The 70,111-nt window shown below is 46.8% G+C and overlaps 1 protein-coding gene across 2 annotated transcripts; it reads left to right on the top strand.

The window, feature by feature from the left end:
- Positions 1-13,893: 13,893 nt before the first annotated feature.
- On the top strand, positions 13,894-47,544 carry SCARA3 (scavenger receptor class A member 3). Of its 2 annotated transcripts, XM_052644892.1 has the most exons (6): positions 13,894-14,031; positions 28,864-28,962; positions 30,477-30,596; positions 34,913-35,011; positions 36,054-37,097; positions 45,657-47,544. In XM_052644892.1, exons 1-6 carry the CDS (start codon positions 14,025-14,027, stop codon positions 46,106-46,108), a joined length of 1,821 nt encoding a protein of 606 aa, XP_052500852.1. In that variant the 5' UTR covers positions 13,894-14,024; the 3' UTR covers positions 46,109-47,544. The 2 variants fall into 2 exon arrangements, with proteins under 2 accessions (XP_052500852.1, XP_052500853.1); XM_052644893.1 differs by lacking the exon at positions 34,913-35,011.
- The last annotated feature ends 22,567 nt before the right edge of the window (positions 47,545-70,111 follow it).

Here is a 70,111-nt window from a genome sequence, read left to right as displayed (position 1 = left end):
ATGGGGATGAGAAGTGGGAGCCCTTAGGCCACCCCCTGGCCGGGAGGGGACTAACCCAGAAGCCCCACAGGCATAGCGATTAGTACTTCCTGGGGAAGAAACAGAGTCAGGCGCTCTGATCCAGGATGTTTGAGCCCTAAGAGAAAGGCCTAGGGGCTTCAGGGTGGTTCTCACCCTGGCTGGGTGAAGATGGGTGTGCAGGGCAGGTGGGGACAGTTTGGTTCACTTGCCAACTGAAAACCGGCAAGATGAGGGGCACAGAGGAGAGTCCTATGGCAAGGGGCTGAGTATTCCTGCTCACAGCTTTCAACATACAGCTTCAGACCCAGTCCCTGGTTGCCCAAGGTTCGGGGCAACTAGGACTCCACCCTTTTCAGGACAGAGCACAGAGGGAGCTGCTAGGCAAGTGAAAAACAGGGCGAAAGTGTATGCAGGAACGGAAGGGGGGAGGGGTGTTGCATAGAATTCTGATGGAGCTCTCAGCTCCATCCTGAGAATCTGGGTGACCTTGGCCAGCCCGGACATTTTAACCCCCACACCCCATCCGGGCTCCTCAGTTCTCAAGTTTCTTCCTTTTGGACAATGAGGAATCTGGAATGTATCATCTCTGAGGTCCCCTTCAACGTCACCAGGAGCAATGCCAAGTGTGAGAAGATCATCAGCCCAGAAGGAAGAAGAAGAAAAAAAAAGAATCCAACCAGAATTTGCAACAGTATTTCTCCCATGAGGCTTCACTTTATCTTCCTGAAAAAGTCTAATTATCAGTAACAGCTACATTTTCTATGAAAACTGTCGCCTCTTTAGCATCCTATCAATGCCCCCAGGCCAGATGGATTCTCTTTGAGCTCCCTCCTTGTAACTTTTCTGTTCTGTGACTCCCCAGCATCTGGTACAGTAAGCACAAATCTGTAATAATTATATTTTTTTCAAAATCAGACTTTGGAGGACAAGACAAGGATATCTGCCTTAGTCAGCTGAAGCAGGGGAAGGGAGGAGAAGAAGGGATTGGGAGAAAATAACATGATTCACAGCCTCAACTGTGGTCCTCTGGGAGCAATTACTTGATGACTCCAGCTCCCCACTAAGCACACAAGGCTCAGAAGATGAAACCTAAAGGGGAAAAGTGCACCGTAAATGAATAAATTAGATTTTAAATAGTCTAAAGCCCTCACCCAATAGTTGATTCTTTCTTTTTAACTTTTATTGGAATGTAGTTGATTTTTTACAATGTTGTATCAGTTTCAGGTGTACAGCAAAGTGAATCAGTTATATATTCACATATCCACTCTTTTACATTCTTTACCCATATAGGTCATTACAGACTATTGAATAGAGTTCCTTGTGCTATACAGTAGGTCCTTATTAGTTACCTAGTTTATATATAGTACTGTGTATATGTCAGCCCCAATCTCCCAATTTTGATCCCTCCCCTCCCCTTACCTCTGGGCAACCATAAGTTTGTTTTCTACATCTGTATTTTAGTTTCCGCTTTGTAGATGCATTCATTTATACTCTTTTTATATTTATCTTAAAGTGTTTTTTTTTTTTTAATGAATGTGTTACCATATTGCTTTTGTTTTATGTTTTGAGTTTTGGCCACAAGTCATATGGGCTCTTAGGTCCCCAACCAGGGATCGAACCTTTACCCCCTGCATTGGAGGCAAAGTGTTAACCACCAGACCTCCAGGGAAGTCCCCTTATACCTTTTTTTTTTTTTAGATTCCACTACTTGATTCTCAACTGCCCCCAACTACCACCACCACTGCCACATTCCCAGCAGGTGGTCAGCCTGGCCTCTGTTTGGAGGCCCCCAATAAGTGAGTGCTCACTACCTCCATGCGTGAAATCATCTAGAAAACTGTCCACAGAGTTAGTTGTCTGTACAGCTTGTTGAAGTCAGAGTCTGGCTCCTGCAAGGGACAATCTCAGATCCAGGTCTGTCATCTGGAGCCACACAGAGAAAACCCAATCCATCTCCTTACTGCTAGTAGCCCTTCAGCTATTTGAAGGGCTATTTGAAGGGCTGTTTCATTACTCCCAGCATTTCCCAGGCTTGTCACTGCCTGCTCTGTCACTGTGTGCAAATTCTTCCCCAACCCTTTGGCCTTCTGCACCTTGCCTCTTTTGAGCTCTGGGCCTGCCAATACAGGTAAGGACTGACCACAGGCCAGAGGAGGAGGACCACCTGCTCTCTTGCACAAACACTCAAGATAAGCTTTTATTCAGCTGCTGAGTCACTTGGCTGATTCATATAGAATTGATCTTTTTTTGGCAGACGCTGCTGTTTAGTCATTTTTCTCCCATTACAGACTTAGGCAGTCAGGTTTGGGGTTTGGGGCTTGATTTTTTTCCTTGGAGTGGGGGAACCATTGGGGAGGGGGCAGGGCAAAAGTAAAGAGCTTTACGTTTAGCTGTTCATCTCTTTCTGCTTTACCTACCATTTGTCCCCTGTTTGGTGGTATCTTTGTCATGCACCCACCCCACCACCGCCATCATGGTCCAGCTCTGTACCAGCAGCTTAACTACCACTGATGTAAGTGGAACAAGCTAGAAATGGATGAAAGCAGTAAATACTCCATGGCCTATAATTAAGAATCACCCTCCAGGCTCTAATTATAATTTGGGTGTATTCAGTCATAAAAAAAATAATGGATAATAAAATCATAAGTGATAAAGTCGGCCTAGAGCTGATGCAGAGGCATCCTACTGCTCTTTCAGGGCTTCCCTAAGTCTGGAAAATTCGGCTCCATCCACTGTGTTTCCCTTATTTTCCCAAATAGGATCTCTTTGGGAAAAGATCTGATGCTAGTCTCTCTTGAGTTGCTTGTCATAGACCTATAAGTAGGCAAATACTACTTAAACTATCTTCACTGTTAATCCTTTATTGGTATAAGAGATTCTGAAATTGGGATTGTAGGGTAAAAGAGAATGTGTCATCTTAATGTTAACATATACAGGGTGCTGGTAGCAGCAACTCTCACTGTCTCTGAGAAAACCCAGTTTCCACGTGACCATCAGTCTGGATGTAGTTGTCCTTTTGAATGTTTGCCACTCTGGTGGGTGAAACTGACATTTTGCTCTCTTACTCTCTTTGTGTGTTTATTGTTTTCAGCTATTCCTTTTAAAATAGTTTCCTTTTCTGTGACTTGCTTATTCATATTATTTGTTTGTTCTGTTGGGTTAGTCATCCTTTTTTAAGTTGAAGTATAGTTGATTTATAGTACACCCCTTTTTCTAACAATGCATAGGAGCTCTTTAAATAAATGATGTAATCCTCTGTGTATTGCAGATGTTTTTACCAAGCTCTCATGTCTTTTACCTTTCATAATGGAGGTTCTTAACATTTTTTTTGTAGTGAAATTTCCTTATCTTTTCCTTTATAGTTTCTAGGTCTCCTCTCCTGTCTGCTTAAGAATATCTTCCGCTTACTAAAATATAGACAGTAAAAAATACTGTATCACTATGTTATACACCTGAAGCTAATATTATTGACTTAAATATAAATTCAACTATACTTCAATAAAAATAAAAATCGTTAGGTAGATGTCTATTATGTATTACATGCCCAAATATTGCATGGTGTAGATTGGGTATAGTTAGATATAGATAGATAAATATCAGATAGATATTAATAGATAGATATAGAATTAGAGACAGGTAATTACAATAGATGATAAACAGAAGATAGAAAAATAAATAGACATAGAGGGATGATGGACTTCGAGGTGGCGTAGAGGTAAAGAAACTGCCTGCCAATGCAGGAGACATAAGAGACACGGGTTTGATCCTTGGGTTGAGAAATCCCCTGGAGAAGGGAATGGCAATGAAAGGTTGTTGCTGAACCATGAAAAGATGCCGGGGAGGAGAAGAATTGGCCTCCAGAGGAGAAGAATTCAGTCCGGGGCCAGAGATGAGACTTGATCACTCAGAGCTTTAGTGTAATAAAGTTTTATTAAAGTATAAAGGAGATAGAGAAAGCTTCTGACATAGGCATCAGAAGGAGGCAGAAAGAGTACCCCCCCGAGTTACAGCAGCTTTAAAGGTGGAGCCATTGTCACTCTGAAGGCTCCGTGGCAGCCCAAATTTGGGGATAATTTCATGGATTAAAATCTTTATAAGCTCCTTAGCCTGTTCACTACCACAGGGAAAAGCCTCAATACATCCAGTAAACGTATCCACCCAAACTTGTAAGAATACCCATTAGCTTTTGGCAAATGAGTAAAATCAATTTCCCAGGCCTCTCCAGGATACTTTCCACTTAGTTGTAATCCAGATTTTGCTAGCTCTTCAGTCTTTGGGTTATTTTTCTGACAAACCTCACACTTTTTGATAATGTTCTTTGAAGTTTTCATTACATTTTTACCTTCAAACAAATGAGAAGCCATCTGGTAAGTACTCTCTGCACCCAAATGAAAACTCTGGTGTAAACCCTTAAGAATTTTCCTCTGAGCATTTTCAGGAGTTATTAGTCGTCCATCCTCAGACTGTGACCAGCCTTTATCAGTCATCTTTGCTCTTCTTTTCTCATATTTTTCTAATTCTTCCTCAGTATACTGTGGTTTCCCCTGTTCCACAGGACCTGTCCAGATCGAAGGCATCTGCAGTGAAAGGATTTCGTAAAGTGCTGCTTTTCTGACTTGACAGTCAGCCAGCTGATTGCCTTCGGCTACTTTACTCCCATCCCTGCTGTGCCCTTTGCAATGCATAACTGCTACTTCTTTAGGACAATATATAGCAGTTAAAAGTCTCTTGATCTCTCTGAAATGTTTAATAGGTTCTCCTGTTGCTGTTTTAAACTGTCTTTCTTACCATATTGCAGCATGAGCGTGTAAAGCCAAATAAGCACCCTTAGTGTACTTAGGTAAAGTGTAGGTATTTACCCGCTGCCCTTTGCTTAACTCTAGAGCTCGGGTCAGAGCTACAAGCTCCACTGACTGGGCGCTGGTTCCCTGGGGGAGAGATTTTGCCTCTAAAACCTGTTCAGCAGTCACAACGGGGTAACCTGCTTTACACTTTCCATTCTGAACAAAAGCACTGCCATCTGTAAATATTTCCATGTCAGGATTGTCTAATGGGGTATCCATTAGACCTTCCCGAGCTGCATAGTTTAGAGTTAGAAATTGGGAACAATCGTGATCAGATGTTTCATTTTCCTTCTCAGGAAGCAAAGTGGCAGGATTTAAATTTCCACAAACTGTAAGCTTAGTTAATGGTCCTTCTAACAACAATGACTGATATTTAAGAAGCCTACTGTCTGTCATCCAAATATTAACCTTAGAATTTAAGATTCCACTCACATCATGAGAAGTCAGTACAGTAAGTTTTCGTCCATTAATTATTTTTAAAGCTTCAGGTGCTAATAAAGCCGCTGCCCCAATTACTCTTAGGCAGTGGGTCCCCCACATGAAATTACATCTAATTCTATGCTTAGATAAGCAATAGGTTGCTGGTGAGGCCCTTGGAGTTGTGTCAAAACTCCCAAGGCCATACCTTTTCTTTCAGTGACAAACAAATTAAATTCTGACCCTGTGGGAAAGCTCGGAGTGGGAGCTTGGAGGAAAGCAGTCTGAAGAACCTTAAAAGTCTTTTGAGTATCTGGAGACCAAACCAGTTTGTCGGTTTGGGCCTGCTGAGTTTCAGCTATAAGTTTATAGAAGGCGGGCAAGTTCCCCATAACCTGGAATCCAAATGCGACAGTAACCTGTAATTCCCCCAAATCCTCTCAATTGTCTTAAAGTCACAGGTAGGGGGTGATTTAGTATAGGTTTACTTCTCTCGGGGCCTATGGCCCTAGTCCCTTCTGATATGATTAGGCGCAGATATCTAACAGATTGTTGACAAAGCTGAGCCTTTTCTCCTGATGCCTTGTAACCACAGCCTGCCAGAAAGTTTAAGAAATCTTCTGAGGCTCGTGAACAAGCTTCCTCTGTCTCAGCACAGAGCAAAATATCATCTACATATTGTAACACCACCACTTCGGAGTTATTACAGTTTTCTGGATCCCGTGACAAACTTTGTCCAAATAAGTGAGGACTGTCACAAAATCCCTGGGGCAAAACTGTCCAGGTTAACTGAGAAGCTGGCTGTATAGGGTCTTCAAAGACAAATAGAAATTGACTTTCCTCGGCCAAAGGCATCGAAGAGAAGGCATCTTTCAAATCAATTACTGAGAAATATTTGGCTCGTTCAGGAATTTCAGGCAATAGGATTAGGCACCACGGGGTATAAAGGCACTCCAGCCTTATTTACTATTCGTAAATCTTGAACTAGTCTCCATTTACCATTTGATTTCTTTAAAACCAAAGTAGGAGTGTTGCATGGACTGTTACAGGGAATTAATAGTCCTGCTCCTTCAAATTTTCGATGATGGGTTTTAACCCTTCCTTAACCTCATGTTTCAGTGGATACTGCTTCTTATGTGGAAATAAGTATGGGTCTTTGAGCTTGACAACTACAGGAATAGCATTTTGTGCTCGACCCACAGATTTTCCATCAGCCCACACTCTAGGATGTACATTTTGCTCAGTTAAAGGGAGAGAAAGGGAGGGCTCCATATTCAGGAAAACAGAGGCATGGACCTTGCTCAGAGACTCTGGCACGATCAGAAACTTGTGTGAAAATAGCACAGAGTCCCAGTCACAACTTACAGAAAAACTGAAGTAATACCTTTTGGCTCGTCCAGACAGTCCCATTACAGAAGCGGATTGGGAAGAAAGTGAGCCAGGGGCTTCAGTAAGCATGGGGTAAGTTGCCCCAGTATCTAAAAGGAAATCGACGGATTGGGCCCCCACAGTTATTTGAATGGACTGGTTGGATCTCCTTGCAGTCCAAGGGACTCTCAAGAGTCTTCTCCAACACCACAGTTCAAAAGCGTCAATTCTTCGGCACTCAGCTTTCTTCACAGTCCAACTCACATCCATACACGACCACTGGAAAAACCATAGCTGTGACTAAAAGGACCTTTGTTGGCAAAGTAATGTCTCTGCTTTTGAATATACTATCTAGGTTGGTCATAACTTTTCTTCCAAGGAGTGAGCGTCTTTTAATTTCATGGCTGCAGTCACCATCTGCAGTGATTTTGGAGCCCAGAAAAAAAAAGTCTGACACTGCTTCCACTGTTTCCTCATTTATTTGCCATGAAGTGATGGGACCGGATGCCATGATCTTCGTTTTCTGAATGTTGAGCTTGAAGCCAACTTTTTCGCTCTCCTCTTTCACTTTCATCAAGAGGCTTTTTAATTCCTCTTCACTTTCTGCCATAAGGGTGGTGTCATCTGCATCTCTGAGATTTTTTATATTTCTCCCAGCAATCTTGATTCCAGCTTGTGTTTCTTCCAGTCCAGCGTTTCTCATGATGTACTCTGCATAGAAGTTAAATAAGCAGGGTGACAATATACAGCCTTGATGCACTCCTTTTCCTATTTGGAACCAGTCTGTTGTTCCATGTCCAGTTCTAACTGTTGCTTCCTGACCTGCATACAGATTCCTCAAGAGGCAGGACAGGTGGTCTGGTATTCCCATCTCTTTCAGAATTTTCCACAGTTTATTGTGATCCACACAGTCAAAGGCTTTGGCATAGTCAATAAACAGAAATAGATGTTTTTCTGGAACTCTCTTGCTTTTTCGATGCTCCAGCAGATGTTGGCAATTTAATCTCTGGTTCCTCTGCCTTTTATAAAACCAGCTTGAACATCTGGAAGTTCACAGCTCATGTATTGCTGAAGCCTGGCTTGGAGAATTTTGAGCATCACTTTGCTAGCGTGTGAGATGAGTGCAATTGTGCGGCAGTTTAAGCATTCTTTGGCATTGCCTTTCTTTGGGATTGGAATGAAAACTGACCTTTTCCAGTCCTGTGGCCACTGCTGAGTTTTTCAAATTTGCTGCATATTGAGCGCAGCACTTTCACAGCATCATCTTTCAGGATTTGAAACAGCTCAACTAGAATTCTATACCTCCACTAGCTTTGTTCGTAGTGATGCTTTCTAAGGCCCACTTGACTTCACATTTCAGGATGCCTGGCTCTAGGTGAGTGATCACACCATCATGATTATCTGGGTCGTGAAGATCTATTTTGTACAGTTCTTCTGTGTATTCTTGCCACCTCTTCTTAATATCTTCTGCTTCTGTTAGGTCCATACCATTTCTGTCCTTTATTGAGCCCATCTTTGCATGACATGTTCCCTTGGTATCTCTAATTTTCTTGAAGAGATTTCTAGTCTTTTCCATTCTGTTGTTTTCCTCTATTTCTTTGCATTGATCGCTAAGGAAGGCTTTCTTATCTCTCCTTGCTATTCTTTGGAACTCTGCATTCAGATGTTTATATCTTTCCTTTTCTCCTTTGCTTTTTGCTTCTCTTCTTTTCACAGCTATTTGTAAGGCCTCCTCAGACAGCCATTTTGCTTTTTTGCATTTCTTTTCCATGGGGATGGTCTTGATCCCTGTCTCCTGCACAATGTCACAAACCTCCGTCATGTAGAGGAAAAAAAAGTTTGTCCTTTCTTCCTCCTTGAGAGTTCCAGACCCCTCTCTCCTTGGGGACCCCTAGACCTCTTATCAAGCTGCCTAGGAAATGACTCTCTCAGTAACTCACTCCAGTATTCTTGCCTGGAGAATCCCACGGACAAAGGATCCTGGTTGGCTACAGTCCATGGAGTCACAAAAGAGTCAAACAAGACTTAGCAAATCAGCACAGCACACGTAGCATAGAGGTGAGGAGGTGATAGATGGTGGATATAATAGATGAAAGGGCTTCCCTGGTAGCTCAGCTGGTAAAGAATCTGCCTGCAATGCAGGAGAGCTGGGTTTGATCCCTGGGTTGGGAAGATTTCCTGGAGAAGGGAAAATCTACCCACTCCAGTATTCTGGCCTGGAGAACTCCATGGACTGTATAGTCCATGGGGTCGCAAAGAGTCAGACACAACTGAGCAACTTTCACTTTCATATGATAGATAGATGATGAACAGAAATAGGTAGATAGATAAGGCCTTATTCTCAATGGAGTGGTAACGTGATAGAGTAATGCCTCTCTAGACAAGTCTTCACTCAAGAATGTTGATAGATTCCCATCCACCCCCTTCCAGGAATTTTGTTTATCACTTTAAATGGAGGCCAGTAGGAAAATGGGTTTTAGATTTTCCTTTATGAGCAATGTTGCTTGAACCCTGTTCTGAAATTAACTGGATTAACCCTCTCATCTTTTCAAGAATATTCTACTACTGTGCAGTGTGGGTGGTACCGTGGTAAGGGACTTTCTTGGCAAACAAACAGGAGCATGGAGTCTCAGCCACTGGACCACTAGGGAAGTGTCCAGCCCACATCACACTAGACTGTGTTGTGAGAAATAAATTTTTGTCCTGTTAAGAGAGTAAGTTGTTGTTACAGCAGGGAATGTTACTCACACCAACTAATATAAGGGGAGGGAATGTCCACATTCAGAAAACAGCCTTTCCTATTTGGTATATTGAAAAAGGAGTCAAAGAAGTTTGGAAGGAGCACTGGAAGTAAGTAAACCAGGGAAGAAGAGCATTTCAAGAAAGAACTGCTTTGTGATGATTTGTGATGGTTAATTTTCTGTGTCAACTTGGCCAGGCTATGATACAAGATATTTAGTCAGTCATTATTCTAGATGCTTCTAGATGTGAAAATGTATTTCAAATGAGATTAACATTTCAATTAGTCAAGCAGAATACCATCTATTGCATGGTGGGCCTTGTCTAATCAGTTGAAGGCCTCAAGAGGAAAAAAGTCTGACCTTTCCCACAAACGAGGGAATGCCTTTGGACTTGAGCTGCTACATTGACCCTTCCCTGAATCTTCAGCATGCCAGATGTTGGTTCCATGTCCCTGAAGCACCCTGACTACTACAGTGTTATTCCACAAAATGGTGAAGAAGAAAAAGATTTTGAAAAGGCTATTCTATTTGGCAACTAGGAGAAGGGGAGCAATTTCAGTGAGCACTGAGGGCTGAAGCTCTATTTTAAGAAGGAGAAGTGGAAGCAAAATCCTAATGCTGAGAGGAGCATGGGTGGGGGAGGAAGGGGTCGAATGTATTAGTGGAGGAATTGAGTTTTAGGAGAAAGAATTTTTTTGGTTTGTTTGTTTTTGTTCTTTTTTTTTTCCTGAAGCAGAAAATAGAAAGGAAAGTGTTTGGGGAGCTCCCTGGAAGGCTTTATTCCAAGCAAATCACAACATTGCTCAAGAACTGAGGTGAAACAACCCAAGTTCCTATCAACAGACAACTGACTTAAGGAGATATTCAGCTCAGTCACTCAGTTGTGTCTGACTCTTTGCGACCCCATGGACTGCAGCACGCCAGGCTTCCCTGTCCATCACCAACTCCCGGAGCTTACTCAAACTCATGTCCATCGAGTCGGTGATGCCATCCAACCATCTCATTGGCTGTCATCCCCTTCTCCTCCTGCCTTCAGTCTTTCCCAGCATCAGGGTCTTTTCTAATGAGTCAGTTTTTCAAGTCAGATGGCCAAAGTATTGGAGCTTCAGTTTCAGCCTCAGTCCTTCCAATGAACATTGAGGACTGATTGCCTCTACAATTGAAGGAGATGTTAAGCTGATCTTATAGTTCAGTTCAGTTGCTCAGTCGTGTCCAACTCTTTGCGACCCTATGAATCACAGCACTCCAGGCCTCCCTGTCCATCACCAACTCCTGGAGTTCACTCAAACTCATCTCCATCAAGTCAGTGATGCCATCCAGCCATCTCATCCTCTGTCGTCCCCTTCTCCTCCTGCCCCCAATCCCTCCCAGCATCTTATAACTTAGACATAAAAAATGAAAGAACACCATTTGCAGCAACCAATGAATGGACCTAGAGAGTATTATCTTTACTTAAGTAAGTCAGATAGAGAAAGACCAACATGATATGATATCATGTATGCTGCTGCTGCTTAGGCATGTCTGATTCTCCAGGCTCATCTGTCCATGGGGATTCTCCAGGCAACTATACTAGAGTAGGTTGCCATGCCCTCCTCCAGGGGATCTTCCCAGGGATTGAACCCAGGTCTCCTGCATATGTAACTGAATCACTTTGCTGTACACCTGAAACTAACATAATATTATAAACCAACTATACTTCAGTGTAAAAAAAGGACTGGGGTGGGACTTCCTACCTTCATTAATACATGGAAGTTTCTACCAGTAGTGATTACGTTTTTTCCCTCCAAATAACCTCTGCTCTTTAGTGATTTCCTTTGACTTTCAACATAACTATGGCATATGTGCCACAAGCAACTGTTCCCACACTTTCCCTACTCCAACTCAAGTTAAAAACAGTTTTAAGCAGTCTCCCTAGCCCATCCCACCCCGCCCACCCTGTCTGGTGCCTCTGCACTCAAGTCCCAGCTGAGACACACCCTAACAGTTCCAAAATCTGGTCTCTCAGGGGAAGTCATCCCAGCTGCCCTGGGTTCAGCACTCTGGTTGTTGATAGAAATTGCCTGAAGTTGCAGCTGAAAGCTCTCACCCAAAGGCTGGTGTAATTTCTAAGGAGTCTATCTCGCTTCTTCATCTGTGATCTGTGATCGTGATCTCTGATCATCCTTTACCCCTCTTTCTCCCTCCTTCCCTCTCTGAACTACTCTGGTACTTTGGCCAGTGGGTCTCCAGCTCTTTCCTACTGCTCCACAGTGCTGGACTCCTCTTTCCAGAGTCCTTTTGGAGCAGGAGTTCATCCTCTGAACCTCTTCAGGGCTGGGTCCAGCTCTGCTCAGCCAGGCCCCATCTATAGTCACACACTGGCATGTTTCATTTCTCTGAGGCTGCTTCTGCATTACCGTAGCAACACCACAGGGCACATACACCCTCCGATCCCAAGGGGGCGAGGAAGAGGGGGTGAGGAGAGGGCACTCTTGCATACAGAGTTAGGACCTTTTCTCACCAGACATCTTGGATCTAGCCAACTAAAGAAAGCATGGAGAAAGCCAAGGGCCATTTTTCTGTTCTTTCTTTTAACAAATATTTGGGTAGCTTCTGTGAGGGGCAGGATGGTGCACCCTGGGGCGAAGGACAAACATGCTGGATTCAGCAGCTTCCCTGGGTTCAGATCCCGACATCTCCACTTAGAGCGACCTGGTGCTAAATGCAATATCTATCCTCTGAGAAATGAGGACCATCACAGTACTTATCTCCTAGGACTGCTATGAGGATTTAACTCATTAATACACAGGTAAACCACCTAAAGGACCCTTCGGGGTGGCAATCTCCCTGGTGTTTACAAAGTGCTCTCCTGATCCATGCCGTAGTGTAGAAGACTGTGGTTCATGCGGCAGACTTGGGATCCAGATTTAAAGCCCCAGGAGTACATCATGACTACTACTAGGTAGGCAAAACCCTCTGAATCTCGGTCACTCCACCTGTAAAATGGGCAGCAGGTTCTTGGCTCCCTTTCTCAAGGTCATGGTGAAGTTCAGCTGAAATCATGGAGACCACGCACTGTCTGAACTGAAACTTGCCATTGGGAAGTGGAAGGGATTAGAGAGAGCTAAGCATCCCCCTTTCTGATTGGCTCAGATCTGTGAATGGGAGGCAGAGGTGGGGAGGGGGCGGGTGGGGGGAATGGACTGTCCTTGGCCCCTTCTCAGTTCCTAGGCTTAGGAGAAAGTTTCCCTGCCCCTTTGGCCTTTACTCCAGCCTCTGGAGGAGGAAATGGCACCCCACTCCAGTACTCTTGCCTGGAGAATCCCATGGACAGAGGAGCCTGGGAGGCTACAGTCCATGGGGTCGCAAAGAGTCAGACAGGACTGAGCATACATGCACTTTTTACTCCAAGGGCCAAATGGGGGTGGATGTGGAGGTGTGAAGATGGGGACAATGGAGAGAGGGCAGGCCAGGTGGTCTGCAGCCTACAGGGGGTCTCCCCCTGCCCCATCCAGCCACCGTGCTTGTCCCACCTCGGCGTGCCTCACACCTCAGCACCTTTACTTGTTAAACTGTTACCTTTCCTCACACCACACAACCACAGGAAGACCTGGACGGTGTGGAATGTTCCCCACACTCCCAGAGTTTGGGGCAGGACCTGGCCCATGGCTGGAACTCAGTAAGTGTCCCATCAGAGAGGATGATTTGTGAGGCTCCCGGAGAAGGGACTCTGGGGAGATCACCACTCCTTGCCTGAGGCCCATTATCCTCAGACACCATCACTGTTCACACCAGAGGCCCCTCCAGGAACAAAATCACAGAAGCTGGGAGGCCTCAGGGCCCAGTATCCTCTTGCAGAAAACCACATGGAGTGGCCACCCAAAGTCACTCACCCAGAGTGGCAGAGCTGGCGTGACCAGCCGTCCTGGTCTGCCCGCGCTGGGACTGGGGGCCTCTCCGGGATGCGGGACTTTCGGAGCTTAAAGGGGGACAGTCCCAGACAATGTGGGGTGTTAGGGCTGGCACCCGGGGATCCTAACTTCTCCAGTCCCTCTACCCCTCAGATTGGTGAGGAAAAAAAAGTCCAGGGCGAAAATCCAGAGCCCCCAGGCACTAGGCGGCCTTCCCTGGGTCTCCCCTCTCCCCCTCCCCAGCGCAGCTGCGGCCGGGCCGGGCTCGGGGGCTTGCGCGCTGCGCGGGGGCTCCGGGCGGCCGGGCGGGGCGCGGGGACCCTCTGCCGCACAAAGAGGCCGGGCCGCGGCAGTTTTGAAAAGAGCAAGGAAGTTGATCTGGGCCGGGGCCCAAGCAGTGACGAGGAGCGAGGGCGCGAGGGCGGGCGGGCGGCGGGAGGGCGGGCGCGCGGGGCCGGGGGCGGCCGCAGTCCACGCCTCGCCTGCCTCCACGGGAAGCGCGCGGCGGGATGGGCGGCCGGGCGCTGCGCCCCCAGCCGGCGACCCCGCGGACCCTCCCCTCGGCGCGCCGCCTCCGCAGCCGGGGCTCCGGCGCGACTCCGGCACCGAGTCCCACTCCCGCGGGCGGCGCGTAGGGAGGCGATCGGTCGGTGCCCTCCGGGAACCCGCAGGCTTCCGCTCGGGGTCGCACGGCCGCCGAGCCGCCTCCGGCCGGGCCCGCCTGAGGCCTCGGAGCGGGGACCATGAAAGGTAAGCCCGCGCGCGGGAGCTCCGAGGCGAGCCCCCTCGGGGCCCTCCACCCTCACCGGGTGCGGCGGGCATCTCTCGGCGGGCGGGCTGAGGACCGGAGGACTCCTACGGGAAGGATGGCAGGGGCTTCCCTACGCCTTTCGTATCGTCTGGAGGAAAGTCTTAGGAGGACAGGATGGAGCCCTGAAGGCCAGAGGAAGGGGAGAGGAGAGGGAGAATGGAGAACGTTCTCATCTGTCATTGCTCTTGCCTGAAAAGCCATTGTAATTACCAGAGGTTTTTTGATCCCTTTAACCAGTCAGCACGGAATGATGCTACAGCCCAAAGCTTCTAGCAATGTCGACTTCATCTAGCACAGCCATCTCACAGTCTCCTGCAGAGCCCCCATCTAGCCCTTTACCCCAAGGGATCCTCCTCTGGGGGTTTCAATCCCAGGAGAGACCTGCTGTGACTGAGCTTCTTAGCCCAGGCCCAGCCCTTCCCAACCTCTGGCCCCTGCCTGACCTACCTCTGACCCCTGCCTGACCTACCTCTGGCCCCCTAGGGACAGAGCAGTGGTGGAAGGTCAGTGGCCCAGGCCTGAGCTCTCCCTGGGCCAGTGAGCATCACCACAGTGGTCCTTGCAGCCAGTTGCTGGGATGGAAACAAGAAGCAGACCTGGTCCCAGATGTTCACCCCTGGACCCTGGCTTTCTTGAGGCCAGGGAGAGTGGACATCTGGGCTTCATGCTCATTCTCAGGCTAAGGGAGAAGCCAGCTCTGGAGTCACACTGTGAGTTTGGAAACTTTGAAGATGGATCCTGTCTCACCTACTTCCTTCTAATCCTTCCATAGGAGCCGGGCAGATGATTTTACTCCTAACACCTCTTTCACTTACTGAATATTAAAACAACCAAGGGCTTTTGGGTCATCCACAGGGCTTTCCACTATGTTCTCACGGGGTGTTGAAAAAGCAGCCTTGTCTGCCATAGAAAGGTTCAGGTTTCCTGTGAAGAAAAGGCTTCATGGGTAAACCTCTGATTGATGACAGCCTCCATGCAGTGTGGTTGGGGAAACTGAGGCCCAAGCAGGTAGGATTGGCCTTATGGTTGGATCACCTGTGAAGTCCCCCAAGGTCCCAGAGCTGTTCAATGGTCTGCCGTTGCTGTCTTAAAATTATTATTATTTTAATATTTTTTTGGCATGTGGGATCTTAGTTCCCTGAACAGGGATCGAACCCATGCCCCCTGCATTGGCAGCATGGAGTCTTAACCACTGGAGCACCAGGGAATTCCCCTGTCTTAAAATTATTAATAATTTTTTAAACAAGGGAGCTCAGCATTTTTATTTTGCACTGGAACGTGCAAATTACACTGCTGGGCTTGTGGACGAGAGAAGGGACTAGCTTAAGACTCACAGCTGGTCAGGGGGACTAGCCCCGAGCTCCTGACCTCCAGGCCAGTGTGCTTGCTCATACATACATCCCTCTTCCTCCCCTCTGGTCTCTGGTCCCTCTGTCTGTGCTCCCTGGCGGCCTCAGTGTGTCTTGAGCTTCCTGGGATGAGGCGAGCAGGTTATCACCAACTCCAGGGAGTGCCCTTAGCAATAGAGAGGGGCCTTCCTCACCGAGCTCCTGTTATCGGCTCACTCCCACATCTGTGGTGCAGTCCTGTGCCTGGTCAGCGACCCCGGGGAGGTCACTACCAGAAGCTTCCAGAAAGATCTGAGACCACCTCTCACCACAGGCTCAGGGCCCACGCTGCTCTGGATGTGGATGATGGTGGTTAAGATGCCGCATGTTCTCAGAGAGGTTTGGCTCCACCAACATTCCAGAAGAACACTTGGGGAGAAAAGATGGTGAGGGAAAGACAGGCAGGGCTGAACGCCTCTAACATGGAGGAGATACCCAGTTCTTGTTGGGGTGGGAGGCTTCCCTGGTGGCTCAAATGGTAAAGAATCCGCCTGAAATGTTGGGAGACCCGGGTTTGATCCCTGGGTCAGGAAGATCCCCTGGAAGAGGGCATGGCAACCCACTCCAGTATTTTTGCCCGGAGAATCCCATGGACAGAGAAGCCTGGTGCGTACAGTCCATGGGGGTCACAAAAAGTCAGACTGAAAGACTAACACACACACCCAACTCCTGGGGAGGGAGTTGGGAACACATGACCCGCCTTTCTGAAAGTCAGCGAGGCAACAACATTCTTCTGAGTGGAGGAGGAAAAGGAAAGAGCTGCTATGAATGGGTGTTTAGAGGAGGTCTCTGAGGAGGACCAGCTTGTTGGCTGGGAGGCTGTGGGCTCCAAGTAAGAAGCCCGAGGCCTGCCTTTTTCTCTCAAGGAGCAGTCTCACCACCATGGGGGGCTGCATTCCTGTTTGCTGAGGCCTTCAGGGCAGCTCTTGTATATTTTTCCCCCAGTTTTGGGAAACCTTCCACGATCTCCCATGACATCCCAGGGCCCCGGGCCTCAGAGCTGCGGAGAAGGCCGGGTGTGTTCCCAACACGCCTCCCTGCAGGGTCTCCCTCTTGGTCACCCTCATCCTCCCTGGGAGCCAGGAAGAGCTGCCACCTCTACCTGAGAGGGAAAAGCCAGGCCAGGCAGTCAATATTTGGCCTTGGGGAGTCTGTGGACTGTGAAGAATCAGAATATTTTTTTTCCCCACATGGAAAAAGGAAAGTGCCAGAAAAACAGGCCCGGCCCCTTCCAGGACAGCCCTTCCCCGGGGGAAGCTAGCTTCGAACTCTCCCACCAATCTGCCACGGATCTGAGGATTACATGGGCTGGCAAAGGCTCACCAGCCCCGCTCAAAGCTAAACACGGTGATGTTATGCTTTGTGGGGATTGGTGGGGACGGTACTTAGACAAGAAAACAGGTCTGCTAAGGAGTGCCACCACCAGCGGCCAGGCGCCAGGCCCGCTCTGCCAGCCAAACTGTTTCCACCCCGAGGCACCTCCCACCCGCCTGCCCACTGGCTGGCAGCCGGGCCTCCCAGGCAGCCGCATCTTTTGATGCAAGCCAGCCCCAGGCCCCCAGTCCAGCCCCTCTCACACATGAGGGCACACAGCTGCCACCACCCCTGGTGACGGGCCCACCTTGGCTCTGCCCACTGGTTTGTCTGAGCCTTTAACAGCCACCTGTGGAATTGTTCCCACATCTCCAGTGAGAGGGTCCGGTGGCAAGAGCCCCTTCCAGCCACATGAGGTCCCCACGGAGTAGTTCGGTTCACTGCAGAGATGACTGATTTGAGAGTCAAGGACACAGGCTCTGATCCTGGCCACACACGAGGCTCTGGTCAGTGTTCCCTTCTCCGGCCCACCTTCCTCCTCCTGGTGCTCCTGAGGCCCATCTTGCCTCAGCTTTGGGCTGAGGGCCAAGCGAAAGCGACTTGGTAGAGATGGTTGGAGGCAGGCCTGCCGCATGGGTCACTGTGCCCAGGGAGACTTGGCCTCAGCTTCCTGATGGGCAGACCCACATCTTGCTGTCCCCCAAGCCTGGGGGAAAAGCCCTTCTGCATGGAATCAGGGAGCAGTGCCCACACCCTGAAGGCAAAGGGCAGGTGGGAGGGCAGGGGGACTCAGAAAACAGCAGTGAGATCCCGGAAAATCTACCTCCCGCTGCTTGGCAGGGGGGATGTATCCTCTCATCGAGGTGCAGACTGGGTCCCTTTTGGAACCCCAACCTTCATCCCCAGACCGCAGGGCACTGGAGGGGGTCTGACATGGCAAAGGTGCACAGAGTCAATAAAATGGCCTGAGGCGGGGGTGGGGGGGGGTGGGGGGATGGGGGGTGCACGCTGGCCACCTTGCCTTCCAGCCGGGGTGATTTTAATAACTGAAGACTCCCCTCTCAAGCTTATTTGAAAGAGGAGATAAAGAATTCGGCTTCTCTTCTCGGTAGATGTTGGTGAACGCTTTGGCAGGTTTTGTGAAGGCCTTTGGGGGCAGTTCTTATGTATCTTTCCCCCAGTTTAGGGAAGCCTTCCACAATCTCCCTTGACATCCCAGGGCCCCAGCCGCATAACAGAAATACACTACTATGTATAAAATAGATAACTAATGAAAACTTCCTATATAGCACAGGGAATTCTACTCAGTGGTGACCTAAATGGGAAGGAAATCCAAAAATGGAGGGGATATATATATACACATTTAGCTGATTCACTTTGTTTTACAGTAAACACTAAAGCAATATGGTAAAGCAACTATACTCCAATAAAAGTTAGAAAAAACAGAAGAGAACCAAGTAATCAAGGGGGATGACGTGAAGGCGCCAGTGAATGGTACAGACAGTAGATTCCATAGAAGTCCGAGGAGAGAAAGAACCTCTCACATTGGGGCAGGTGGGGAAGGCTTTAGGATGTAGTAGAAGGTGAGCGAGGTCTGCATGGGGTCATGCAGGAGACAGGCAGGAGGGGCGGGCGCTGTCGTTGGGTAAGTGTATGCAAGGGTGATGGGCAGAGAGGATGGCTTGGAGGTTGAGGGTTTGGCAGAGAAACGCTGGGAGCCACAGGACCAGGAGGCCTTGAGCACCACGCCAAGGACTCCAACTGTGTCCTGTTGACTTTGGAGAGGCCCTGAATGGGTTTGTCAGAAGATGGCCTGCTTGCTAGTTCTCTAATGACATTCACCCACGTTGGGAAATCTCTACTTTTAGAGAAAGCCATGAGGGAAGAAGAAAATGAGCCTGTGATGGAGCCAAGAAGAGTGGTCAGGGACACAGGGGATGAAGGAGGATGTAATATCATGGAAATTGAGAGGAGAAAGTTCCAAGAAGGAGGAAATGGTCAACAGCATTGACTGTTGATGGACAGGCTTTGCTCAGGGTTATTTGATCCTGGAAAAAACAGGTGGCATAGACCGAGAAGAGTGGGCAGATTTGAAACAAAAACCCAGGGAGGCCTTGTGTTAGAGAAGTTTGAGAAAAAGACAGCTAAGAAGTTAAAGCAAGAAGCAGGCCAAGCGTGAAGCAATTTTCAAGGTGGGACTGGCCGGCTCATTGGAAGGTCGGGGAGAGAAGAAAAGGGGAGGGGGGGCCTCGGGATGATGGAGACACAAGTGGCTGAGCTTTGCTTATAGAAAGAAAGGCTGCCTTCGTGGTACCCCAGGATGTAGACATAGGCTTTTTGCATCACTAGTTGCTCTGAATCTTTTTACCATGCATCCCCAGTATAAAAATTTTGAAAAATGCAAAAAAGGAAAAAAATAGTCCTCACATGAACTCCTACCCCTCAGAGAAAATTGATAAGAATTCTTCAAGAAACTCTTCTGTGTTTATTTGCACACAGATTTTTTTTTTCCACATAGGTAAGATTATACCATATATGTATTTTTATATGTATTTTTAAATTCCAACAATAGAACCTAGACATATTCCTTGGGCAATAAGTATAGATCTTCATTCTTTTTTAACAGCTGCATAATATTCTATAGTATGGCTTTATAAGAATTTATTTAATCAATCCTTTGTACTGTGCTTAGTTGCTCAGTCATGTCTGTCTCTTTGCAACCCCATGGACTGTAGCCTGTCCATGGGGATTCTCCAGGCAAGATTACTGAAGTGGGTTGCCATGCCCTCCTCCAGGGGATCTTCCAACCCAGGGATCAAACCCAGGTCTCCCACATTGCAGATGGATTCTTTACTCTCTGAGCCATCAGGGAAGCCCAATCCTTTATCAATCGACACTTAAGGTATATACATTTTCCCTTGCATTTATCACAGCATGCAATGATAATCTTTACATGTCCATCTTTGCCTAGTGGTATATTTATCCCTTTAAAAAGTAATTCCTAGAAAGGAGATTGCTGAGTGAAAAGGAAAAATTGGAGTTTTTGAAAGTTGAAAACCAGTCCTGAGTGTGATGGACCTTAGGGAAGGGAAATAAATGACAGCAGAGTTCAAGCAGGATAGAAAAATAATTCTAATAAAAATGGCTGATACTCCTGTTTATCAAGTATCTGGTCCTTTTCACACGTTGTCTCATTTTTATAGCAGCTCATGAACTTGATGGTTTTCTCACTATTTTGCACACAGAGCCCAGAGACAGAAGGGGAATCCCCGTGTGAGAGGAAAGCATGACCGGAAGTAGTGACAAGTAGAGAGAGTGAGGGGTTTGAAGGCCCAGATGTGATGGTCAAGATCAAGAAACTAATGATTCCCACCCTTCCCATCCACTGGACTTGTGGAGTTCAAGGGCAGTGGAGGAGGTGCTATCTCCACAGGGGAGACCAGTGTGTATATGATGGGAGAGGGTTGAGGTCTGCTGTACTGAGTGAATAGTCAAGATGCTCTTCTCAAATACCACCCCCCATATCCATGGGGTTTTATTCCAAAATCCCCCAGATATACCAAAATCCAAGGATGCTCAAATCCTTTGTATAAAATGGCATAGTATTAGCCTTTAACCTACCCACAGCTTCCAGGTTTGTTTTTGATTAATTTTTATTGGAGTATAGTTTCTTTTGGGGGCTTCTCTGGTGGCTCAGACGGTAAAGAATCCACCTGCAATGCAGAAGACCTGGGTTCTATCTCTGGATTGGGAAGATTCCCCTGGAGGAGAGCATGGCAACCCACTCCAATATTCCTTCATGGAGAATACCATGAACAGAGGAGCCTGGCTATAATCCATGGGGTCTCAAAGAGTCGGACACAACTGAGCGGCTAAGCACGCATGGTTGCTTTACAATGCTATGCTAGTTTTGCCGTACAGCAGTGAATCAGCCACACATGTACATATATTCCGTGTGCCAGATCTTAGTTGTGGCACTTAGAATCTTCGGTCTTTGTTCATTGTGGCATGTGAACTCTTAATTGCAGCACATCTGGTCTTTCGTTGTGGCCTGTGAGATCTAGTTCCCGGACCAGGGATGGAACCCAGGCCCTCTGCGTCATTGTGAGTGCAGAGTCTTAGCCTTTGGATCACTTAGGGAAGTCCCCCAGTTGGCATTTTGAGTTTGTCGCAAATAACCAGGGATTGCTCCTGGCACTCCGTGGGTCACCATGCCAGATGTCTGCACAGTGTGGGTGAACCTTGTGTACTAGAGCTTTATGCCACCCAAATGCCAAGAGTGCCCCAGTGAGAACACTGAGGGCAAGAAAGGGGAGGAAGGTAATTTAGGATAGAGAGGGAGTCTGCCCACAACCTCTGTGGTTACAGAAACCGTGAAAGACAGCCCATGCTGGGAGCCATGGGCTGGCTCTGAGGATTCAGGCAGAAGTGGTGGGGAGGGGAGAGGGAGAGAGGTAATGCCTGTCCCAGAGCATCAAATGTGGATTTTAGGAATGAAGGTGCAGAGAGGCGGCAACTGTCACAGGGAAGCAGAGCATGATACCTTCTGAGCAGGAGAATCTGAAAGGGAAGGACCAGTTCATCAGAGCAGAGAGGGACAGACGGATTCCCACCCGAATATAGACGCATCTGCAGCGGAAGACTGTGGTGAGGGGGTCATGGCAGAAAGCTTCCAAGGAAAACAGCTTTTCAACCTTAATTACAGCATTCTCCAACCGTAAACTACAATTTCTCTGTGACTTTAAATATAGCCTTGGTTCCTGAGAAGAGTCCGAAATCTTTATTTTTACTGACCCAACTGGCTGTTTTGAAAACCCACTCTGTGAACTCCATAGAAGGTAATCATCAAAATATGTTCCTTGAAGTTCCTGAAGAAAGCCCTTTTATTCAGTTCCTCGAATCTCTCCCCCTCGCTGACTCTGATGGGAGATTGCAGTCCCAGAAAGGTCAAAGAGTGAATTAACTCCACATTTTCAGTCAACCAAAAGCAAGCCTGAGTCGACGGCCACAGTTGTGTTAGCCGGTTGGGGCTATTTTCCACCTCCACAGGGTGAGGTGAACCTGGTCTAACCTCAGCGGAGCCAGGAGTCACGCCCAGCCACGTGCCCGCTCGGGAGCCTTCAAATCGAACTCTAGATGTGGCTCTGTGGGAGCCGAGGCTTGAAGAAACAAGGGCGTTCCCCTGGGGCTGTCCCTCTGATATTTGAGTTGGATGACACGACCGTAGGTACGGACGAAACAGAGGCTCTTTCAAATCTCTGGTGGTTGCCGCTGCTTCATGAGACTGAGCTTGCAGCGCTGTCTTCGGAGGCTAATCTGTTTGTAAAGGTCGTTGCTTGGAATTTGGGTAGAGCTCTCCAGCTGAAGTGTGGGGCCAGTTATGCCTTGGGTAGGTCCTGCAGGATGCTCCCTCATGACAGCTCCCTCTAGAACAGGGGAGGCTGAAACGGACATACAAAGTCTTTGAAGTTTGGTACCCAGAACAGCAGGCTGTCCCCAGTTTGTCCCAAAAGAGAGGTTTTCCCAAATACTCGTGGGTTCAGGCATTACCCTATCCCAAGGATATACTCCTTTCCCAAGACCCACTCGCTGCCGTCCCAGTAGCCTCTATCCTGGAGTCAGCAAAATGAAAGAAGAATGAAAACGAGAGAGAAAATACAACGAGAGCCTGTTTCTGCCTTTCTAGAAAGATGACCTCATTTCAGACACCTGTGGTGACCTCTCCAACCATCCCAGGACCTGGCAGCCCATAATATTTGAGACTATGGGGCTCCTTCCTTTTCAGCATGTCAAGAAGCCCTCAATTTCATGGATGGTTTACATTTGATGCAGGAGAGAACTGCAGCCTGAGTTGAGAGGGCCGTAAAAATGCTGGTGGGATTCTAAAGTGATCAACTGGACACAGATGGAGAAAATTAAACCCCTCTCCCACAAAAAGGGAATCTGTTTAGCCTTCAGGAGTGAAAAATCATAACCCTTGCTGCAGCTCAGGCAAAGAGGGGGGAAGCAGATCCCAAATTTTGCTTCACTACCCCCAAATCCCTCTTTCATTCCTTTTCAATCCAAACATTAGGCCCCTCCCTGTATATTTTTTCAAAATTTCTGCTCCTTTAGGCCTTTGCATCCTGAATTCATCAGAACTCCCCAGCACTCCCTCGCCATGGAGAACTCTAAAAATAGATCATGTTTAAACCATATGTTAAGTCATAAAACTTTTTTTGTTGTTGTTGTAAAACAGCTCTTAATCAAAAAGGGCAGAAATTAGCAATACTCTAAGGATGCAGGCCTTCACAAAGGGTCAGTAAATCCATCTATTTTGAATATCCGCCTGAGGTCAGCCCTGTGTTGAAAAAGGCCCAGGAAAGACTTCCTGACCTCAGGGAGGTGACAAACTGCTGGCAGGCCAGATGTGCAAACAGATGCCGGGCCCAGATGGATGAGGCTTTTGGGAGCTCTGTGGCTTGTGTGTGTGTGTGTGTGTGTGTGTGTGTGTAGCTGTGCAAAAGCTCCATAAGTGTATTTACATCTTGCTTTAGATCACTTCCCAGGTGACTTAGATGGTTAAGAGTCTCCCTGCAAAACAGGAAACCCGAGTGCAATCCCTGGGTTGGGAAGATCCCTTGGAGAAGAGAACGGCAACCCACTTCAGTATTCTTGCCTGGAGAATCCCATAGATAGGGAAGGCTGGCAGGCTACAGTTCATGGGGTTGCGAAGAACTGAACACGACTGAGCGACTAACACTTTGACTTTTCAGATTGCTGGGCATTTAGGAACCACTGACTAGCTAATGGATCACTTAACCTCTCTGAGCCTTTGTGACATGACAAGTGGGCTCTGTGGCTTAACAAGATCCCTTCCCACTCCCCCTCTCTCTGAAAATTCTGGAAAGCCAGGGCACCCAACACTAAATGACATGCCCCAGAAGGCGTGGGAACAGGCAGTGCAGAAGATGGACTGCGGAGGAGATTCTTTTCCTGCCTCTGCCGACCCCCCTTGGTCCAGTGCAAGGGCAGAGTACAGACCCTGCCTCACCCACCATCATCTCGCCCGTCATCGCCCTTGTCCTCCAGCCAAGCTCTTCTCCATTCTTTAGGTCTGTCTCCTCTCCCATCCTCTCACTAGCTCAGTCGTGGCGTAATGCGAGTATAATGAGTCCATGCTTGCTAACAGTCTGGCTTCTAAAACCCTCATAAATGCTTTGGATTATGTTCTCATTCAGAGGAACAGGGCTGGGACAGTTGCTACAGCCTTCCAGACGTAGGTAAATGAGGGTCCCTAGGGTCCGTGGTTCAGCACTAGTAAACAGGAAGTCTGAAGGATTAGAAAGAGAAGATCTCTCTGGGGACGCTGGGGAACAGTGCTGTGAGTTATGGAGCCGAGATGCCAGCAAAGGGAATGGGGCCAAACACTTGTGAAATCTCTCGTCTAAAGAGAAGAGATCATGCCCACCAGCAGTTCCCTTCACGTGGGCTACCCCACGAGGCATCAGATGGGTCTCTGTGAATTCCCACTTGCTCACGACTGCCCATCTGGGGGCTCTCGACAGGAGAGCAGAATAATGACAGAGCTGTGTGCTTTCCGAGGGAGTGTTCGCTGAAGGTTAGTGTTAATCTTGCTTGATTTAAGCCTTCCCAGATTCCCTGCAAAGGCTATAAACAGCAAAGTGATGAAATTAACCCTGGAAACAGAACAGGGAGGAGACCTCATCACGGGGGTGGGCAGAGAAGCCCCACCAGGGGAGGAAAGAAATGAGAAACGGGCAGGAAGGCCTGGAAGGTGTCTCCGCTCTAAGAATGGAAGGAATACCTCCCCAAGGGACCCCAAAAGCTGCGGTATATCCAACAGCATCATTCTGGCTGAAATGTTGGGGGTGAGAGGGCCCCTCTAGTTAGGGTGAGGTTTTGGTGGTCACAGCACAGCAGGCACCTCCTCGCCTGGGGCGCTGCTTTATGGAAAACTGATGGCAGTGCTGGTAACCTCCCAGGCAGAGTTATCCTCTTAAACTCTTGGCAGATTGATGATGGGATAGCCGCCCAAGACACAAAGCAGGGCTGAAGAGGTTGGTTTCTTAGGATACATGGAAAGCGTTCCCATCCTTGTCAGCCTTCCGTCTACCGCTGTACCCACTCTCCGTCAAAGCATGCACACATATACAAACACACACACACACACACATTCATGCACACAGCTGAAAACACACTAACTCCATCACATAGAGGGTACCTGGAGTCTGTTACTATGGAGAGGAAACTCAAGCAGGAAATTCAGGAGGTTATGATACTGTTACTGATCAGGGTCCTTATATTAGAGTGTAGTTGCTTTTACAATGTTGTTTTACTTTCTGCTGTACAGCAAAGTGAATCAGCTATAAGTATAGATGTATCTCCTCTTTCTTGGATTTCCTTCCTGTTTACTTTTTCTGAAGCTCTTGAGGGTAATTTACATACACTGTGGTTTTTTCTTCTGAACGCTTCAGCGTGGATTTCCTAGGAACAGGAAGATGACCAGGCTACAGTCATGAACTACTGAATTTGCTTCAATTCTGTATCTAATTTACCATAGGTATTCTGATGTTCGTTGATCAAATAATCCCCTCGATAGATTTCCTTTTCCCTCAGCACAGGATCCATTCTGACATTAAGGACTGCATTTGGTTGTCACGTCTCTTTCTCCTTGTGGTGTCTTTTTAGACTCTAATATTTTTGAAAATACAGTCCCCCACCAACTTTTTAAGTACAGTTTTCATGCTGTGTTTTTCTCATATCACCTCATGATTCAGTTGGGGTTCTGCATCCTTGGCCAATAAACTTTGTAGATGATGGTGTGCCCTGCTCAGCGGTCACATCTAAAGGTATACCATGGCCATCTGTCCCTCTCCTGCTCAGTGTCGCCTGACTTCCTCAATGGATAATTCCTGAGCCTTTTTTCCTCCTCTGCAATAATAAGTAGTCTAGTCTGTAAGGAGACATTTGAAGGTGGTGTGTGAAGGCTTATACATAAACAGACATACATGCTGTTCTTCATCAAAATTCTCCCAAGAGGTGGCACTCATTGATGGTTCTTGCCCGATCTGGTCTTGACCATGATGACTGCTGATCCCCCAGCTCCAGAAGTAATAAGAGCCCTCCCTTCTCCCTGTCAGTTTGTCTCTGGTGCGGATTCCTATTTTTTTCAATGACTCATAATTGCATAATTATACTTAAATATTTCAGTGCTCAAGTTGTTCAGGCTGGTTTCTATATACTTTTGACATGCCCCTATCATTTTTTTTTGAGAAGTCCCTTAATTTCTGAAATAGCAAGATGTTCCAGATTCATCTTCTATCTTCTGCCCAATCGTAGAATTAATCATTTCTTCAAGGTGCCTTGGTTCTTTTTAGTAGGAAATGGTATGAGAGATCAAGATCTGGGTTGCTAAGCATGCTCAATGCTATTTTGATATCTTTGCTTCCTGGAAATTTCAACAAAATTATGTGTCAAAACATAGCTACAAATAGAGATACCTCTATACATATATGTGGATGTAAACAAATATATTCATACATAAACACATTTTAGAAATTATGAATTCCCACTGATACCTTCAACTTCAGTCCATCCCCAGAGGGTTCTTTCTTGTCTCTTCCATTCTATATTTCTGGTCCCCTTTTCCATAGTGAGACCCCTGGGTCCAAACAAATCAATGCATTTACTCTATTTGCTCCGTCTTGAATTAATCTAAAATGACTTCCAAATTGCTTTACCCATGCTACAACAACAGAATACGTTTCTTTGAAGGTTCAATATTTGTTTGCACTTCTTCCCCAATCCTACCTTATCGCACCCTAGACTGAGGTTACACAGTCCAAACTATGTCATAATAGATTAGTTTTTTCCTTGTTTCTCCATTTAGTATATTTATTGTATTCATTCCAGCAAGCACAGCTTATCGGGTTCCAAGTATTTTTATTAATAAAATTTAATTTTTCAGTATGTAAAAACTTAGCATAATTTTGGAAATCCAAACTATACACAAAATTAGAGTGAGAGGATGGTGACTTTTCTGTAGTCTTTTCCCCCAGTCCATCCCTTGTAGAAAACAGCTTTGTTGTTTTCTCATTGGGACTCTTCCTGCATTTCTTCTTTTAGTGATAAGCATATATATGGATGCCTTCTTATTTTCCCTTCTTTCTTATAGAAAAGGTGGCACATCAAACGTGCTCCTTTGCACTTTGTCATTTTCTTGTAATGCCTCCCGGAAGTGACCCCACATCAGTTAATAGAGATTCCCTTATTCATTTGCACAGCTGTGCTGAGCCCCACTGTGTGTATGTATGCCGTTGGATGTTGGTCAATCTGCCCTACTTGCATGCTTAGATAGTTCCCAGTTTCTGACATTATAAATAATCCTGTAAAGAATAACCTTGCCACATATATTTTCAGATTGTCGGAGATATTTATCCTAGACGAAATTCATAAAAGTGTGATTGCTGGGTCAAAGGGTAAATGCATATATTAAAGGCTCTACAAGCCTTGGGCCATTTTTGCTTTCAGACCCCAACTCTCCACCGCCTAGGCCAACAGAGTGTATTGTCAAGCCTTTTTTGTCAATCTGATGGGTGAGAAATGTTATCACAGTGTAGTTTTAAACTGCTTTTATCTTATAAGCAAAGTTAAACATCTTTTTATTTATTTGGGTACCACTTTTATATCTCTTTTCATAATTGGTTCTGGTCTTTTGTTCATTTTTCTATAGGATTTTGTCTCCTTTATTTCCTCTATTTTTAAAAGCTCATTATAAATTTGGTATATTAATTCTTTATCTGTGATGTGTGTTGCGAATATTTTCTCCTTGTCATTTGATTTTTTAGCCATGCAGAAGTGTTGTTTTACTGTTTTACTTTAATGTAGTCACAAGTATTCATCTTTCCTTCTGTTGCCTCTGGATGTTCAGACATGGTTTATAAAATCCCCCCACCAGATATCTCCCAAGCAGTTTAGTTGTCGTCATCAGCTTGCACCCCCACATCCCAGCACAAAAGCCCTGGTCAGCTCAGTGCAGACCACCTCATTTCTCAAACATTCACTGGGATGTCTGTGTTCATGCTGCCTATTTTGGGCATCTTTCTTCCAGTCATTCATAAAAAGACCAGATCTGGTAAGGAGAAAGGGGTATGCAGTGTCTAGGGGAAGGGGAATAATATTCTGAATGAAGGTCTTATTTAGGGAGCACGAGTTCCCAGGGAACAAGCGCTAGGTCAGCCTTCCGACATGAGACCTGTCCCTGCCTCAGTGCCGTCCACCCTCGGCAGGTCCTGCCTGAGGCAGCATGTGAGGCACAGGCTATGCCCATCCTATATCCTCACACCGCCCCCTCCTCCTCTCTGCAGTGCCTCCCACCCCTCAGCTGGGCTGGACGCAGAGTCTTGATGGGGACTGTACTGGAGCCAGATTCATCCTTGTCCCTGCAGAAGCAGAATCCTGCTTTGGGTACCACGTGCCAGGGGTGAAAGTGTGCTGAGCCACAGCACGCAAGCTGTATTTCTTCTTGGGCTTCCCTGGTGGCTCAGTGGTAAAGAATCCGCCTGCCGATGCAGGAGACGTGGATTCGATCCCTGCGTTGGGAAGATCCCCTGGAGAAGGAAATGGCAACCCACTCCAGTATTCTTGCCTGGGAAATCCCATGGACAGAAGAGCCTGGGGGGCTGCAGTCCACAGGGTCGCAAAGAATCAGACACGACTTAGCGACTCAACACCAACATTTCTTCTTATTTCATGCCAGGGATCTTCGCAAGGTGTAGATAGAGTGGGCAGCGGGGCTGGCCTGTGTATTTTTATAAGTTTGCCAGAGATCATGAACTCTCCCCTCCCGGATGTTGGGATGTCCTGGTCCCTTGGCCACTCTATCCTGCCCTCCATCTCCCTTTGCTCTGATTACCATCAGGTCACCTGGAGCTCAGGTGGGCTGACTTGGACCCAGAGGCGAGGGTGAGCACAGGGGCTCGGGACTATAAACGAACGGGGCATCTGGAGAGGGGTGGGTGCAGCAGGGCCCCAGCCTGGGGTCTGACGGTGCTGGCTTCGTCTCAGTGAGGTCAGCCGCTGGAGACGGAGATGCGCTGTGTGTCACAGAAGAGGAGCTGGCTGCTGACGACGAGGACATGCCGTCCTTCCCATGCACACAGGAGGGTAAGGCTCCGGAGCACCCCTCTGATCCCCTCTCTGGGCTGAGAACCACCCCGCCCCTGCCCTCAGCCCCAGGCTGGGGAGAGACTTGCCTATCCACAGGGCTCCACCATCCAGGCTGTTCCTTCCCCACTGCCGCCTGGAGGCTTAAAGGGTAGAGTTGCACAGGCCTGGGTTATGCAGTACAGACGAAGTCAAAGTTTGTCATATGTGACATCTGTCTTCAGGGCTACTCCTGAGACCTACCGGGGACCTCTGCCATCTCCCCCAGGACCCACCTTCCACAAGTGTCCCCTTCATCATGCCGCTCAAGTGGTCTGTCCTTCTCAAGCTCACGGGACCCAGCTTGGCATGAGAAACCAATGCCCTGTGAACTGTTATTTGGCCTAGGGCTTCTTGGCGGGTTTCAGTCTAGATTCTCAGCCTTGGCTGTGCATTGTCATCACCCGGGGATGTCTGAGACCGACCCTCAGAAATTCTGATCTCTTGGTCTGGAGCATGGATGGGCATCAGGGTTTTTAAACATTCTTGTTACTCATAATGCGCAGCTGAAGTTGGATCCATCTTAGAAACTGCACAACTGGGAATATCACAGCTTTCTCACTGGGCAGTGACCACCTCCCAGGGTCTCCAGGAACACTGGCTTCCCTCCTGCTTCTGTACGAGGGACCAACTGACACGCTGGAACCATCCGTCTGGATTCCAGGAGAACTTCAAGTGACCCCCCCAAAGTTTGGGGACTAGTGACCGACCGTCTGGTTGGCCTGGAACTGAGGGGTTTCCCAGGAGGTGTGACTTAGAGTTTTTAAAACTGAGACAGTCTTGGCGAGCCATCCTGGTTTGCCCGATTCCGAGGAGTTCGCTTAACAAGAGACTTTCAGTGCTAAAATCCAGGAACATCGTAGGCAAACTGGGAGGAGTTGGTCACCCACTGGTGAGACAAGGCTGGCTGCCCTGTAGTACGGATCACAACTAAGGCTGATGTTTTGGGCACGGGTGATTCCCTACCATGTGGGCTGAATGACAATGCCGTGAGACAAAATGATAACGTGATGCCAGTGTTCTTCCAAGATCCTGACTATGGCCTTACCTATTCCTAAAAGCTGTGGGCTTCCCAGGTGGTGCTAGTGGTAAAGAACCCACCTACCAATGCAGGAGACATAAGAAACGCAGGTTTAATCCCTGGGTCGGGAAGATCCCACGGGAGGGCACAGCAACCCACTCTAGTAATCTTGCCTGGAGAATCCGACGGACAGAGGACCCTGGTGGGCTACAGTCCCCGGGGCTGCTCGGAGTCAGACACGACTGAAGCGACTTAGCATGCATGCCCATTCCTAAAAGCTCCAGGACCTCGAGAAAACGCAGTGAAGTGGGTGGAGACGGAGACCAGCGACAGCCCCCTTTCCGAGGATGGTTCAAAATGTGCTGAGACAGGCCAGAACAGGAGAACTGATCCTTTTAGCCGCAGCCTCCACCACTGGGCTTTTTTTGTCGCCACCCCTCCCCACCCCCTACAGGCCAGCCGGGACCCCACTGCAGCCGCTGCCAGAAGAACCTGTCTTTGCACACGTCCGTGAGGATTCTTTACCTCTTCCTGGCCCTGCTCCTGGTGGCCGTAGCCGTGCTGGCCTCTCTGGGTGAGTGCACGCTGCCAGCAGCATTGGCTAGTCCAGGGCTCTCTACCCTGGGCTGTGGGGGAGTTTCTCATCAGGGGCCTGTTGGGCACCAGAACCCCAAAAGACAAGCACAGATCTCTGCAGCTCAGGACCCACAGCAGCATCTTCCTGGCTAGGGGCTCTGAATGCCTGCCTCAAGCTGTGAAGACTGGCTCCTAATTTCTGGTCATTAATGAGCTGTGTGGCCTTGGTCCCTCTCAGGACCTCTGTTTTCCTACTGGTAGATGACAAGAAGGACTTCCCAAGTGGCTCATTTGTTTAAGCGTTCTCCTGCTAATGCAGGAGACGCAGGAGATGTAGTTTCGATCCCTGGGTCAGGAAGATCCCCTGGAGAAGGAGGAAATGGCAACCTACTTCAGTATTCTTGCCTGGGAAATCCCGCAGACAGAGAAGCCTGGCAGACTGCAGTCCATGAGGTCACAAAGAGTCAGACACGACTTAGCAATTAAACAACAACTGCCTTCTGGATGCTAACCATTTATGTTTAAAAGTAAAAACAAATTTGAAAGCTTCTTACTGCAATCCCATTCCATTCCTAGCTTCATTCTTTAAAACTCTTCTGTACAAAGGGAAGCCAGTAGGTTTGCTTGCTCCAATGGACTAGACACTAGAGACAACTGGGCTGGGCCTCGGGTGAGGCAAGGGAGACACGGAGGATGGCCCCTGTGGGTGCCAACCCTGCACTCGTATGACCCCTAGAATGGGGTGCTTCGTCCTTACCCCTCTTAGAGATATGCAGTAAGTGGCTTTCCCAGCTTGAAGGCAAGAGGCCAGCATGTTAATGATTTGAACAAACAAATCCTTGTTGGAATCATCTTTCAATAATCCTGAAGGTGTTAATAAAATTCAGCACAAACCAGCACCTCCTATGTGTCAGGTATTGAGAACACAGAGATGAGTCCATTGCATTTCACCCTCAAAAGCAGTGGTTCTCAGTCTTGTCTGCAGGTTAGAATTCTTCTGAGAGCATTTAAAAATGCATGTGCTGGAGCCCTCCGTGCCACGTGAATGAAATCATAGTCTCTGAGTAAGACCCAGGCTTTAATCATATAGGAAAGCCCCCAGGCCATCCCAATGAAGTGGGAAGGTTGGGGAACCACTAATTAATCATTAAAATATTATAATAACTATTATAATAGTTATATAGCAATAATTGTTATTAAAATAATTATAATAGTTATTAACAATTTATTAAAAGTTCACTCTCCCTGTTAGTTTTTATTAAATTATTATAACTGCATAATAAGATAGTAATATCTTGCATTATTATTTATTTATTTATTATAACTTTAATTGTTAACTTATTATTACCTATTAACTATTATTGTTAACTATTAGCTTGTTATATTATTAATTATAACAATAATAACTTTAAAATTGTATAATAAGATGTTATTGATAAATAATAAATAACATATTAACATGTTTACAGGATTTACTTAGTGGTCCACTAGCTAAGACTCTGCAATCCCAATGCAGGGGGCCCGGGTTCAATCCCTGGTCAGGGAACTAGATCCCACATCGTTTCAGCTAAGAGACAGCTACAACTAAAGATCTTGCATGCTGCAATGAAGACTCAGCACAGCCAACTAAATAAATAAATATTTTAAAACTAAAATTTTTTTTAAAGGAAAGAACTTCCCAAGCCCCTCACCCCCACTCAGCTCCACCTCTCTCTCTGCTAAATCACATCTGGGCACCCAGAAAGTGGCTGAAATCTCTGGTCAGAGGAGGGTGAGGAGCTGTAGCCCTGCCATTTAGAGGCAGCAACCTGGCCACTGAACCCTTAGCAGTTCCTGGTCAGCCCTCAGAGAGCCTCAGCTCCCAGAACCCATGGGACCATTAAGACAACACCAGTAGCACATAGAGAAGAGCCTATATGGGCACAAGAGCCCTTCAGAGGGATGGACAGTTACTGAGTGCCCACTGGATACCCACTGGATGCCAGGCGCTCTCCCATACATGATGGTCGTGACTCCTCTGAACAAGGCTCCGAAATGGGAGGCTGGCTCCACTCCACATACGAGAGGGCAGAATGGGGGTGAAATGATTTCCTCCAAGATGCAGGGTGAATGGGCTGAGGATTAGAACTGGGGGTGAGCAGTGTGTCTGAGAAATCAAAGAAGAACTTAAGATTTTCCTTTTTATTTTCACCTCCAGCCTGGGTGTCCCCACTCCTTAGGATGGTGCTGGCCTTGTTCTTGGGGTTTATAATCTACAGTACAGTTGGCAACCTTTTTTGGTCAAGGGCTAGGAAGTAAATTCAGACCATGTATTGACTTGGTCGAAACCAAACTCTGCCATTGCAGTGTTCCCAACAGAAGGGAAGTTTTATATAATTGCTGAATTGTTTATATAGAGTATGAAACAGACACTAAAGTAATGATTTTAAAGTGACTTAAGCACCCCACTCCAGCACTCTTGCCTGGAAAATCCCATGGACGGAGGAGCCTGGTAGGCTGCAGTCCATGGGGTCGCTAAGAGTCGGGCACGACTGAGCGACTTCACTTTTCACTTTCATGCATTGGAGAAGGAAATGGCAACCCACTCCAGTGTTCTTGCCTGGAGAATCCCAGAGACAGAGGAGCCTAGTGGGCTGCCGTCTGTGGGGTCGCACAGAGTCGGACACAGCTGAAGCGACTTAGCAGCAGCAAGGCTCAATAAGAAAATGTCCATGACACGATACCAATAAGCAAAATAAAATAGATGAGATGTGCAGAACATCCCAATTTTGTACTCTTGTCTTCTAAAAAACCATGTATCTGTGTAGCTATAGGGGCTTGCCTAGTGGCTCAGTGGTAGAAGACCAGCCTGCCAGTACAGGGGACACATGCTCGGTCCCTAGGTCAGGAAGATTCCCTAGGGAAGGAAACGGCAACCCACTCCCATTCTTGCCTGGGAAATCCCATGGACAGAGGAGCCTGGCATGCTGCAGTCCAGGGGGTTGCAAAGAGTCAGAAACAGCTTAGCAAGTAAACAACAACAGTGTAGCTATAAAATGGCTGAGATAAATAAGGTTCAAGAGATACACAAAAATGTGGATGGCAGCTGTATCTCGGTGGTAGGATTAGGAATAATTTTTATTTTCTTTTTATATTTCTTTCTTATTTGTCTCTATTCTAGCCTATGGTCGGGTTATAGTTCTAAAATCTGAGTGGATGGAAATTATATATGTATATGTACTCCAGTACTCTTGCCTGGAGAATCCCATGGAGGGAGGAGCCTGGTAGGCTCCAGTCCATGGGGTCGCAAAGAGTCGGACACAACTGAGCTACTTCACTTCACTTCACTTCAAGCATGATTTATGTATTATATATTCTAATGCATACATATATGCCCCCACATGTATATGTACACTTAAGGAAGATATGTAAAGAGATTATCTATGTCTATAGATATACACTAAGTCCCCTACATACAAATGAGTTCCATTTCAAGAGCATGTTCGTAAGTCTGGTTTGTTTGTTAAGTCCAACAAAATTGGCCTAAGTACCCAACTAACACAATCGGCTATATAATGTAGTATTGTCATAGGTTGATAATACTTTTCACACAAATAGTACATAAAAAACAACCAAACACAAAAAATAAATACAACATTTTTAACCTTACAGTACAGTAACTTGAAAAGCACAGTAGTCCAGTACAAAAGCTGCACACAGGGGCTGGCATCGAGTGAACAGGCAAGAAGAGTTACTGACTGGAGGAGGCAGAGGAGGTGGGAGATGGTAGAGCTGGGGGGTCATTAACAACAGGAGGCAGAAGGCAAGCTGCGATTTCACTCACGCCTGACACTGACGGCACAGGCTCTCTTGCTCCTTGCTGGATTCAATTCTATCTACCCTCTTGCTTGCAGACATCCTGGGTTTGAAATAAAGATATTATACTATCCTGCTCTATACAGCACTCTACAGTAAGCTACACAAAAGCACACCCACTTGTAGAGAATGCACGTGTGTGACAGTGTACGCCAGACACGTGAACTAGCTTTCGTGATTGGGCATGCAAACGCATGCTCGCATCTTTGACAGTTTGAAACCTGAAGGTTCACATGTAGGGGACTTCTGGATATAGATAGATAGATACACAGATATATTTTTGAGAGAAGTGTGATAGACTCTGGCCATTGAAACATCTTCCCTTACAGCCATTGGGAAGCCCCTTAGAAGAAGAGTGGATGGTTTTGGCTAACAAGGGGCTGATAAAAACGCCTTCTCAGCACACGACTGCTGTTTCTCTGAGCTAAGCCCTTTTTCTCATCCCTGTTTCCCCTGAAGTCTTCAGGAAAGTGGACTCTCTCTCAGAAGACCTCTCCCTGGCCCAGGCCATGTATGACAAGAAACTCGTGTCTATGCAGAAAAATCTCCAAGGGCTGGGTAAGTGTCCAGGGTTCAGGCATGCTAATGACCAGGAAGGAGGGCCAACATTACTTGGAGTGGGACCAGGAATACCCCCAGGCCACGGTGCCCTGGAACAGGGCAGCCTTCACCAAGCTTCTAGGCACAAGGGAAGAGTCATGGCTCCCTGCCTCCCTGTCCAGATGGAGAACCCACCCATCAAGGGCTGCTACCCTGGGATATTTCCAGGAGTGGGACTGAGAGCTCTGTATGTGCACAGATCTGCCCAGAGCCTCCAGGTAGAGAAGAAAGCTGAAGACAGGCCACTTGCCCTCATGTATCTGAAGTTATTGGGTTGGCCAAAAAGGTCATTGACAGGAACGAACTTTTTGGCCAGCCCAATATTTTTAAGGCTTTTCTAACACTCTTGACAAGTCGGCCCTTTCCTCATCACTGCCTTAAAGTCTGCATGGTTTACAATCTCTTTCTCTCTTGCTTTCACAAGACAATCTTGTTCTGAGAATGAGACAGAAAGAGCCATAATATAAGGGTTTAGAGGGAGGCTGCTAGGTGAAAAGAGAAAGTTTTATTCTACCACTAATTAGCTGAGTCATATTTGGCAAGTCACTTCTCTGAGCTTCATTTCTCAGAAGTCTCAGGGGAAAAACGTTCCTGCACCCTTTTCTCCACAAGCTTATGAGAGGTTCAAATAAAAACATATTTATTAAAAAAAATTTTTTTTCAAAACCAAATATTAAAATACGGGGAGAAATTAAAAAAATAAAACGGGAGGTTCTTGGCAACCTTAGAAAAGTTACAAAGATATATTTTCTCGAGACTTTGGTGAGGAGATGTCCTAAAGCCTACCTTTCCCGCAAGAATAAAGACTTGGGGTAGAAATAAGATGGCACAAAGGATAGCGAGGTTTTTCCAAAAAGGATTTCATAGCAGGTCTTAGGGAAGGAAGAGGGATAGGACAGCCACATGCCAAGTCATGATGCTCTGAAATATTAAATTGAAAGAAGCAACCTTTGCCCTGTGAGCCGTCAGCAACTCAAAATGTTGCCCCTTTCTCCTGAAGATCTGAAAGCCCCGAACAACTGCTCTTTCTGCCACGAGGCTGGGCTGCTGGGGCAAGAGATCAGAAAACTGCAGGCGGAGCTGGAGGGAATTCAGAAGATGCTTCTAGCTCAGGAGGTCCAGCTACACCAGACCTCCCAGACCCACGACCTGCTCTCCACCACCAGTAGTCAAATCTCCCAGGAGATGGGCAGTTGCTCTTTCTCCGTCCACCAGATCAACCAATCTCTGGGGCTCTTCTTGGCCCAGGTGAGAGGCTGGCAGGCCACCACTGCTGGCCTGGACCTGTCTCTGAAGGATCTCACCCAGGAGTGCTATGACGTCAAGGCGGCAGTACACCAGATCAACTTCACGGTGGGGCAGACCTCCGAGTGGATCCATGGGATCCGGCGGAAGACGGAAGAGGAGACCCTGACCCTCCAGAAGATGGTCACCGACTGGCAGAACTACACGCGGCTCTTCGGCAGCCTGCGCACCACCTCGGCCAAGACTGGAGACGCGGTGAGGAGCCTCCAGGCCACCCTGGGGGCCTCGTCCCAGCGCATCAGCCAGAATTCCGAGAGCCTGCATGACCTGGTGCTGCAGGTCATGGGCTTGCAGCTGCAGCTGGATAATATCTCATCCTTCCTGGATGACCACGAGGAGAACATGCACGACCTGCAGTACCACACGCGCTACGCCCAGAACCGCACGGTGGAGAGGTTCGAGACGCTGGAGGGACGCATGGCCTCCCACGAGATCGAGATTGGCACCATCTTCACCAACATCAACGCCACCGACAGCCACGTGTACAGCATGCTCAAGTACCTGGACGACGTCCGGCTCTCCTGCACCCTGGGCTTCCACACCCAGGCCGAGGAGCTCTACTACCTGAACAAGACCGTCTCCCTCATGCTGGCCGCCACCGACCTGCTCCGGGAGCGCTTCGGCCTGCTCAGCGCCCGCCTGGACCTCAACGTCCGCAACCTGTCTATGATCGTGGAGGAGATGAGGGCCGTGGACACGCGGCATGGGGAGATCCTGCGGAACGTCACGATCCTGCGAGGTGAGAGGCGGGGCGGAGGGGGGGCGCTGCCAGGGAGCTCCCGGAGGGGAACACAGAAGGACCCAGTCTGGGGCCCGGTATCCTGGTGGGCTGATACAGCCCTGCAGCAAATGCCTGGGGCAACTGGCAGCTTTCGCGTCCTTGTCAACCTCTTTTGGAAGAGTGTATGGCAGTGATGAAGAATCCTCCTGCCAATGCAGGAGACGTGGGTTACATCCCTGGTCCAGGAAGATCCCCTGGAGAAGGAAATGGCGACCTGCTCCAGTATTCTTGCCTGGAAAATCCCTTGGACAGAGGAGCCTGGCGGGTTACAGTCCGTGGGGTCCCAACAAGTCAGACACAGTTGAGCAACTGAGCTCACACACACGGTTCCTCACTTGCCTGACATACAAATTTGGATTTTTATACATGGATCTATGTATGAGTCTACAGAGAAATATAGGCAGAGCTCATCTTTTCGAAACTCTGTCTTCTCTTGTTTTTCCCCTTCCTTACCCCTCACTGGTGCTCTCCACCATCAGCCTCTCAGAGGCCCGCCCCTCTGATGCCCTCTGCTCCTCCCATCTCACCCTTGCATTTAGGCAGAGTTCTCCAGAGAGATATGAAAGAGAGAGAGAAACTAAAAGGAATTAGCTCATGAGACTGTGGAGACTGGCAAACCCAAAATCTGCGCAGCTGATGTCCTGGTTCAGGTGCAAAGGCTGAAAGCTGCTATAGCACCAGGAAGAGATAGTGTGTCCATTGAAGGTTTGTCGGGCAGGAAATGCTCTGTTACTCAGGGGAGGGTTGGCCTTTGGTTCTATTCAGGCTTCAGCTGATTCAGTGAGGCCCACCCACATTGGGGAGGACAATCTACTTTACTTGGTACTGATTTAAATGTTAATTTCATCCACCAACACCCTGTGCACACACCCGGAATAATGTTTGGCTAAATATCCGGGTATCCCATGGCCCAGGAAGCATGACACCTAAAATGAACTATCACAAGTGCAGCCCTCATCACCTTGGCGCCCATGCCCGTCTCCTTTGTTGTTGTCATTCAGTCGATAAGTCACGTCTGACTTTTTGCAACCCCGTGGATTGTAGCCCTCGAGGCTCCTCTGTCCATGGGATTCTCCAGGCAAGAATACTGGAGTGGGTTGCCACTTCCTTCTCATGGGGATCTTCCTGGACCGGTGACTGAACGTGCATCTCCTTCACTGGAAGGTAAATTCTTCACCACTGAGCCACCTGAGAAGCCCAGTCACATTTGGCAGGTGGGCAGGGATCATTCAGGGAGCTCCAGGAGACAGGAGGGAAGCACCCACTCTCCAAGACAGCATTGTTGTCTCCATGGCGCTCAGACTGGAGTCAAGCTCTCTGATTCTCTGGTTCTCTTTAACCATTTAGTTTCAAATCTGTGTTGCCTTCAACTTTATATCAGTGAGCATTTTTGCCAGTATTTTCTTTACTCTAGATTGGTGGTGTTGCAGGGGCTGGGGGCGAGATAAGATCTTGTTTGCCTGGTGTCATATGTTTTGCAACAAAGCCAGGTACTGAGTATTCCCTTAGTAACTGAGACAGTCTCACAGTGTTTCATTTAAACTATGTATCTGTATGACCTCTAGGATGCAGTGTTCAGTGAAGGGTGTTAGCAGATAGTTCTCATGATTCATCCTCTAGTAATCTTGTTTTCTTTGGTTACATTCAATCTAAGAACAACTGAAACGTAAAGCTTTCCTCACGACAAAGCCTATTCGTTTGGCCTCACAATCTTTTTTTTTTTTTTTTAATTGGAGTATAGTTGACAATGTTGTGTTAGTTTCAGGTATACAGCAAAGTGATTCAGTCATACACGTACTTGTATATATTCCTTTTAAAATTATTTTCCAGTTAAGGTTTATTACAGGATGTTGAGCAGTGTTCCCTGTTACACAGTAGGTCTTTGTCAGTTATTCATTTTAAATATAGCAGTGTGTACATGTCCATCCCAAACTCCCTAACTAGCCCTCCCCTCCACCCTTCCCCACTAGCCTCACAAACTTTGTGGACAAGACACATGTCGCAGGCATCGTGTCTTTATTTTACAGAAAGGTGACCTGAGACTAGGAAAAGTTAAGGGATAGTTCAAGGTCACACTGTGATTAAGATCCTGACCCATCATGGCTCTGAGGCGCAAATGTCTAGTGATCAGCCAGGAGACACTGAGAGTGTGAACTTGCAGATACCAAAAAATGCATTTCACTGAGGTCCTGCTTAGGTGTCATGTGTGGGACAGACTGGAAAAGAAGGAAATGGTACCGAAAGTATCAGAAGCGAACCATTTGAGACCCTAATTCCAAGTATAACCCAACAGTAGTCATGAAAATTTATATTTGCTCCTGTCCTAATGATGGCAGAGTTCTCATCAAAGGACTTTATCTCACCTGGAGACCAAGGTGGAACGTCACTTTGAGCCGCATTTGACTCTCAGTTCAACCTCTGTATATTTATTTAAATGGCTATCTTTTGGCTAACATTCTTCTTGGTTGTTAAATCACCACATATAAAGTCTCTCACATCTGAAAGAAAATTTCAGGGACAAAATGTCCATCACTTCCTACAGGAAGATGGCACCCCACTCCAGTACTCTTGCCTGGAAAATCCCATTGGGCGGAGGAGCCTGGTGGGCTGCAGTCCATGGGGTCGTGAAGAGTCAGACACAACTGAGCGACTTCACTTTCACTTTTTTACTTTCATGCATTGGAGAAGGAAATGGCAACCCACTCCAGTGTTCTTGCCTGGAGAATCCCAGGGACGGCGGAGCCTGGTGGGCTGCAGTCTCTGGGGTCGCACAGAGTCGGACACGACTGAAGCGACTTAGCAGTAGCAGCATAGACAGGTGCTGACAGGCTGTCACGCTGGGGCTTGGCTGTTTGGAGCCAAGCTGCTATCTAGAATAAAGGAAGAGGAACAGCCCTGGCCAAGTGCTGACGGAAGGGCTGGGACTCACAGACTGTCCGGGAAAAGAGCCTGGATTCTAATTTGCTATGGGTCTTTGGGCAGACTCACTTAATCTTTCCGGGCCTCTGGTTTTGGGGTTTTGTTTTGTTTTGTTTTGTTTCATGTGTAAATCAGTGGATGAGACCAGTTGTTCTCCGAGATCTCTTCCGGCTCTAGCTCTGTGATGAATTCTGAGTCTCCGTTTGCCAACCAGAAAGCCTTTGGTACCTCCATATGTTTGTGCCTCTCATAGAATGTTTCCCTTTTATTCTGTATTTCCTCCCTTTCCTCCTCCAGGGGATCTTCCCAAATCAGGGATCAAACCCTTGTCTCTTGCACTGGCAGGCAGATTCTTTACCACTGAGCCCCCTGGGTAGGGAGGAAAATGCCTGCTTGGAGGATTAGCAGGTTTACTTGTTATCGAGCAACAAGGGCAGTCGGTGAAAAGGAGAATGATGCCATCTTCTGCTGGTGCCTGCAAGGGAGCTTACCATAATACCTGGCCTATTTCTGGTACATTCTTACTTCCCGGGCACCATCCTTGAGGAGTGTTTATAGGGCTTATCACCTATGGGCCTTGACCTCTAGCTATCGTCTCCCCAGCCCCAGAGGACTGAAGGGATGAAGCCTAAGTCTCTGCTCAATGTTTCCATCCTTTGGCCCTTACCACAAATGCCCAAACAGTTTCCTTTCCTCCTGAATCCCAGCCCTGGGCCTTGGCAGCCCTGAGCCCCAGCCCCAGTGAAAATGCTAGAAACCCTTCTCAGCCTCTCTGCCCAAACCACTTACTAGTCAACAAATGGCTTGAGAGGAAAAGAGGCAAAGAAAGTCAGGCTTCCTTCAACAAGTTCCCCTTTCCTGGGGATTCTGGGGTTTGATCTTTCTCCAAAACTTTCAGAAGGATGTCTTGGCATTGTGCCTAATGGTTCTAATTGTTCTCAGTGGGAGGTTTAGTCGGTACAAATTACTCCATCATAAGCTGACGTCGAAACCCACTAGCATTTTTTCAATGCTCCTCAGGTAACATGAGTGTCCCTGACCCAGGCTGATATTCTCATTGAACAAAGGGGAGCCTGCAGACAGAAATCAGTCCAAGGAGGACCAAATGATGTACCCAGTCACCCAGTTTGTTAATATGGGAACTGTGCTTTCCATGGCACCAGGCCAATCTCCCGAGAGGCCCCCCTTCTGTTTCTGTCTCCTTCCACCTGTTTGGGACTGGAGGATGGGCTGTGCCCCTCTCCCCGCCCATGCACCCCCCTACCCGTGGGTGGGCAGTGCTTTGTACGCTGATGACTTGGTGCATCTGCTCAGCCCCCCAGCCCCTCCCCACTCCCAGTGCAGATCCCGAGCAGACCACCTACTTGTCCCAGACATGCAGTCAGTGTGGCTCTGCCCTAATGTGCTGGGATGGCCTAATTACAGCCCAGGGCTTCCTGAGTAATTATGGGCCCCTCCTCAAGTCTCCAGGATGCCCAGTTCCTCTCCTGTCTCTGCATCTCAGCCACTGCTGCTCCCATTTTCTCTTTCGTCCTAAATGTGCCCCCGCTGCTCAGAGCAGCTCTTAGGCGCTCCCCACCCTTCATCCCTGAGACACCCAGATCTTATTACAGGCTGGGTGAGGGGCCCCTGTTGCAGAGAGCCGCTGGTCAGCCCGTTTCTGCATCCCTCCCCGCCACGCTAACTGCTGAACTCTGCTTGTTGACTTCCTCCGTGCCAGCTCTCCCTCTCTGACCGCATGACTCATGGCTGGCCCTGGAGGGACAGGCGGAGGCTTGGCTCACCCGAGGGAGACAGTCCTTAAGGTGACCCCTTCCTGGCTCAGTGGGCCCCCTCCTCTGGGCAGCGACAGAGTGGGAGGTCCTGGCTATGGGAGGGGGTCTGGGGAACAGGCCCCAAGCCTCCTGGGCCTGGGTTTGCATCCTGTCTCCACCCTCCCTGGTTGGTGATGGTTTGCAAGTTGTCACTCTCTGCACCTCAGTTTCTCATCTGTAAAATGGGGTGATGATCTCAGTGTGTGATGCCAGGGACATAGGAGAGACTCAGTTTCCCTCACCCTTCCCTTCCCCGAGAAAATGGATCTCAGAGAAGTTAGGATGAGCAGGGGCCAAAGTGGGCACACAGACACCAGACACGGTGGGGAGAGACCAGTGCCTGTAACACAGGCCCTGCCCCCACGGATGTCCTCATCAAGCCACCACCTAGGAGCCCTGCATGGGTTCTCAGAGACGGGTCAGCAGCGGCAGGCGTGGAGAGACTGTGGAGAGGGAGGTGACCCTTTCCTGGCAGGCCTCCTTCCTCGGGCACTGGGGGCTGCAGTCCTGGGGCACTGGAGAGGGGACAATGAGACTCAGGCTTCTGCTCCAACCTTCACACTAGGCATGGGGCCCCCAGCCTTTCCCACCAGGGGAAAGCCGCCCAAGAGCTTCCCCAGAAAGCGGCTCCTGAGGAGGCTGGAGGGGAGGAACAAACAGAAGCCTTTGTTCTCTGCTCTTTCTACCCCCTGCTGTTGGCACAGAAACCCTGAGAAATCCTTCCGCTGGCTGCTGTGCCCTCAGGGGCCAAGGAGCAGAGGGCGTGCACTGGAAAGGGTGGTGCAGGAGGGTGGGGTGTCCCAGGGAGGGGCAGGGGGCTCCTGGTGGATCTGTGAGCGTCCTTGTCCAGATAAGACTTCACAGGCATTTCCTGAGTCCAAGCTGGGGTTGGGAACCATCCACCCAGGGAACAAGAGTGGAAGTCACAGGAGAGATCCTAGGTTGAGAGAGAGAGGGACCGGGGTGCTGGGGCAAGCCCTGGGCAGCGTGTTCCTAGAGCAGGAGGGACAGAAGCGGAAGGAGGGCTGCTGGTGGAGCCGCCGTGCCCTGGGGGACTGTCAAGTGCGATCTCAGGGAGATAGATGATGTGAGCACCGATGGGCAGCGCCTTGCCCGGAGTCGCTTCGTGCCCTCAGACTCCCTTCCACGTGAACAGCCTGCAGGAGCCTCTCCACCTCCGAATGGCTGCGCTGTTCCAGCCCCCACCCCCACCCCGGCTGCCCCAGGTGCCCAGGCCAGAGCTGGGAGTGAGGACAGGCTGGTTCCCAGCCATTCCTGCCAGACTGGGGGCGGAGGTCCCTGCCAGCCATCTCCCTGTGCCCTTGTTGTGCCCTGTTGTTCTGGCCACTGTGCTGCAGACGATCGTTGCAGACAGAAGGGCGGGTCAAGCTGTTCCCTGGTCACTGCCACCACCGCCAGCCCGTCCCACGCCCACTCCAGCCAGCCGATGACGGCATGCCAGCCGGTACTGCTGGCGGGCCATGTGAGCCGAGCCCACACAGGCCACAGCCCCGCTGTGTGTGGGAGGTGGGCATGGGCAGGAGGTGGCCCGGAACAGGTTTTTATTGGCCTCATTGGGGCTGAGTATGTCTGGGCTCTGATTTCCAGTTTCGATCATAATTGGAGGATGGTGTTCAATGACTCTCTGCTCCACTTAGAAACCCTCCGAGAGGGAGATGAGCTGGGGTGGAAGTGTGGGGGGAGGCCAGGACAGACGGAGGCAGTGTCTGCATCAGCAGGGAAGAGGGCCCCAGGGCTGCGGAACTGGGTCGAGCCCCCTGGAAGGGTTCCCAGCTCCTGCAGAGAGGATCCCTTCTCTTCAAGGGGCCCACCCAGCTTCTGGTTTCTGCTTGGGGACCCCTGGGCTACCACATCACTTCTCTGCTTGCCTCCTCTGTGAAATGTAGGAGTTGGGCTAGCCCCCACCGAGCTCAAAAACTCCAGGATTCTCTTGCAAAGGCCATGGTGTAACAGCTGAGTTCTCGGGGAGAGCGGAGCGTGGGCATGAGAATTCACCTCCCAGCCCTGGGGTCATTGTCTCCACCCCTCATCCCATAAGCTGGTGCCCAGACCACTGAAGAAAGCCAGGGCTTTGCTGCACCTTAACCCCAAGGGGGCTAAAGCCATTCTCTGCAATTCATGTCCTCACCAGGCCAGAGGGTGCTCTCTCCTCTAGCCCTGGGGCATCCTACCTGCTTAGGCCGGATTGATGGCCACACTCTGACCTGTGTCCTGAAGGTCGGTACAGCTCTGAGAGGTGGTGACTCTGATCTGAGCAGCAGGCAGATAGGTGGTTAAGGTCATCTGACCCTTGCTTTGGGCACTAGGCTGGGCTGTTTAGGAAGGGCATGTAGGTGGAGGTGGGAGGAATTGGGAAACTGGGATTGACACATATACAGTATTGATACTATGCATAAAACAGATAACTAATGAGAATCTACCGGATAGCACAGGGAACTCAATAGACAGTGGTGGGTGACCTGAATGGGAAGGAAGTCCAAAAAAAGAAGGGAGATGTGTATATGTTCCCTGGTGGCTCAGACGGTAAAGAATCTGCCTGCAATTCAGGAGACCTGGGTTTGATCTCTGGGTCAGGAAGATCCCCTAGAGGCGGAAATGGCAACCCACTCCAGTACTGTTGCCTGGAGAATCCCTTGGACAGAGGAGCCTGGAGAGCTACAATCCACAGGGTCGCAAAGAGTCAGACCCTACTAAAGTGACTTAGCATTAGCACTATAGCTGATTCACTTTGCTGTACAGCAGAAACTAACACAATTTTGTAAAGCAACTATACTCCAAATAAAAATTAATTAAGAGAAGGAATTCATCCTGGCATCTCCCCTAGGCCCTACACCAGAGCTGGGTGGGAGCTAGGGGTCCAGAACTGTTTGGTGTGTCCCCCTTTTCAAGCATATACTGAGATTTCCCTGCTGTGTGCCTAAGCTCCATGCCCAGGGCAGGTGATGGGAGGCATGGTCCTCACTATCTTCTTGGGGCCCCACAGTTCAGTGGGGTGCACTAGAGAGAAACCAAGGATTTGCTTTCACTATACTGTGACTTCTCTTCCTACATGTCAAAGAAAAGATTCAAAAAGTAGCAGCTCCAAGAGCTCAGAGGGGAAGCTGGAGTGGTCAGGGAGGGCTTCCTGGAGGAGCTGCCCTTTCTCTGGTTTGTTGTTATTCCCACTCACTCACACCGGGAGGCATCTACTTCTCACACCTCACTTTACACATCACTTTCTTGGCTTTCTCCTCCATGTCACCTGACTCCACTTCTGGTCCCAGGTGCCCAAAGGTCACGGGTGAAGCCTGGGGTTGGGATGGGGGTGGGGCAGGGGGTAAGGACCAAAGCAGTTGAAGTCCATAATGAGTATTAGTGTCCAGGCTGGTCTCCAGAGCAAAACAGATGATCCTGGATGGCCGTGGCCTTTGCCCGGACCCATCCAGCTCTCTCAGCCTTCCACTTGAGTGCCCATATGGTACTCGAGCCCGGTCCCGAAGTTAGAACTATGAGTGCCCGCCTGGTGCAGGCTTTGTGCCAAACACCTATGCATGTGAGCTCGGGATGGGCTCCCAGCCTCACTCAAGATTCTCAGCCCCCTTTCACAGCTGGCCAGGCCAACTTAGAGGGGTCATGTCAGCAGCCTGAACCCCCAGAGCCAGGAGTTGGCAGACCTGGGACTTCAGACCCTTGGGTGTCAGAGCGCCTGGCGCCCACTTCGTGGGACAGCCTCAGGAGACCTGTCCTCGTAGATTGACTTCTGCCCTCTTCTTTCTGACCCTAGGTGCCCCCGGCCCTCCAGGACCCAGAGGACTCAAGGGAGATGTGGGCGTGAAAGGGCCTGCTGGCGGCAAAGGACCAAAAGGAGACCCTGGCAGCTTGGGGCCCCCAGGACCCCAGGGTCCCCAGGGGCAGCCCGGGGAACCTGGGCCTGTGGGAGAAAGGGGGCCAGTTGGCCCCAGGGGTTTCCCAGGCCTCAAAGGGTCAAAGGGCAGCTTTGGAACTGGGGGCACAAGAGGACAGCCGGGCCCCAAGGGGGACGTGGGGCCCCCAGGGCCAGAGGGCCCCCCGGGGGCTCCAGGGCCAGAGGGGCCTCAGGGAGAACCAGGGATCGCTGGGAAGACAGGGTCCCCAGGCCAGCGGGGGCCCATGGGGCCGAAGGGCGAGCCAGGGATCCAGGGTCCCCCTGGCTTCCCCGGGCCCCCGGGCCCACCAGGAAGCCAGAGCAGCTACTGAGGAGAAGTCCAGTCCCAGAAACTGCCACGCAAAAGGCAGGGAGTGGGCTTTGGCACAGAGAGGCCCCTATAAAGTCACACCTACAGACGTGTGGTCCTTTGACCCCAAAGGGGGTTCCCCCAGGCCTGTCCCTGCACCTCTGGGCTCCCCAGTAGTGACTTACCATAGAAAGCAGCCCCTTACACATACACACACAGACACACACACACACACACACAGGTGCATGTCCCTGCTGGCCAGGGCGGCTGACTGGGTTTCCCTGGCTGGGTGGGAGGAGAGGTTAAGAGAAGCGCCCTCTCCTGTGATGAGCCTGCCAGGGAGGTGGCTACCTCAGGGGGGATAGTCTGGACTCTGGCTCTGAATGGGTGGCCAACACCAGTCTTTCTAGCATTTTCACCCCATTCTAGTTGGCCGGCAGTTCCCTGAGGCTCCCAGGGGTTGAAAAGACCCAGGAGAACATTTGAGGAGGGGTGAAGGGTGCAGGGAGAGGGGGGGATTATGGTTCAAACTCTAGGGACAGGGTGGGCTTGGCAACCACAAGACCCTCCCCCTTAACCATGGGAACAGGGTCCCAGGCCCACCCCTGTCCTGCACAGGACAGAGCATCTCCACCTGGACCCTGAGGACTACATCCCCGGCAGTTCAGCCTTTTTTTTCCCGCACCTCCAGAAACCTTCCTGGCTTCATCCTTGTGTCTGCCTCCAGGAGCATCCCAGGAAGAAACCAAGCAGGAATTCCATCTGCGCCAGGGCTCTCTCCTAGCCCTGGAACTTTCTGTCAAAGGAGGAGGCCCCACTGCCATCCTGTGGTGACCTCTCTGGTGACCGGGGGAGAGCTACCCCCCGACTGGCTCTCCTCCTGCCCCCCGACCTCACCCTACAGTGACCCAGACTGGCCCAAGGCCTCTCTGCAGGGACAGCAACCCCAGACGAGGGGAGGGGTCACATCCCTCTGACATCACCCCTCACCCCACTTCCTGCATAGCCGGCAGCAGGAGCACTGGGCCGTCCCCAGCATGGTGAGCTCCCAGTGAAGCTTCATCCCTTTGTGTCCTAACAGATAACGACCCCTCCTCCAGGCTGGGTGCTTGCAGCTGTTCCCTCCTTGACCTCACCCAGAGACCGGCCTCTCCCCCATCCAGAAGCCTTATCGACGACCCCCGCCCACCTTCTTGTAACAGGTGTGCAACTGGCTTGCACTCCCACCACCCCAATTGCGTGTAGTTCTCCTGTCTACATATGATATCATGCCACCTAGTATCATCCACTCAGTAAAGACCTGTTTCCAGGAGGGAGTTGTCTTCTGATCCTTTCTGCCTGATGGGGGCCATGATGCCTTCAGAGTCTCCACCTCACCTGGCCTTTGAAGGGGAACCAGTGGGTAAAAGGTCCCTTAGATATTCAGTCCCACTGTGGAGTCCAGGTCTGAACCCTCAGCCCCTCACTCTGAAAACACTGAGCTCTGCTGGGCCTTCCCAGTGGTCCTCAAGGGGCCAAGGGGCCAAGATGGCTGAGGGATTACCCACAGCAAGCAGGAACCTAGTGGAAGCCACGTGAATTTACTAATCTTGCAGCAGAGTCCTGGAGCGCTTGGGCTAAGACAAGATTGGAAAAGAAGACTGGACGCCGAGAGTTACCTGCTTCTTCCTCCTCTTGTCCCTAAGATGAGGAGACGAGGCAGAAAAGGAGGAGGAAAGCAGACCAGACCTGCCGCAGAGGGCCTGGCCCTCCAGCATCCACAGAAAACAAAGGACACCTGGGGCCTTGTGAGTCAGCAGGCCTGATCCAGGAAGTGAGATCCGGGATCAGTTCCAAGGGATGAGCCAGGGGCTGGAATGAGAGACGAGCCCACAGGGATCAAACAGTTAGGTGCTCTCAGAACATAAGCAGAAATACAGAAGAAAAACCCCTGGGTCCTGGACAATTGCCACCGACACGTCACTGGCTGTGCGGTTTGGGGGGATCAACTTGGTTCACCAGCACAGGGTGGAGGCAGGCACCTGGAGCCCATCCCTGGGGCCACCCCATGGACTCAGTTCATGCCGCCACCCCCGGTCGCAGAAGCCCTCTCGAGCTCGAGCAAGGAAATAGGGAGGGGCACTCAGGACAATGGACATGAGTTTGAGCAAACTGCAGGAGGCGGTGGAAGACAGAGGAGCCTGGCGTGCCGTAAACCATGGGGTTGCCAAGTCAGACACGACTTAGAGACCAAACAACAGCAATTTATGCCCAGGAGGATGCGGCAGGTAAAATCAAGCCCATGGAAACTTGATGCAGAGCTCGGTCTTGGGGAGAATAGATGTGGAGAACTGCCAGCGTCTCAAGCCCCCATCTTCACTTCCAGAGAACACACCAGTCTCCTCTCTTCTCTCAGTGGTCCCCTCCCTTTGCTCCTCGTTGTCCCCGTCCTGCTGATCCACATTTTCTGTTTGCATGAGGCCCAGTGTATCAGTGTCACTGCTCACCACCAAAGGGCCCAGCCCTATACAATTTCTAGTTCCCAGCCTTAGGAGGGCAAAATCTGATCACTTACCCTGTGAGTTCAGGGGTCTTACCACAGAGGGAGAGGGTTCACTCTGTAAAAAAAATCAGAGGTACAAGAACAAGAGTTACCGTGAACAAAACTGGCCACAAAATCTGTGTTTGGCAACAGAGGAATAGAATAACCTGAAGAGTAACAATCATAGCAAACGCTGATGGAAGAGTTAGCGTGCAGCAGAATACCATTCTAAGCACTTTACATATTAACTCATTTAACCCTCACTACAATGTGTAATGGAGCTATATGTAGTCTCTATGTATGCTGTGTGTGAAATCATTATGAGCAATGTTAGAAAATCCAGCATTTTGATGGAGTATGTGCATGTGTTCAGTCACTCAGTCGTGTCCAATTCTTGGCAACCCTATGGACTGCAGCCCGCTAGGCTCTTCTGTCTGTGGGATTTTCCAGACAAGAATACTGGAGTGGGTTGCCATTTCCTCCTCCAGGGGATCTTCCTAACCCAGGGATCAAACTTGCGTCTCTTGTATCTCCTGCATTGGCAGGCAGATTCTTTACCACTGCGCCGCCTGGGAAGCCCCTCTATGTTTACTGTATCTATATTATTAGTATTATTCCCATTTTACAGATGGGGAAACTGAGGCTTGGAGAGATTAATTAGCTTCCCAAACTCACATAGTTCATGAGTTTTTAGATGTATCTCTATTGAAACTCAGTCTTGGGTAATTTAACTTCTCTTCTGTTTCCTCCCCTGTAAAGTAGGGGTTATAATTGTACCTACCCCAAGAGGCCGCTGAGGGGATTAAATAAAATGATGCTCTTGGCCAGTCTCCCAGCAAATTAGTCAGCCCAGGCCACCATAACAAAATATCACAGATTGGGTGGCTCAAACAAGAGAAATTTATTTTCTCAGAGTTCTAGAGGCTGGAAGTCTAGGATCGAGGTGCCCACGTTTCCTGGCTTCTTGTTGTGCCATCGTGTGGTGGTGGGGAGAGAGATGCGTGGGGGAAGGGGAGAGAGACACACACACACTCAGAGGGATAGAAAGGCAGAGGGAGAGCCGCCGTTCTCGTCTTGGAAGGCTGCAGTCCTATCGGATTAGGGCCTCGCTCTTATGACCTCATTTAACCTTCACTGGGCTTCCCAGAGGGCTTCCCTGGTGGCTCAGACGGTAAAGAGTCTGCTGCAGTGCAGGAGACCCCGGATCAATCCCTGGGTCAGGAAGATGTCCTGAACAAGGAAATGGCAACCCACTCCCGTATTCTTGCCTGGAGAATCCCACAGACAGAGGAGCCTGGAGGGCTGCAGTTCATGGGGTCGCAAGGAGTCGGACATGACTGGGCACACATGAGCACGTGCTAACCTTCATTACATCCTAAGACCTTCGCCCTAGGTACAGTCACACTGAGGGTCAGGGTCTCAATATATGGATTTTGCAGGGACACAAGTCAGTGCCGGAACCCCAGCGATGGTTACCATCCCATAAACATCAGGCAAACTCATGCTGGTGTTTATCCTACAGACCCAGGCTTTCTGAAGGACAGCATTACTCACCACTTCCCTCTGCAGATGAGCAGCCAGAACATGAGCTCCCGCACACACCCACCCACCTTCCCTGCATGATTAGAGCCAGGAAGGAGCTGGTGACTCACTTGGCTCAAACGCTTTGCTATTCAAGTGAGAAACCAAAGGCTGAGAAGGGCCTGAGGGGCTTGCTGCCTGACAGGGATCAGAACTCCAGCGTCTGGGTTCCTGGGCAATGCAATTTCTCATGTCTCAGGTTTTTCAGCAACTTGGCTGTTGGTTAGATCCATCAGGCAGCAAAATTATGTACATTCCCCAGAAAGTGGCCCCCCTACACATATACACACACACACAGACAATCCCTCTCTGTCTCATTTCATCAAACAGCCTCCCCCTGCCCGCCACCCCACTAACACGGCCCTTCACAGCATCCCATCCGTTCAGTTCAGTTCAGTTCATTCACTCAGTCATGCCTGACTCTTTGCGACCCCATGGACTACAGCATGCCAGGCTTCCCTGTCCATCACCAACTCCTGGAGATTGCTTAGACTCATGTCCATCGAGTTGGTGATGCCATCCAACCATCTAATCCCTTCTCCTACCTTCAATTTTTCCCAGCATCAGGATCTTTTCCGATGAGTCAGTTCTTCACATCAGGTGGCCAAAGTAGTGGAGTTTAAGCTTCAACATCAGTCCTTCCAATGAATATTCAGGGCTGATTTCCTTTAGGATGGACTGGTTGGATCTCCTTCCAGTCCAAGAGACTCTCAAGGGTCTTCTCCAACAACACAGTTCAAAAGCATCAATTCTTCAGTGCTCAGCTTTCTTTATAGTACAAATCTCACACCCATACATGACTACTGGAAAAACCATAGCTTTGATTAGATGGACCTTTGTTGGTAAAGAAATATCTCTGCTTTTTAATATGCTGTCTAGGTTGATCATAGCTTTTCTTTCAAGGAGCAAGTGTCTTTTAATTTCATGGCTGCAGTCACCATCTGCAGTGATTTTGGAGCCCCTCAAAATAAAGTCTGTCACTGTTTCCATTGTTTCCCCATCTATTTGCCATGAAGTGATTAGACCAGATGCCATGATCTTAGTTTTCTGAATGCTGAATTTTAAGCCAACTTTTTCACTTTCCTCAGGGCCTCTGGACCATTGTAAATATTGCTAAAAAGTCCTAAGAGCTGACCACAGGGGCTGGTGGGGCCGGCAGCCAGAATCATAAAGGTTTGCTACAACCACTGTGAATCAATATGTTGTTCTGTGTGTAAACTTTGGGAAATGGATCTACCCGCATCCAGCGGGGTGATGAGGGGGTGGTGCTTCATGATAGAGTCCCTCACTGAACATGGAATGGGAGTGGGTTGTGTTTGTTCCCTGCTGGGTCCTCTGTGTGTCAGGGGACTGTCAGCCCAGCACTGCCCTCTCTGACCTCCAGTTTCTTGATCCAGAAACAAAGAGGGCGTCCTCGACTCCATCTGGGAGTCACCAGATGTGGCCCGATTCCTGTCCTACAACTCTGACTAAGGGCTCTTCCTCCTGCCCTGCATGGTTTTTCTCCTGGGATGAGCCAAGGCCAAGGCCAAGGCAGGAAAATCTGAATCCAGACTTGGAGGTGGCGGCAGTGGGGTGCAGTCAGTGGGCTAGAATCATGGCTTTCACCATTGAGTTGTGTTCATCACCACCAGATGTACGAAAACTTGAGGAGCTCTGGGCCTTTTTCTAAGCAGAACAAGAGCCTTCCTGGAGGCCACAGGCCTGGGACACATCCTTGAGCACCTCTAAAAACCCCAGACTGGCCCACCTTTCTCCCTGGCAGGTGCCCCTCCAGCTGAGGCAGCACAGGGGTCTGGGCAGAACCTTGGGGCCTTCCTCCTGCTCTTTCTCCCCGGCCAGGGCTGAGCTGGCAACATCTCCCATGCCAGCGCTGGACACACCTGTCAGAACAGAGCCACAGGAGAGGAGACCAGAGAGTGGAGAGCTGACAAACACGCTCTGACCATACCGTGCTTTCCAGCAGGGTGGGCCCAGCTGGCAAGGAGCTGCCTGGACACATAGGTGGGCGGTGCACTGAGCAGACTCCCTGGGCATCTATTTTCCTTGCCTGTACCTGTTCAGTCCTTTTATTTTCTCTTGAACGCTTCAAAGGGCAAAGCTCTGTGTCTGATGGCATGGGAGAGACACGAAGGCTGGTGCAGTGTGCTCAGTGGGCTCAACCACCTGGGAGCCAGTGAAAATGCAGACTGCAGGTCTGCACCCCAAACCCATTGCTTCAAGACCACAGAGATGGGGTGGGATAGGAGGAATGAGGGGGAGAAGGCTCTAGGGCATTCCGATGCCCCCGTATAAAATTTGAGAACCAGGAATGTAAGAAATAAAGAAAGGGAAAAAATATTTTTATTTATGCACTTGCTGTTCAGCCGGCAAGTCGTGTCCGACTCTTTGCAACCCCATGGACTGCAGCATGCCAGGCTTCCCTGTCCTTTGCCCTAGGTCAACTCTATTGTCTCTGAAGTTGTTCCTTGCAACAAGGCAGAGCTCCCTTAAACGAAAGGAAGAAAGAATCTGCACATGATAACCGTATACAGATATATAACCTGACAGTTGCTTCTTTTTCTACCATCCCCAGAATTTTTTCAAATTTACGTCCATCGAGTCGGTGATGCTCTCCAACCATCTCATCCTCTGTCACTCCCTTCTCCTCCTGCCCCCAATTTTTCCCAGCATCAGGGTCTTTTCCAATGAGTTGACTACAGTACCTCATTTAATCCTCAGGAACTAAATGTATTTACATTTAATAGGTCAGAAAACCAGCCTCAAAAAAGTAAGTTGCTCAATGCCACAGAGATGTAATTTGAATCCTAACCCAGGATTAATGGAAGCCAGCTAAGCTGAGCTGATATCAACCAAGGTTCTTGGCTTTCCCCAAGCAATAGAAATAGACAAGAGGCCAGACAAGAATTCAGGCAAGAGTTTATTATGGCCCCTGCTGCAACAGCAGGGAGAAAGAACAAACAACAGTTTCCTTTGCTCACTCCCCAAGGAGGGTGAGCTGGTTCCTCATATGGAGCAAGGATAGAGATGTGGCCAGGGGTCAGGCCAGAGGGTGGCTTAGTTGGTTTGTCCAGCCCTCAGGTGGTGTTGAGTGCCGGGGACACTTGCAACGACTGGCTTTTGCTCCCAAAACCCTGTTTTTGCTCCTGGCTCTTCAGAAGTGGTGTGTATGAGTGCGAAGTTCCTTCAGTCATGTTTGATTCTTTATGACCCTGTGGACTGTAGCCCAACAGGGTCCTCTGTCCATGAAATTCTCCAAGAAAGAATACTGGAGTGGGTAGCCATTTCCTTCTCCAGGGGATCTTCCCGACCCAGGGGCTGAACCAATGTCTCCTGCAGCTCGTGCACCACAGGCAAATTCTTTGCTGCCGAGCCACTGGAAAAGCAAATTGGATTTTTTTTTCATCTTTTTGTATCTTTTTGTCCAGAATTTGCTCTAATGGTACATGCATGAGGTTATTTTTAGTCTCTTATAATTTCTTTATAATTTGTTCCTTGAGAAGATGTTTGTCCACATACAAGGACGGCAGCAAAGGGACCCAGGTCCCAGCCTGTCTCAGAGCTACTTCTTACACAATGGTGAAATTGGGAATTCAGTGGGGCCTGAGAAAGCAGAGATCCACAGAAACCTCCCTATGGCCTTTTCCCTAAACCCAAGGTCTCCAAAATGGGAGCCCAGCCAAATCCTCCAGGGGGAAAGGAACAAACTTTTAAATATTAAACAATGTTCTTCTTGTGTTTTGTTCATTCAAGGTCACAGTTTGTTTTCACACAATCAGATTTGACCGAAAAAAGTATGAAATGATAAAAATTATGACTTGAAAATAAATTTAACTTTATTATCCTTCATGATAAACATCATTCTAAGTGCAATTTTAGTTTGAGACATTAACAATAATAGGAACATGGAAAATAATTCATAAATAAATTAACATTTATTAGGAGATAAAAGAAATGATCCTCCAATTTTTTTTATTAATGGTGGGTGTGATCAAAATACTTGAACACGAGAGGGTCCTAAGATGGCAGAGGAATAGGAAGGGGAGACCACTTTCTCCCCCACATATTCATCAAAAGAACATTTGAGCACTGAGTAAATTCCACAAAACAACTTCTGAATGCCGGCAGAGGACAGCAGGCACCCAGAAAAGCAGCCCATTATCTTCAAAAAGAGGTAGGAAAAAATATAAAAGATAAAAAGAGAGACAAATCTTAAAATTAAGAGAGGTTTCCAAACACCAGGAAACACTCTCACTGCTGAGTCTGTGGCGAGCCTTGGAACCACAGAGGGCAACATAACCGGGAGGGAAAACAAATAAATAATTAAAACCCATAGATTACAAGCCCAACGGTAACTCACCCAGCAGAGAAGCAGCGCAGATGCCTGCACCCGCCACTAGCATTCAGGAGCTGGGCAGGGAGGCACGGGCTGCATTGCTTAGGGTAAGGACCGGGCCTGAATGCCCCGAGGGCAATCTGGGCTAGTAAAACAGGCTGTGGGATAGCTACCACGTGAAAAGCCCTAACCTAAGACACCGCCAGGCCCGCGCACAGAACAAAGGACTGACTAGAGCTACGTGAAAAGCCCTAACCTAAGACACCATCAGGCCTGCTCACAGAACAAAGGACTGAACAGAGCTAGCTGGCTGCAGACCGGCCCATTCCCCTCCGGTGACAGGCAGCCAGAGCCAGAAGGGGGCAATTATCTACCAAACTGCAAGCAGGCTTCGTTGCTAACCAAGACTTCTTGGGATTCTGGACGGTCAACATCCACCTGAGAAGGTGTGCCGGTTGTACACCCAGAAAACTGAGCCACAGGGATGGGGGAGGTGATAAGTTGCAGCGACCGCGCTGGCCAAACACCTGGTCACCTGAGCTGCTCGGACCTGGGAAGGGCACAAAACACAGGCCAGCCTAGTCTGCACCTTTGAGGAGTACCCGAGTGCCCGAACCTGAGCGGCATGCAACCCAGGGCCAGCCTCAGACAGTTCCCGGCAGAGCAACCTAGAGCCTAAGCAGTGTAGACAGGGAAAGCACACATGCTGTGAGCGGGGGCAAACCCAGTGTGGCCAAGACACTGAGCACATACCAGTGTAATTTGTTTTCAGCATCCTTCCCTCCTCACAGCACGACTGAACAAATGAGCCTAAAAAAGTGTTCACCACCGCCCCTTGGGTCAGGGTGGAAATTAGACAATGAAGAGACCAACAAACAGAAGAAGCTAAACAGAGGGAACCTCCTTGGAAGTGACAGGTGCAATAGATTAAAACCCTGTTGTTAGTACTGGGAGAAGGAACTGGCAACCCACTCCAGTGTTCTTGCCTGGAGAATCCCAGGGATGGGGGAGCCTGGCGGGCTGCCGTCTATGGGGTCGCACAGAGTCGGACAGGACTGAAGCAACTTAGCAGCATGCAGCAGCAGTTACTACTGACTACATAGGAAAGGGCCTATAGATCTTGAGAAATATAAGCCAGATCAAAGAACTATCCAAAAATGAACTGACCCCATACTGCCCACAACAACATCAGAGAAAGTCCTAGATATATTTTTACTATTTTTACTATTTTTACTGTCATTCTTTAATTTTTAAATTTAAAAAAATTTTTAAGTCCTCTATTACTCCTTTAATTTTCATTTTATAACCTACTATTACTTTGCAAAAAAAAAAAGAGAGACCCTATTTTTTAAAGCAAACTTCATATAAATATATTTTATAATTTTTGTGACTTTTTTGCTTTAATATTGAATTTTTGAAAATCCAACCTCGACTCTAGATTTTTAATCTTTGCTTTTTGGTATTTGTTATCAATTTTGTACCTTTAAGAACCCAATCTTCAGTACCCATTTTTACTTGGGAGCGAGATTACTAGCTTGACTGCTCTCTACCCCTCTGGACTCTCCTTTCTCTCCACCAGGTCGCCTCTATCTCCTCCCTCCCCTTCTCTTCTCTACCCAACTCTGTGAATCTCTTTGTGTGTTCTGGACGGTGGAGAACACTTAGGGAACTGATTACTCACTGAATCTGGCTCTCTCCTTTTGATTTCTCCTTTATCATCCTGGCCACCTCTGTCTCTTTCCTCCCTCTTCTCTTCTCTGTATAACTCCGTGAACACCTCTGAGCAGTCCAGACTGTGGAGTGCACATAAGGAAGTGATTACTAGCTAGCTTGCGCTCTCCTCTTTTGATTCCACCTCATCTCCTCCTGGTCACCTCTATCTCCCTCCTCCCTCTTCTCATCTCCAAGTAACTCTGTGAACCTCTCTGGGTATACCTCACTGTGGAGAAACCTTTCATCTTTAACCTAGATGTTTTATCAACGATGCTGTATAGATGGAGAAGTCTTGAGGCTACTGTAAAAATAAGACTGAAAACCAGAAGCAGGAGGCTTAAGTCCAAATACTGAGAACACCAGAGAACTCCTGACTCCAGGGAACATTAATCGACAGGAGCTCATCAAACACCTCCATACCTACACTGAAACCAAGCACCACCCAAGGGCCAATAAGTTCCAGAGCAAGACATACCACACAAATTCTCCAGCAACACAGGAACACAGCCCTGAGTTTCAATATGCAGGCTGCCCAAAGTCACCCCAAATCCACTGACATCTCATAACTCATTACTGGACACTTCATTGCACTCCGGAGAGAAGAAATCCAGCTCCACCCACCAGAACACTGACACAAGCTTCCCTAACCAGGAAACCTTGACAAGCCACCCATCCAACCCCACCCACAGCAAGGAAACTCCACAATAAAGAGAATTCCACAAACTGCCAGAATACAGAAAGGCCACCCCAAACACAGCAATATAAACAAGATGAAGAGACAGAGGAATACCCAGCAGGTAAAGGAACAGGATAAATGCCCACCAAACCAAACAAAAGAGGAAGAGATAGGGAATCTACCTGATAAAGAATTCCAAATAATGATGGTGAAAATGATCCAAAATCTTGAAAACAAAATGGAATCACAGATAAATAGCCTGGTGACAAGGATTGAGAAGATGCAAGAAATGTTTAACAAAGACTAGAAGAAATAAAAAAGAGTAAATATATAATGAATAATGCAATAAATGAGACCAAAAACACTCTGGAGGGAACAAATAGAATAACGGAGGCAGAAGATAAGATTAGTGAGGTAGAAGATAGAATGGTAGAAATAAATGAATCAGAGAGGAAAAAAGAAAATGAATTAAAAGAAATGAGGACAATCTCAGAGACCTCTGGGACAATGTTAAATGCCCCAACATTCAAATCATAGGAGACCCAGAAGAAGAAGACAAAAAGAAAGACCATGAGAAAATACTTGAGGAGATAATAGTTGAAAACTTCCCTAAAATGGGGAAGGAAATAATCACCCAAGTCCAAGAAATCCAGAGAGTCCCAAAGAGGATAAACCCAAGGCGAAACACTCCAAGACATATATTAATCAAATTAACAAAGATCAAACACAAAGAACAAATATTAAAAGCAGCAAGGGAAAAACAACAAACAACACACAAGGGGATTCCCATAAGGAAAACAGCTGATCTTTCAATAGAAACCCTTCAGGCCAGGAGGGAATGGCAGGACATACTTAAAGTGATGAAAGAAAATAACCTACAGCCCAGATTACTGTACCCAGCAAGGATCTCATTCAAATATGAAGGAGAAATCAAAAGCTTTACAGACAAGCAAAAGCTGAGAGAATTCAGCATCACCAAACCAGCTCTCCAGCAAATGCTAACGGATCTTCTCTAGACAGGAAACACAAAAAGGGAGTATAAACCCAAACCCCAAACAATAAAGTAAATGGCAACGGGATCATACTTATCAATAATTACCTTAAATGTAAATGGGTTGAATGCCCCAACCAAAAGTCAAAGACTGGCTGACTGGATACAAAAACAAGATCCCTATATATGCTGCCTACAAGAGACCCACCTCAAAACAAGGGACACATACAGACTGAAAGTGAAGGGGTGGAAAAAGATATTCCAAGCAAATAGAGACCAAAAGAAAGCAGGAGTAGCAATACTCATATCAGATAAAATAGACTTTAAAACAAAGGCTGTGAAAAGAGACAAAGAAGGTCACTACATAATGATCAAAGGATCAATCCAAGAAGAAGATATAACAATTATAAATATATATGCACCCAACATAGGAGCACCACAATATGTAAGACAAATGCTAACAAGTATGAAAGGGGAAATCAACAGTAACACAATTATAGTGGGAGACTTAAATACCCCACTCACACCTATGGATAGATCAACTAACCAGAAAATTAACAAGGAAACACAACCTTTAAATAATACAAGAGACCAGTTAGACCTAATTGATATCTATAGGACATTTCACCACAAAACAATAAATTTCACCTTTTTCTCAAGCACACACGGAACCTTCTCCAGGATAGATCAAATCCTGGGCCATAAATCAAGCCTTGGTAAGTTTTAAAAATTTGAAATCATTCCAAGCCTCTTTTCTGACCACAATGCAGTAAGATTAGATCTCAATTACAGGAGAAAAACTATTAAAAATTCCAACATATGGAGGCTGAACAACACACTGTTGAATAACCAACAAATCACAGAAGAAATTAAAAAAAAATCAAAATATGCATAGAAACGAACGAAAATGAAAACACAACAATCTAAAACCTGTGGGATACTGTAAAAGCAGTGCTAAGGGGAAGATTCATAGCAATACAGGCATACCCCAAGAAATAAGAAAAAAGTCAAAAAGGAAGAAATGAAGAACCCCAGGGTTAGCAGAAGGAAAGTAATCTTAAAAATTAGGGCAGAAATAAATGCAAAAGAAACAAAAGAGACCATAGCAAAAATCAAAAAAGCCAAAAGCTGGTTCTTTGAAAGGATAAATAAAATTGACAAACCATTAGCCAGACTCATCAAGAAACAAAGGGAGAAAAATCAAATCAACAAAATTAGAAATGAAAATGGAGAGATCACAACAGATAACACAGAAATACAAAGGATCATAGGAGACGACTATCAGCAACTCTATGCCAATAGACAACTTGGAAGAAATGGACAAATTCTTAGAAAAGTACAACTTTCCAAAACTGAACCAGGAAGAAATAGAAAACCTTAACAGACCCATCACAAGCACGGAAATTGAAACTGTAATCAGAAATCTTCCAGCAAACAAAAGCCCAGGTCCAGATGGCTTCACAGCTGAATTCTACCAAAAATTTAGAGAAGAGCTAACACCTATCCTACTCAAACTCTTCCAGAAAATTGCAGAGGAAGGTAAACTTCCAAATTCATTCTATGAGGCCACCATCACCCTAATACCAAAACCAGACAAAGATGCCACAAAAAAAGAAAACTACAGGCCAATATCACTGATCAACATAGATGCAAAAATCCTTAACAAAATTCTAGCAATCAGAATCCAACAACACATTAAAAAGATCATACACCATGACCAAGTGGGCTTTATCCCAGGGATGCAAGGATTCTTCAATATCTGCAAATCAATCAATGTAATACATCACATTAACAAATTGAAAAATAAAAGCCATATGATTATCTCAATAGATGCAGAGAAAGCCTTTGACAAAATTCTACATCCATTTATGACAAAAAACTCTCCAGAAAGCAGGAATAGAAGGAACATACCTCAACATAATAAAAGCTATATATGACAGACCCACAGCTAACATTATCCTCAATGGTGAAAAATTGAAAGCATTTCCCCTAAAGTCAGGAACAAGACAAGGGTGCCCACTCTCACCACTACTATTCAACATAGTTTTGGAAGTTTTGGGCACAGCAATCAGAGCAGAAAAAGAAATAAAAGGAATCCAGATTGGAAAAGAAGAGGTAAAACTCTCACTGTTTGCAGATGACATGATCCTCTACATAGAAAACCCTAAAGACTCCACCGAAAATTACTAGAGCTAATCAATGAATATAGTAAAGTTGCAAGATATAAAATCAACACACAGAAATCCCTTGCATTCCTATACACTAATAATGAGAAAATAGACAGAGAAATTAAGGAAACAATTCCATTCACCATTGCAACGAAAAGAATAAAATACTTAGGAAAATATCTACCTAAAGAAACAAAAGACCTATATATAGAAAACTATAAAACACTAGTGAAAGAAATCACAGAGGACACTGCTGCTGCTGCTGCTAAGTCGCTTCAGTCGTGTCCGACTCTGTGCGACCCCATAGACGGCAGCCCACCAGGCTTCCCCATCCCTGGGATTCTCTAGGCAAGAATACTGGAGTGGGTTGCCATTTCCTTCTCCAATGCTTGAAAGTGAAACGTCAAAGTGAAGTCGCTCAGTCGTGTCCAGCTCTTAGCGACCCCATGGACTGCAGCCTACCAGGCTTCTCCGTCAATGGGATTTTCCAGGCAAGAGCACTGGAGTGGGGTGCCATTGCCTTCTCCGAAAGAGGACACTAATAGATGGAGAAATATACCATGTTCATGGATCAGAAGAAGCAATATAGTGAAAATGAGTATACTACCCAAAGCAATCTATAGATTCATTGCAATCCCTATCTAGCTACCAACAGTATTTTTCACAGAGCTAGAACAAATAATTTCACAATTTGTATGGAAATGCAAAAAACCTAAAATAGCCAAAGCAACCTTGAGAAAGAAGAATGAAACTGGAGGAATCAACCTGCCTGACTTCAGGCTCTACTATAAAGCCACAGTCATCAAGACAGTATGGTACTGGCACAAAGACAGAAATATAGATCAATGGAACAAAATAGAGCGCCCAGGGACAAATCCATGCACCTATGGACACCTTATCTTTGACAAAGGAGGCTAGAATCTACAATGGAGAAAAGACAATCTCTTTAACAAGTGATGCTGGGAAAACTGGTCAACCACTTGTAAAAGAATGAAACTAGAACACTTTCTAACACCATACACAAAAATAAAACCAAAATGGATTAAAGATCTAAATGTAAGACCAGAAACTATAAAACTCCTAGAGGAGAACATAGGCCAAACACTCTCTGACATAAATCACAGCAGGATCCTCTATGACCCACCTCCCAGAATATTGGAAATAAAAGCAAAAGTAAACAAATGGGACCTAATTAAAATTAAAAGCTTTTTCACAACAAAGGAAACTATAAGCAAGGTGAAATGACAGCCTTCAGAATGGGAGAAAATAATAGCAAATGAAGCAACTGACAAAGAATAAATCTCAAAAATATACAAGCAACACCTGCAGCTCAATTCCAGAAAAATAAATGACCCAATTAAAAAATGGGCCAAAGAACTAAATAGACATTTCTCCAAAGAAGACATACAGATGGCTAACAAACACATGAAAAGATGCTCAACATCCCTCATTATCAGAGAAATGCAAATCAAAACCACAATGAGGTGCCATTTCACACCAGTCAAAATGGCTGTGATCCAAAAGTCTACAAGCAATAAATGCTGCAAACTAGTACAGCCACTATGGAGAACAGTGTGGAAATTCCTTTAAAAACTGGAAATAGAACTTGCCTTATGACCCAGCAATCCCACTGCTGGGCATACACACTGAGGAAACCAGAACTGAAAGAGACATGTGTACCCCAATGTTCATCACAGCACTGTTTATAATAGCCAGGACATGGAAGCAACCTAGATGTCCATCAACAGATAAATGGATAAGAAAGCTGTGGTACATATACACAATGGAGTATTCCTCAGCCATTAAAAAGAATAAACTTGAATCAGTTCTAATGAGGTGGATGAAACTGGAGCCTATTATACAGAGTAAAGTAAGCCAGAAAGAAAAACACCAATACAGTATCAGTTCAGTTTAGTTCAGTTCAGTCGCTCAGTCATGTCCGACTCTTTGCGACCCCATGAATTGCAGCACGCCAGGCCTCCCTGTCCATCACCATCTCCCGGAGTTCACTCAGACTCACGTCCATCGAATCCATGATGCCGTCCAGCCATCTCATCCTCTGTCGTCCCCTTCTCCTCCTGCCCCCAATCCCTCCCAGCATCAGGGTCTTTTCCAATGAGTCAACTCTTCGCATGAGGTGGCCAAAGTACTGGAGTTTCAGCTTTAGCATCATTCCTTCCAAAGAAATCCCAGGGCTGATCTCCTTCAGAACGGACTGGTTGGATCTCCTTGCAGTCCAAGGGACTCTCAAGAGTCTTCTCCAACACCGCAGTTCAAAAGCATCAATTCTTCGGAGCTCAGTCTTCTTCACAGTCCAACTCTCACATCCATACATGACCACAGGAAAAAACATAGTCTTGACTAGACGGACCTTAATCGACAAAGTAATGTCTCTGCTTTTGAATATACTATCTAGGTTGGTCATAACTTATCTTCCAAGGAGTAAGCGTCTTTTAATTTCATGGCTGCAGTCACCATCTGCAGTGATTTTGGAGCCCCAAAAAATAAAGTCTGACACTGTTTCCACTGTTTCCCCATCTATTTCCCATGAAGTAGGGATGCCATGATCTTCGTTTTCTGAATGTTGAGCTTTAAGCCAACTTTTTCGCTCTCCTCTTTCACTTTCATCAAGAGGCTTTTTAGCTCCTCTTCACTTTCTGCCATAAGGGTGGTGTCATCTGCATATCTGAGGTTATTGATATTTCTCCCGGCAATCTTGATTCCAGCTTGTGCTTCTTCCAGTCCAGCATTTCTCATGATGTACTCTGCATATAAGTTAAATAAGCAGGGTGACAATATACAGCCTTGATGTACTCCTTTTCCTATTTGGAACCAGTCTGTTGTTCCATGTGTTTCTAACTGTTGCTTCCTGACCTGCATACAGATTTCTCAAGAGGCAGGTTAGGTGGTCTGGTATTCCCACCTCTTTCAGAATTTTCCACAGTTTATTGTGATCCACACTGTCAAAGGCTTTGGCATAGTCAATAAAGCAGAAATAGATGTTTTTCTGGAACTCTCTTGCTTTTTCGATGATCCAGTGGATGTTGGCAATTTGATCTCTGGTTCCTCTGCCTTTTCTAAAACCAGCTTGAACATTAGGGAGTTCACGGTTCACGTATTGCTGAAGCCTGGCTTGGAGAATTTTGAGCATTACTTTACTAGCATCTGAGATGAGTGCAATTGTGCGGTGCTTTGAGCATTCTTTTGCATTGCCTTTCTTTGGAATTGGAATGAAAACTGACCTTTTCCAGTCCTGTGGCCACTGCTGAGTTTTCTGATGATGTGATCACTAATCTAGAGCCAGATATCTTGGAATGTGAAGTCAAGTGGGCCTTAGAAAGCATCACTACGAACAAAGCTAGTGGAGGTGATAGAATCCCAGTTGAGCTGTTTCAAATCCTGAAAGATGATGCTGTGAAAGTGCTGCACTCAATATGCCAATACAGTATACTAACGCATATATATGGAATTTAGAAAGATGGTAACGATAACCCTGTATGCAAGACAGCAAACGAGACACAGATGTATAGAACAGTCTTTTGGACTCTGTGGGATAGGGTGAGGGTGGGATGATTTGGAAGAATGGCATTGAAACTTTTATAATATAATATGTGAAATGAACTGCCAGTCCAGGTTCGATGCAGGATACAGGATGCTCTAGGCTGGTGCATTGGGATGACCCAGAGGGATGGTACAGGGAGGGAGGTGGGAGGGGGGTTCAGGATGGGGAACATGTGTACACCCATGGCGGATGCATGTTGATGTATGGCAAAACCAATACAATATTGTAAAGTAATTAGCTTCCAATTAAAATAAATTTATATTTTTAAAAGGGTAAAAAAAATACTTGAACACTATTGCCCTAAACCAACTCTACTGTTTCTGAAGTTGTTCCTTGTGACAAGGCAGAGCTCCCTTAAATGAAAGGAAGAAAGAATCTGCACATGATAATTGTATCCAGATTTACAACCTAACAATTGCTTCTTTTTCTAAACTGTCAAAACCTCTAAATGCCCCCAAAAAGCCTAACCCCAAAGTTTATAATCTGGAATTTCCTTGCTCCCCATCATCCATCTTGTTCTTACTTCAGCTTCGCAGAGTAACCTTCTTCCAGACATAGAAACATTTAGAAACTGAAACGGCAGAGTGGGCATCCCACTGAATTTGTTCACTCATTCAACATTTCCAAGCTGCTGCTAGCTGTTTGTACTTGCTTGCACTTACTTACTCGCACGTACTATGCTCAGTATGGGAGGGTGAGCTGCAGATTCACTGAGGCTTCCTGCCCAGAATGCTTTCCAAACCAATCCCCCAAAGAAGAGGGCCCAAATGGGCAGCAGTGATCCCATAGGGTGGATGAACTAGAGGTCAGAGTTTGGGGTTGTCATGGCAGCTTGGAGTTGGGTACCAGACAGGAGTACTGGGCAGGAGGTAGCTGAGCAGAGAAGGAGCCCTAGAAATCTGCACAGAGTTTCCCCTGAGTGGTTGGTTGGCATACACGTGGCAATTATCCATAAGCATGTGTAGATTGATTGTAAGCTCACTTTAAAGCCACAGCACCAAAGCCTAAAAGAACAAGCTTTTATTCTTATTCTTATCTCTTTTAACATTTCTTAAAAGAATAAGCAGAAAAGCAGTAAGAATATAGAAGATTTGAACAATACTACTCATAGCTCAGTTGGTAAAGAATCCACCTGCAATGCAGGAGACTCTGGCTCAATTCCTGGGTCAGGAAGATCCCCTGGAGAAGGGATAGGCTACCCACTCCAGGATTCTTGGGCTTCCCTTGTGGCTCAGCTAGTAAAGAATCTTCCCGCAATGCGGGAGACCAGGGTTCGATCCCTGGGTTGGTGAAGCTCCCCTAGAGAAGGGAAACGCTACCCACTCCAGTATTCTGGCCTGGAGAATTCCATGGACTATACAGTCCATGGGGTTGCAAAGAGTTGGACATGACTGAGTGACTTTCATTTTCACTTTTCATCCACCAGTTGGAGCCAATGACATGAGAACACTGTAGCCAACAACCAGTGAATATTCATCCTGAACTGATATTATAATCACAAACATACCAACATTTGTTGGATGCAGATAATGCAGTGCTTAGAAGGAAATTCAGAGCTTTAAATGACTATATTAAGACAGAAAAAAAGCTTTTTAAATCATTGATTTACATCTCTGGCTTAAGAGGCTAGAAAAAGAAATGTAAAAGCATAGGGCATTTCAGGAAAACAATAAAGATTAAAGTCAAAATCAATAAAATAGTAAACAAACAATAAGGAAAATCAACATGGTCAAAAGTTGGTTCTTTGAAATATAAATAAAATTGATAAACTCTTAGTGAAACTGATGATGAGTTTTAGGAATGAAAGAGGGGCTGTACTATGGATCCTACAGACAGTGAAGGATAAAAAAGGTATATTTTGAGCATGGTTATACCACTAAATCCAACAGTCTGGGTGAAATGGAAGAATCCTTTGAAAGACAAAAACCACAGAAATATAAAATAATAGAAAAAATCTCCACAGCACTATATATATTTTTAAAAATTGGATTCATACTTTAAATTTTTATCTAAAGAAAACTCTGGGCTTAGATTGTTTCTTCTGTATTTATTTCAAACATTTAAGGAATAAATATCAATCTTACACAGACCTTTTTCAAAACAGGAGGGAAGCAATAAAGTATTGTAAGAAGAGATGAAATCACAGACCAATAATTCTCATTTATTTAATGAATTTAAATGCAAAAAAAATTAAATTGAACTAGCAGTATTAGAAAATCATATCTAGTCATATATAAAGAAGGTAATTTATCATAACTAAGTGGGGTTTATCACAGTAATGTTAATAAGTTCAACATTTGAAAATCTACTAATATAGTTCACCATACATACAGAATAAAGGAGGAAAAATCATTTGATCATCTCAGTGGATGCAAAAACAATTGTTGAAATACAAAAACAATTTAAAATTAAAACCCTTGGCAGAATAGGACTCAAAGGAAACTTTAAACTTTGATTAAGTCTTATGGAAATCCTTCAACTAACAACATACATAAAGGTGAAAGACCAAATGCTTCCTCTCTTAAATAAAAAACAAGACATGAGTGTAGACCTTCACCACTTGCATTCAACATTTAATTGACTGTCCTAGCCAGTGAAATAAGATAAGCAAAGGAAATATAAAGATTAGAAAAGAAGCAAAATTGTCTCTGTTTATAAGCATAACAATGCTATCTATAGAAATGCCTAAGGAATTTACAAAAAAAAAAAAAAAACTTTACTTTTACTAAAAAAAAAACAAGCTTATCAGGGCAGAGTATACAAGATCAATATATAAAAATCAGTTGTATCTCTATAGACTAGTTACAAAAAATTGAAAAGTGTTAACAAATCTCTTATGAGAGCACCAAAGAACACAAAATATTTGGGAATAAATTTAACAAAATATGTATAAAATATCTACATATAAAATTATAAAATGTTGCTCACAGAAATTTTAAAAGACCAGAATAAATGTAGAGATTACATGTTCACAGATTGGAAGACTCAGTATCATAAATTCTTTCTGAATTGATACACAGTCAATGCAATCCCAAACAAATTAGCAGCTGATGCTAACAGATAATAGCAAAAAAGAAGAGAGAAAAATACTGGAAAAAAAAAAAACTAATTTGGAGGGCTTACATTGCCTGATTTGAGTGGTTACTATGAACATACAGTAATCAAAACAGTATGCTATTGGCAAAAAGATAGACAGACAAATGGAACAAGAGTAGTCAGGAAAAAGCTCAATATTAAATGGTCAACTGAGTTGGTTTTGTTTTTTTTTTGCAAAGGCACCAAAAGAAACCAATGAGAAAAAGAAAGATTCTTCAACAATGGTACTGGAACAGTTGAATATCTAAATGGAAAAAAATATGTATCTTCACCCCTATTTCATATTATACACAAAAAATTAATTCAAGAGGATCAAGATCTAAAGATCAAAACTAAAATTATAGAGTTTCTAGAATAAAATGTAGGAAAATAACCTTCATGATCTTGAAGTGCCAAAGAATTATGTTAACCATAAAAGAAAAATCTAATAAAGTAGGTTTCATAAAATTAAAATCTCACATTAAAAGAGCCAGTTAAGTAAATAATAAGGCATGTTACACATAGGAAGAAAATATTTGACAAATAATTTATAAATATATGCATATCTCTTGTAACTCAGTACCAAGAAGATAAACAGCCCACAAAAACAGATGAAATGCTTGCACAGACACTTCACAAAAGACATTAGTACATGAAAGGATGATCAATATGATTAGTGATTAGGAAAAAACAAAGTAAAACCACCATGAGATACCACTACATGCCTGTTAGAATAGCTAAAATTAAAAAGACAGACCATGTCAAGTGTTAGGATGGCAATGTAAGATACAATCTCTTTGAAATACAGTTTGGTAGTTTCTTACAAGGTTAAAAATATACCTATTGTATGGTACAGTCATTCCACTTCTAGGAATTTATCCAAGAGAAATAAAAACATATATCCAAAAAACATTTGCACAAGAACATTCATAAAAGGGTTTATTCATGATGGGCAAAAAGTAAAAACAAACCAAATATCCACTGTCAGGAGACTGGATAAACAAGTTGTGGTTCATCCACACAATGGAATGCCATTCAGCAATAAAAATAGAAAATAATTATGCTGGGTGAAAGAAGCCATACCAAAAAAGAGAGGGAAAGTATCTCATGTATGAGTCCATTTATATGAAATTCTAGAATTAGCAAAACAAATCAAAAGTGATAGGAATAAGCTTGGGGCTTCCCTGGTGGCTCAGACGGTAAAGGATCTGCCTGCAAATCAGGAGACCCTGGGTAGATGCCTGGGAAGGGAAGATCCCCTGGAGAAGGGAATGGCTACCCACTGTAGTATTCTTGTCTGGAGAATTTCACAGACAGAGGAGCCTGGCGGGCTACAGGAATCAGTGTAGTATTATCTGGAGCAAAAATAGAGTGTAATTGGCTGAAAAGGAGCATGAAGGAATTTTATGAGGTGATGGAAATATTGTATATCTTAATTAGGGTTGGTGGTGATACAGTTGTAGACATTTATTAAAACTCATCAAATTACATCCTTAAAATGTATGCATTTTATTGTATGCAAATCATACATCAGTAAAACTGATTTTTTTTAAAAAACAACAACAACTAGAATACCACACCTTGCTCACTAAGATAATTAAAAAGCCTGGGACTTCCCTGGTGGTACAGTGGATAAGAATCCGCCTGCCAATGCAGGAGACATGGGTTCGATCCCTGGTCTGGGAAGATTCCACATTCTGCATTCCAGCTAAGCCCGTGTGCCACAACTACTGAGTGCTCGCACCCTCAAGCCCATGATCAGTGAAAAGAGAAGCTACTGTGATGAGAAGACCAAGCACCACAACAAAGAGTGGCCTCCACTCGCTACAACCAAAGAAAGCCTACATGCAGCCACAAAGGCCCAGCGCAGCCACACATATAAATAAACAAATGTTTAAAAATGAGAAGACTTAGAGCATCCAGTGTTAGTGAGGGTGTTCCTGGTGGGAGTGTGAACGTGGAAGAACATCTCTGGGAAACTGGCAGTTTCCTGTAAGGGCAAACAAGCACTTACTCTATGACTCAACACCTCCATGCCTAGATATTTACCCAAGAGAAATAAAAACATATTCCACAAAAAGACTTACACAAAAACATTCATAGCAGCCTTCATCAGAATTGCTGAAAACTGGAAACAGCCCAGATATCCACAAACAGGGGAATGGATAAATAAACTGCGGCATTTTCATGCAATGGAATATGAACCACTCAAAAGCAGGAGTGGAGAGAAGGAGCGGGATGAGATTAAGACAAGGAGGAAAGGAACAAAAAAACTACAACCAACATCATAGGAACACTAAAAAACAAGCTTTATTGAAGAAAAAAGCTAGACACCAAAAAATTCCATAGTGTGATTCCATTTATAGTGAATTTTAGAAGAGGTAAAGCTGCTGTGTGATGCTAAAAGATGAGAAGGGTTGCTGCCTTCTGTTGTGTAGAGGAAGAGCACTTATTGATACGAAAAGCATTAGGCAACTTTCGGCTGTCACAGCCATGGTCTATATACTGATAGATATGAAATCTATACAGATTTATGCATTTGGTAAAACTTATATACACATGGTCTGTGCTTTTCACTGAATGTAAATTGACACCCATTTTTTTAAAAACCACACAAAAGTAGAAATTCACTTCCAAAACCTCATGAGTTAAAAAAAGAAGTATAATAAAGACTGGGCTGAAATAAAGAAACTATTTAAAAATTATTTTGTAATGAAAAGACTAAGTCTCAGAAGCTGAGAGAGTAGCTGAGGCATACTTGGGGAGAAAATGAATTGTCTTAAACATATATTAAAAATAGAAAAAAAGACAGGCTAAAATTAATGAGTCAGGTGTCCAAATTAAAAAGTTTGAAGATGTACACAGAAATACACATAAACAGTGTGCTATGCACTCAGTTGTGTCCAGCTTTTTGCAACCCCATGGACTGCAGCCCGCCAAGCTCCTCTGTCCGTGGGATTCTCCAGGCAGGAATGCTGGAGTGGGTTGCTGTTTCTTCCTCCAGGGGATCCTCCCAACCCAGGGATCAAACCCACATCTCTTGTGTCTCCTGCATTGGCAGGTGGGTTCTTTATCACTTTTGCCACCTGAAAGAAAGAAATAATAAAGGGCAATAATTAATGAAATTGCAAAAAGACAGCTGAATAGTGAAGATCTTTTAAAAGACTAATTAAATTGATAAACACTAGGCAATAGTGTAGCTCAGATGGTAAAGAATCTACCTGCAACGCAGGAGACCTGGGTTCGATCCCTGGGTTAGGAAGATCCTCTGGAGAAGGGACTGGCAATCCACTCCAGTATTCTTGCCTGGAGAATCCCATGGACAGAGGAGCCTGACGGGCTATAGTTCGTGGAGTTGCAAAGAGTAGGACACGACTAGGCGACTAACCCACCCCACCAGGC

This window comes from Budorcas taxicolor, chromosome 8 (assembly GCF_023091745.1).
Source record: "Budorcas taxicolor isolate Tak-1 chromosome 8, Takin1.1, whole genome shotgun sequence".
Taxonomy (NCBI): domain Eukaryota; kingdom Metazoa; phylum Chordata; class Mammalia; order Artiodactyla; family Bovidae; genus Budorcas; species Budorcas taxicolor.
Note: the sequence above shows the minus strand (reverse complement) of the source record. Positions and strands in the feature narration are given on the sequence as shown.

Excerpts from the sequence above, each read along its gene's own strand:
- SCARA3 (XM_052644892.1), top strand. Across the intron at positions 28,963-30,476 it reads CTTCCCATGCACACAGGAGG|GCCAGCCGGGACCCCACTGC; the intron begins GTAAGGCTCCGG and ends CACCCCCTACAG. Across the intron at positions 30,597-34,912 it reads AGCCGTGCTGGCCTCTCTGG|TCTTCAGGAAAGTGGACTCT; the intron begins GTGAGTGCACGC and ends TTTCCCCTGAAG.